A 72,089-nucleotide genomic window follows, 5' to 3' on the forward strand; every position below is an offset into this window, starting at 1 on the left:
AATCGTGTGTTACATTCTTCATTGCAGGCATCTACTCAAATCCAATTTGGTGAAAGAGTTTACATGGATCTTAGGACAGATCTCTATTCCACTCCATACAAAGATCCAATTCTTGAATGTTTTGAGAAGCATTTCGTGGAGGATGTACTTAAGTTCTTATTGGAGCATGTAGGTAAGCCACCAACTCAAAATCCAAAGTCGTTTTTGACTAATATGTTGTTGATGTCAATAATTAGGGCACCCACTCTTGAAATTCAACCATTGCCGGAACATTTCAAGTATCATCATCCATTCAATGATCAACTCCATGCCGTGGGTTCCATTAAGGCATGATTGTGTTCTTCGTCCGGCTGGAAGACGTTAAAGCAAGCGCTTTGTGGGAGGCAACCCATGCAATCAACAAAGGAAGAACTTGGGAATCGCTCCACACTCAGATTTGCGTCCCTAAACCCTTTCTTTTGTTGTTTACTTTATGTTTTGTGTAATGTTTTTAATTGTGTTTAAAACATTGAGGACAATGTTTAGTTTAAGTGTGGGGGGGTAACATTCTGTTTTGAGATATTTGTGCATGAAATTCGTAGAGTTTTACCACCTAACATGTCTAAACTTGTTCTTTGCTGTTTTTAAGTGTTTTTAAGCTATTTTAGAGTGTTTTAGAGTGTGTTGACTTAAAAATCCGAAAGTACCATAAAAATTTGAAAAATTGTTTTGAAAAACCCAAAAAGAGTTGTTTTTGTGTGTTTGTTTGTGTCGTAGGTCACCTTCCAACACAATGATGAGGATTTGGTTTTTAATTGCATGATGGTTAAAGAAAGTTACAAACATGGTTGGACGTTTGATATACTCTTTGGTTTATGCTTGGTTGTAGTTATAGTTTACGAATTCACATGTAATCACAAAAGAAAAAATTAGTTTTTGTAACATGCTTGAAGGAAGGAACTTAAACAAACGCTACATCCCTGTGAGACTTGAGCTTAAACGTTATTTGGAGAGTTAAACTCTGTGCATTATTGTTTTCTAAAGTCGTTGCATGATCTCATTATTCATTGCTTGGTTACTACTTAGAAGGCGTTTTCATCACTTAGTTCCAAATGCTAGAACTTATGCCCATTTCATTCAAAGCATGTCATTGATTTGCATAACACGTATTCAAGTTGAAGTTGTGTAGTGATCACCACCAAAAGCCAAATAGCCATGTGTCCTTAACTCATTTTGTGTTTAAGTTTAACCCCATTGAGCCGTGTTAGCCCATGTTCTTTGTTAACCCACATTATCCTCACCTAGCCTAGATTAGGACCATCCGTACCCTTGTTCTTGAAGCATAGTAAGCATGAATGAATTCCCTTTGATTAATGTGTGCAGAAAATAAGTGTGGGGGAAAGTGTATTCATGTGAGTTTTTTGTGCCATAGGCACGATTAGAAAAAAAAAAAAAAAAGAAAAGAAGAAAGAAAAGAAAAGAAAAAAAAAAAAATGGAAAAGAGTTGAAAAGAAGTGAAAAAGAGTTTCAAAGTATTGGTTGTTGAAGTAAGGGCCCAAAACAATGAATTAGGCCCTAAAAGTTGTTTGAATCTCCCCTATTTGTTTAAAAGTGGATTTCTGCATTCTAAGGGAATTCTAGGTCTTAATTTCATTACTTTACTTACTATTGCTTAAAGAACTTTTGTTTATCCCTACCTTTCCTTGTTAGCCAATACCCCAAGCCCTGTTACAACCCTTGACTTCTATCTTGAGTGTTGTGCATTTCAATTGTGGAGGTTGAATTTGGTATGAGCATATGGTGTCACTGGTTCTCGCATCTAAGTAGTAGCATTCCATTCATGAGATCATATCTAAACATGTTTAATTACTCCAGAAATTGCGTTCTTTGTTATAACATATGTGAGTACTAGTCTTTCATGTTTACATCAATCTTCTCACATATAACTAGTGTAGGGTGTGTAGTCAGAAAATCTGAGTGAAAATAGAGAGCATAACTAGTGAGGAATTGAGGGAATTCTCTAAGGCATGTTACTACATTCAAAATGTGTTTTATTTGATTAAATGCGAACTAGTGAATGGTGACTATGATTAAGTATGTGCTCGAGGGGAAGGAAGACTAAAAGCTATGTGAGTAATGATCTTTGATATGTCATGTTTCATTGGAAATCCCTGAGGCAAACGTTGGAAGGTTTAAATTATGTTTTGTTTGTTTTGTTTCGTATTGTTTACTTTAGTTGTTTTGTTTTGCTCGAGGACTAGCAAAAGTTAAGTGTGGGGGAATTTGATAGGCGCATATTCATGCGACTTAATTAGCTTGTTCTCGTGCATTTATGTTGTGTTTACTTATCTATTTCAGTGTTTAAGGCCACTTTTGTGTATTTTCAGATTATAAGGCCAAAGTGTGCAAGAAGATGCAAATTGGAGTCTTTTGGAGCGAAAGAGGAATGAATGAGTTGAAGACTTGAAGAAACGACGAATTCCTACGCCAACGATGAATTCTTACCAAAACGAAGAATCCTACTCAAACAAGGCTTCCTATTTTAGGAAAGTTGACCCTAAGTTTCCCGTTTTGGTAACCTTTCCTAATCTTAAACGTCCGCATTTTCTAGCCACTTTGAAGGCCTTATAGGCACTTTAGGACACAAAACCAAGGCCCTAGCCGCACCATTTTAATCTTCCCCCTTTAATTTCTGATTTTTCCTAAATTCTAGAAGCCTTTGAATTTATTTTAGTTAATAAAAATAAGCTAGGGATTAATTTCTGGAACAAAAACATTTTTCAAACCCTAGGTTCTACCATCTTAGCCGCATCTCCCATTGCTCCATTATTCATATTAGCCACCATAAAATAATTTCCATTTAGGCCATTCACTCCATCATTAACCTTTTTATTTTCAATTAAGCCGTGACTCCACACCACTTCCCATTATACATATTAAATCCGTGCATTTTCCATTCATCATTAACCCTAATACATATATTCACACCCTTATTCCACCATACTTCCATTCTACAATAAACAGCCGCATATTTGGTCCATAATCTAATAACCTAGCCGCAAATCTCATGTGATTCCAGTTTTTTTTTTAATCAGCCACTTTCTTCCCATTATTCTCCCCCATCATCCGTAGCTACCCTAATTCCATATAACTCTCTCACCAAGCCGTAGCCAACCGAATTTCTTTTTCCAGCCGCACAAAATCACAAACAGCCGCAGCCAACCTTTCCAGTTTTCCCCATCCATCCCGCAGCCACCATTCTCCCCAAAAAACCCTAAGCTATTCAGCCACCATCCCATAATTCCCAGATTGCCGTGCCTTTCACCATTCAAAAACTCACCTAGACTTTCACTGCCGCAGCAAGGAGAAGAAGAAGGAGGGCTTAGATGCGCAGAAATTCAAGTGGATTCGTTGGGCGTTCTAGGTGTAATCCATCCTTTGTTCTTTATGTTTAAATTCAATTTTATTTTTCTTGTTGTGAACATGAGAGGCTAAATCCCCCTAGTTAGCTAGGGGGTGATTCGAAACCATGTTTATGCTTGCAATATGAATTGATTACTTTTGGTTGGAATTTCATAAGTTGTGGATTCAATTCGTTCATCTATTTGATTGATAACTTATTTGTGTATGTTGATTGAGAGTGCACGCTTAGTTTTCATGCATGAATATGATGCTAGATTATGAGGGAGTTTCACCTAATAGTTACAATCTTATAATCACAAGTAGTGAAGGTCGCTTGAAAACGATCGCGTTGAATGAATTCTTAGCATAAGTTTCATGCAATTCATAGTAACGAATGCTTCGTCAATGCTTATGTTTTTCATAGAACTTAATGATTCTTGCTTGTATCTCTATTATGCAATTCATGTAGGGAACTTGTAGGGAATGTTTTGGGTTGTCGTATGCAATCATCCAACTTAATAACTTGTGGAAAAACTGATGGTTAATTAGTGCAATTCACAGTTAACTTGGGGCGTTGAGTATTTATAATTTATCGAAAGACCAACTGAAAATCAAATTGTATGCAAGTGTGACATGTGTGGAGAAGAACCTTCTAGCTAGCATTCATCCATATTTTCATCACATTCATATTTACATTCTGCCTTTAAATTACAATTTGTGCATTTAATTTATTTTCGTCAAAACCTCAATCCCCCTTTACATTAGTGTCTAATTTAGTTAGAAAGTGTCTTAATTTGTGTTTATAAGTGTTTTGTATTCTTTGAGTCTTTTGATTTGTTTGAGTGTTTTTATTGTTAGTTTTGCATTCTTTGAGTCTAGTTTAGTGTTTCAAACTTTATTTTACGTTTTTGAGTCAGTTTCCAAGTGATTTTGCAATCCCTCCTAATCCCCGGTTAAGAACGATCCCTACTTATTTATATACTACAATTGTCACAAGAGGGTTTTAATTTGTGTGCTTACTTAGTTCGCATCAGCTCACCTCGCCTCGCCTCAGCAATGGAAGATAAGATTGGAAGAAAAATTCATGTCGAATTGTTGGCAACACCAAGCACCATGGTCATAGAAGTATGCAACTTGCAACAGGGGGATAGCTGGATCACCCCAATTTATAAATTCCTTGTTCATGGCACTCTCCCAAATGATAAAGTCCAAGCTAAACAGATTCGATACAAGTCTACCCGCTACCTGATCATTAATGACCAACTCTACAAGCGAGGTTTTAACCAACCATACTTACGATGCCTCACACCTGCGGAAGCGAAAATTGTCCTTCGAGAAATACATGAAGGAGTTTGCGGAGATCATGTTGGATCTCGATCCCTAGTACACAAGGCTTTTCACCAAAGATATTATTGGCCAACACTCCACGAAGATGCCATCAGAATATCCTGCTTATGTGATAAGTGCCAATGCTACGCAACTATTCATCACTCCCCTCCCGAGCCTCTTACTCCTATGATCAACCCTTGGCCCTTCGCCCAATGGAGACTTGATTTGATCGGCCTAATGCTTGCAGGAAAGGGCAAGGTCCGTTATGCAATCGTTGCAGTTGACTACTTCACAAAGTGGGCTGAAGTAGAACCCTTGGCAACCATTATTGAGGCAAAAATAGAAGACTTCGTATGGAAGAACATCCTTTGCAGATTTGGCATTCCTAATGCGATAATCACGAACAATGGGCCACAGTTCAACAATAAGAAGTTCAGGATGTTCTGTTCTAAGTTCAACATCAACTTATGTTTTGCATCCCCAGCTCATCCCCAGTCTAACGGACAAGTTGAGGCCATTAACAAAATAATCAAGCGCACTTTGAAAATTAGCTTGGACAAGGCTAAAGGTTGTTGGCTAGAATTTGTACCCCAAGTTCTTTGATCATACCGCACTTCATATCGGACTTCAACAGGAGAAACTCCATTCTCACTTGCCTTTGGTACAGAGGCTGTTGTCCCAGTTGAGCTTGAGAAAGCAACATTCCGAGTCCAGGACTACATGCAAAGTGAAAATGACAAATAACACACCCTCAACTTGGATCTAGTCGAGGAACACAAAAACCAAGCTCACTTGAGGAATGCCGCCTACAAGCAGCGCATCTCTAACTACTATGACTCAAGAGTCAAACCTCGTTCTTTCAAAGTGGGGGACTGGGTATTGAAGAAAAGATTACTCTGCGACAGAGTCCCGAGTGAAGGCACGCTTAGCCCAAATTAGGATGGACCTTTTGAAGTTATTGGCATCAGTCGCCCTGGTTCTTACAAGCTAAGGAGCTCCGATGGCAAGACCCTTGGCTATCCATGGAACGCTAATCACTTGAAGTACTATTAAAAGTAGAGTCAAACTGTACAAGTGTTGAGCTACGGCCATTCGGTATCCTATGTAATGAAGGTCATTTGGCATCAATTCAATAAAGAGGTGATTTAGACAACTTGGTCCTAACTCCCTTACATCCCTATCACTGAAACGCTCAGGTTTGAAGCTTCAACACAAATGCTTACAACATGAAATAAAGTCTAAGTTATGTCAACATGACTTATATCTAAACAAGGGATCCCTTCATGCATAGCAAAACATTCATAAGCATCACTCATGTCAATCAACATAAACATCATACATTCCAACACATCCATACATAAGCCAACTGTGCTTCGAAAGGGTTCAACACACTTTGTGTCATTCGACACTTGCTACAATGTTCCTCGACACCTTGCCCTTATTCTTACCAACCAAGTGATGAAATGTGAAGAAAGAACTCATCTTCATGCCACCAACGAGGTGATGAAATGTACAACCTGTACTCTCATTCATGTCACCAACCAGGTGATAAAATGTACAACCTGTACTCTAATATCATTTGGCAACTTGCCACTCATGCCACCAATCAAGTGAAGAAGGAACTTATCTTTGTGCCACCAACCAGGTGATGAAATGTGATGAAAGGTGATAAAGGAACTCACATTCGTACCATTAACCAAGTGATGAAAGCAACTCACCATTCATTCCACCAACCAGAAAACGAGTGATACAACTTGTACATGTGAACTCCTAGCATTCATAAATAATCAAAAACCCTCAAGCTTTACAACTCAACTAGGGGAGCACTTATGCCTAACAAGAGTTATAGTCACTAACAAAGTCTTATTGCAAGCCAACAACGACTTGAGTGCATGGTATACGAAGATCAAGCTCTTCAACCTTCTTACATCTGCTTCAGACATTTCTCCTCTGTAACACTGCAAACACTACAACTCGTAGAAAGCTACAAGGTGTGGCTTGCATCACAATCTCTCGCTCAACAATATAGAAGAAAATTTGTATATGTTGTCTCTCTTCCACATTTTCAATTTTCTAATTTTCCCAAAAAAAAAAGAAATTGGGAAATTCAACAACTTTATCAATGGAGAGCAACTACAATTCTTAAAAGCTTCACACACTCTTAATCAAGATAATATGAAGCAAAATCAATTTATGGTGCCCAACAAAGCTTCAACACAAAAGCTTCACCTACAAAGTTTCAACATCAAACAAAGCTTCATCAATGGAGAGAAATTACAATTCTCAAAAGCTTCACACAATCTTGATCAAGATAGTGTGAAGCAAAATCAATTTATGGTGCCCAACAAAGCTTCACCTACAAAGTTTCAACATCAAACAAAGCTTCATCAATGGAGAGCAACTACAATTCTCAAAAGCTTCACACACTCTTGATCAAGATAGTGTGAAGCAAAATCAATTTATGGTGCCCAACAAAGCTTCAACACAAAAGCTTCATCTACAAAGTTTCAACATCAAACAAAGCTTCAACATCAAACAAAGTTTCATCAATGCAGAGCAACTACAATTCTCAAAAGCTTCACACACTCTGTATCAAGATAGTGTGAAGCAAAATCAATTTATGGTGCCCAACAAAGCTTCACCTACAAAGTTTCAACATCAAACAAAGCTTCAACATCAAACAGAGTTTCATCAATGGAGAGCAACTACAATTCTCAAAAGCTTCACACACTCTTGATCAAGATAGTGTGAAGCAAAATCAATTTATGGTGCCCAACAAAGCTTCAACACAAAAGCTTCATCTACAAAGTTTCAACATCAAACAAAGCTTCAACAACAAAGCTTCAACATCAAACAAAGTTTCATCAATGGAGAGCAACTACAATTCTCAAAAGCTTCACACACTCATAATCAAGATAGTGTGAAGCAAAATCAATTTATGGTGCCCAACAAAGCTTCAACACAAAAGCTTCACCTACAAAGTTTCAACATCAAACAAAGCTTCAACATCAAACAGAGTTTCATCAATGGAGAGCAACTACAATTCTCAAAAGCTTCACACACTCTTGATCAAGATAGTGTGAAGCAAAATCAATTTATGGTGCCCAACAAATCTTCAACACAAAAGCTTCACCTACAAAGTCTCAACATCAAACAAAGCTTTAACAACAAAGCTTCAATATCAAACAAAGTTTCATCAATGGAGAGCAACTACAATTCTCAAAAGCTTCACACACTCTGTATCAAGATAGTGTGAAGCAAAATCAATTTATGGTGCCCAACAAAGCTTCAACACAAAAGCTTCACCTACAAAGTTTCAACATCAAACAAAGCTTCAACATCAAACAAAGTTTCATCAATGGAGAGTAACTACAATTCTCAAAAGCTTCACACACTCTTGATCAAGATAGTGTGAAGCAAAAGCAATTTATGGTGCCCAACAAAGCTTCAACGCAAAAGCTTTACCTACAAAGCTTCAACACAAGAGCTTCACCTACAATGCTTCAAGGCAAAAGCTTCACCAACAAAGCTTCAACACAAAAGCTTCAGCAACAAAGCTTAAGCACAAAGGCTTCAACACTAAAGCTTCAACTACAAAACTTCAACATCAAAGCTTCACCTATAAAACTTCAACATCAAAGCTTCAACAAAAAAAAAAAAAAAAAACATTTTCGAAAATTCAAAAATTCGAAAATTCATTAAAAAAAAAAAGGGAAAGAAAGAAAGAAAGATTAGCCTAAGTTTTCCTTTCTTTGGGCCTAACAATTTTCATACCAAATATATATGAATGAGGAGTTTTGGGCAACCACTTAGAAAAGAAAGTGGTGAAGTTTTGTTTGAAAAATTGCCTACTAACATGACACCTCCCTCGTCAACTCCCTCGACCGGGGGCTTGGGGGACTCCTACCATATACCACTACACCTTGGTACTCAGAAATTTCGCGACTACTCAGTGCCTTAGATTTTTCAAGTCCCCAACCGAGAAATTTTCCTCACTCAAGAAATTAAGGAAGCACTACTTCAACCTACAGGGTCCACCCACGAAGTTTCAACATGTAAACTTCAACAAAATAAAAAATTCAAAGAACTTAGTGAAGGATACCTTAGTGTATTTAACACAACACGTTGAATGAAGTAAAGCTTATTTATTGATATCTTCGATAAATTACAAATACGTGCATACACATGAATCAAAAAAAACAACAGAAGGGCGCTTTCACAAAGGCTGCTCAGGAGAAGTCTCAATACTTGGCAAAGTCCCATAAATAGGAGGCACCAGAGGGTGATTATTTGGAGCCTCAGTACTGGGCAGAACCCCAGAAAGATGAGGCACCAGAGGTTGATCATTTGGAGCTTCAGTATGTGGTACAACCCCAGAGGACGAAGGCAACAAATGCCTTTTGAACAAACTCAGAAACCTCTGATGATCATTTAAAATCTGACCCTCGGATTCTTGTAACTGGTTAAGCTTTCTCTTCATGGTTGTAGCATAGCTATGTGCGAGCATGTGCAACTGTCTATTCTTGTGCTTAAGCCCTCTGATCTCCTGTTTGAGACTTATCACTTCAGCCGCCAACGATTCAACTTGGCGGGTTCGAGCAAATAGGCGTTGGGCCATATTAGACACAAAACCTGCACATTGAACACTGAAAGCCAGAGAATCCTTAATAACCAACTCATCGAATCATTTGGAAAGTAGTCTGTTGTCTTTGGGAGTAAGAAGATTCTTGGCCACCACCGCAGCGGTCATATCATTCTTCATCACAGAGTCCCCAATAGTAAGGGGACCAGTAGGAGATAAGAATGATGGGTGCCATATGTTATCTTGAGGAGACATGGCTACCTCTTCTACAACATTCAAGTCCAAACGACGGTCGGAGGGGCCAGACATTCTCAAAAAAAATGAAGAAAAAAATTAAGTACAGTAAGTCTCAGAAGTACGAAGATAAGGGAAAAAATCCTACAAGCAATAACTTTCAGAATGAACTCCTTGAACTTAATTGGTCCTCCTATAAAAGAAAGAGCCAGATCTTCAATAGGGCTGCTTGTTCAAAAATCGAAGAGGCACCACTCTCCAAATTTCGAGAAGCGGATTTCTTGGGTTAAAATTTATTAGCAATCTCCACACGCGACATCAGTTCCTCGGATACCAAGGACAACTTTGCCAAAGAACTCTGACAAAGTTAAGACAGGTAAATGTTGAAGTCCCAGTTACCCTACTATTACCCACAAGGATAAAGGAATAGCACCACTGCTTGATTATTGGAAAATCCTTATGTGTGTCAACCTCTGTGCTCCATGGCAAAGCAGACTTGGAAAAATGCCCAACCTTCCTTCACATCTGAGAAAACACTCCCAACAGAAATCGAAGAGGCACCGTTCTCCGAATCTCGAGAACCATATCCCCAACAACATTGCCTGCTCAGAAATCGAAGAGGCACCGCTCCCCAAACTTCGAGAAGTCGGATTTCATTGGATAAAATTTGTCCATAATTCTCACACGCAGCATCAGCTTTCTGGATACCACAGACCACTTTTTCAAAGTGCTCTGACAAAGTTAAAACACGTGAACCTTGCAGCGACCATTACATTACTTTGACCGAGAAGGGTAAAGGAACAGCATTACCACTCGCTGTTGGGACAATTCCTATATATGTTGACCTTCATCCTCCACAGCCAGGCAGACCTGCCAAACAAAAAAAAAATGCTCAACCCTTCCCCACATTTGAAATGACACTCCCAATCTAGCCTCTTGAAATACTTCGTTTTCTTCTTCTTCGATAATACCCATGCCAACCAGCCACATCAGAGCAAAAATATCTCATATCATCAGGGTTGAAAGCAAAAGTATCTCATATCATGCTTTTTCCCTGTCTTTTCCTTTGCCCTTGCTCTTACCTGCAGGACAAGGAGAAAGAATGCAATCAGTCGGAACCTGAAATCAAACTTCCAATCTAGAACTGATTGCCCAGAACCTTTGCCTGGTCGCTTGCCTAGTATTGCTCTCGAGTACTCATCCTCAACTGTTGTCAAGGTCATGAATTCCTTCGGCAAATACCTCAGAACAGTTGGTACGATATTGGCTCTTTACACTGAAGCTACCAAGCATGGATGAGTCACTAAGAAGTAGTGCTCTGAAGGACCATTTAAATGCAAAGGTTGCGCACCATTTCTGCTATACAAAAGATTGAAGCATAAGGTTCAACGGCGAGCCAGAACAGATCATTACAGCACAACGCCCTTTCTTATGGAACCGCACAATCCAGACGGAAGAGTCTAAGTCAAATCCAAGCTCGGCATCATTGCTCTAATTGAAGAGATCAATAAGTCTCAATAGCCTTTTGCTAGCACCGTCGTCGAAGAACAAAGCTTCGCCATACCACATCTACTACTTTATGAAACAACAAAAGTATCCCATATCATCAGGATCGAACATACTCCAGGTCTGACGGACTTGTTTTGACCCTTAAATTCTGGAGTCAGCTCGCTCCTCTGGAGGAAACCAGAAAATCCTCCAGCCCAGTTCAAGAATACACCTGCGGAAGTCAAGTACAATAAAGCACGTGCCGATTCGTCCGTCTTCTCCAAAAATAAAAGTACCTTATATCATCTATTCTCCTTGTTTCTTCTCTTTATCCTTATTGCTGAATGAGAGACAGGGAGAATGATTACAATCAGTCGAAACCCAAGATCAACCTACCGATCTGAGACTGATTGCTTGGAACCTTGATTGCTTACCTTGTCTGTCACCTCCTTCGGCATATCTCTTCGCTTAGAGACTTGGGGGACTCCTACTATATGGTTTGTATCGCACTTGACCAAACCCGAAACTGCAAGTAAGTTTCAAATGAAAATGATACATTACCTTGTGCGTCAACGCCAACCAAATATACCACTCCTGGATGAAGGAAAAGTACTTTTAAGAGAAGATGCCACATCTACTTATAGGATAGAGAAGGCAACTGAAGGCAACACCACACTTCGGTACTTGGAAGTTTCATGATTACTCAATGGCTTGGATCTTGCAAGTCCCCAATCGAGGAGCTTCCCTCACTCCGGAACTTAGGGGAGCACTGTTTGTACCATACTTGACCAATCCCGAAACTACTAAGTACCGGCCAACAGCATACTGTCAAGGGCCCACAAGACTTTTCCTCTAACTAGGAGGCCAATCACAACACGACACGTGTCAGTATCAGAGGCCAATCACAGTGCAACACGTGTTGATATCAGAGGCCAATCACAACAAGACACATGTCAATGTCACAACAAAACTAGAAACTCTTTTCTATAAAAGGGGATCATTCTCCCACAATAATCCCTAATGTCATTTGTACTAAACTATTCACTAGAACTCACTAAAAAAGAGCTTGAACCTATGTATTTGTGTAAACCCTTCACAACTAATAAGAACTCCTCTACTCTATAGACGTAGCCAATCTGGGTGAACCACGTACATCTTGTGTTATTTACTTCCCTGTCACTATTCATTTACATACTTATCCATACTAATGACCAGAGCAACCTAGCGAAGATCACAAACTTGACACTTTCTGTTCTACCAAAGTCCTTGCCGATTTTGTGCATCAACAAAATATATAGTTGATGGAACAGTAGATAGATACAAAGCAAGGTTGGTGGCTAAAGGGTATATCTAAACATATGGCATGGATTACCAGGAGACTTTCTCCCCAGTTGCCAAGATGAATATGGTACGTGTTCTTATTTCTTTAGCTGCAAACATGGATTGGCCATTAAAACAGTTTGATGTGAATAATGCGTTTCTCCATAGGAATTTGGAGGAAGAAGTGTATATGTATTTCCCTCCTGGATATAGCAATGCTGGGAACACCCGAGTATGTCGGTTGGGTAAGTCACTCTATGGACTTAAGCAATCATATTGTGCATGGTTTGGTAGATTTACTCAAGTCATGAGAAAGAATGCATATCGTCAGAGTCATTCTAATCATATTTTATTTGTGAAGCGTAGATAGAATAAAGTAACAACCTTGATTATCTATGTAGATGACATGATTATAACAGGAGACGACGTTGACGAGATGTTCAAGTTGCAAGGAAATCTCGCGGCCAAATTCGAGATAAAGGACGTAGGGGATTTGAAGTATTTTCTGGGAGTTGAAGTTGCTCGCTCTTCTAAAGGTATCTTCTTGTCTTAACATAAGTATGTACTAGATTTATTAAAAGCAACTAGTATGTTAGGGTGTAAGCCTGTAGAGGCTCCTATTGTTGAGAAACATCATTTGTGTTTGGATCCGAAGCAAAAACCGGTTGATAAAGGTAGATATCAAATACTCGTAAAGAGACTGATTTATTTGGCTCATACTCGTCTTGATATTACCTATGCTGTGAGTGTTATGAGTCAGTTCATGCATTCACCGAGTGTGGATCATATGGCTGTTGTTATGTGTATCTTGGCATACTTGAAGTTGGCACTTGGGAAAGGAGTCTTGTATGAAAAAAGGACATTTGAGGATTGGAGGGTTTACTGATGCAGATTGGGCAAGTGATGTAACTGATAAACGGTCTACTTCTGGGTATTTTACCTTCGTTAGAGGGAATTTGGTGACATGGCGACGTAAAAAACAAAAGGTAGTGTCACGATCTTCAGCTGAGGCCGAATATAGAGGTATGGCTCAAGTAATATGTGAAATCATTTCGCTACGAAAACTTTTTGGGGACTTGGCTTTAAGCCGAAGGATACCATAAAGTTGTTTTGTGATAACAAGTCAGCAAGAGACATAGTTGATAATCCAGTATAGCATGATAGAACAAAGCATGTAGAGGTTGATTGTCATATTATCAAAGAGAAACTTGAAAAGAAGATTGTATCAATACCATTTGTAGATTCAGAGGAGCAACTTGCGGATGTTCTTACTCATGCAGTAAGTAGTCGAAAGTTTGGTAACTCACTTGTCAAGTTGGGCATGTGTGATATTTATGCACCTACTTGAGGGGGAGTGTAAACGTGAGTTATTAAAATAAGTATGTAAATATATTGTAAATACTAGGAGTCCTTTATTAGGAAGGAGTTATTGTTGTGTCCTTTATTGGTTAGTGTTTCCTTGTAGAATAAGGATTGTATATGTATATATTTCAAGGAAGTAATACAATGGAAAATTACCCCGTAAAATTCTATTGGAGGTGGTCGGGGGGAATGGGTTTCTAGGTTTTTAAGTTTTTTTTTTTTTTTTGATTAAAATATTTTTTATTTTGCCACGTGATACAAATTTGGCAACCACATCAGGCTCTTAACGGATCAATGATGAAAAATATAACGGATGTATTATATTGAAATAAAATAGTACTTGAGGTATGAAAGTAAAATGTTTTGAAGATGTTGTATGAGGTTGCAATCGACCTCAAACCTGAGGTGGTAAAATATAATTTATCCAAATTTATTTATGTATTTTATATTCATATATGGGGATTCCATATTTAATTTATTATGTATACATGTGAAAATGAATGTCTAACATATACTGTCTATGTCCATTCATGGCAGACACAAGATTGTGCAGAATCCCAAAAGGGCCATGAATACAAAAACAAAAAAACAAAAAAATAAAAACATATTTATCAAAATATTTTATGTTTTCTGAAACAAAAATAAAAACGATGATTTTGCATGAGAGAGAAGAAAGAGGAGAGGAGAGGAGAGAGGAGAGAGGACTGAAAACTTCATGTAATTGTCCCTGATATTATTCATGAAGTTGAATTTCATGTTGTTATATATAGCCAAATCGAAAGTAATTCATCTATAGATTCTACCATTAAATAGCAACATATAAGATTACCATTTTGTAGAGAAAGACGGGCAAACGATATTCAAAAATCAAGATTGGGTTATTTTGTCAAAACTCTCTTTAATTTGTTCATTTTCAAAAATAGTGTGAATTATTTTGGTTCAATTTCAGAAATAATGCTGGTTAGTTTGTAGTTGTTTAAGAAATAGTGTGTGTTATTTTGATATTGTCTTAGAAATAATGTTTATTTTTTCCTACCAATTATAGTATGCGTTATTTTGATTCAGTTTCAAAAATAGTGTGGGTTATTTTGTTGTAGTCCCGGAAATAGTGTGAATTATTTTCGTTTAGCTTCAGAAATAGTGTGAGTTATTTTGTTGTAGTTTTAGAAATTGTGTGGATTATTTTGGTTCAGTTTTTGAAATAGCTGAGTTATTTTACTGTATTTCTAGAAATAGTTTTGATTATTTTGGTTCTATTTCATAAATAGTGTAAGTTATTTTACTGTAGTTTCAGAATTAGTGTTTGCCGTTCCAGAAATAATGTGGAGTATTTTGGTTCTGTTTCAGAAATAGTGTGGATTATTTTGGTTCTGTTTCAGAAATAATGTGAGTTATTTTGTTGTTGTTCCAAACTAGTGTGTATTTTCTTCCTTTCCAAAAATAGTGCGAGTTATTTTAGTTCAGTTTCAAAAATAGTATTTGTTATTTTGTTGTAATTCCAAAAATAGTGTGGATTATAAAGTCTCTAAATTCTTGCAAATTGCAATATCCACCCTCATGTGCAACTCTTTTTTTTTTTTTTTCTCTTTACAACTTATGAAATTTATGCATCTAATACTAATAATAATAAGCTATACAACTTATCTTCCCCAATTATATCAAACTATATGTTTTGCCATTTTTTTTTATTTTAAAATAATTTAATATTTTTTATGGATTTTCAATGGCATTTCTGTTAATGGATTTGTGCTAAAATTTGTATCGATGAAGAGGAAAAGCAGACGGGCGGACATAATTTGATGCTATGTAGATTGTCTGCAATTTCCACTTATGTGGAATTGTCTCTGGGGATTATTTGTTATTAGTTTTGCAAAATATTTTCATATTTTTCTTTTTAATCTGAATTAAATTGAATTAGTAGTTAATAGTTTAATTATTTTGATTACATGTTATTCTGTTGGTGTAGTGATGGTATTGCTCTAATATATGTCTGGACAACGTGTGACATCCCGTCCCGAAATTATCGAAAACGTACGTGTGAAAAGACACTTTTACCCCTAGCTTGTTTTCGTTACATTATTGGTTGTTTTGGGTGGTGTTGGCATATGTTGGGCCACACACTCACACTGTCACTCTCCCAGCTCCCTTGTCCCTTTCCCTGTCTCTCTCCCGTGCCCCCATTCTTTCCCTTTCTCTTCGAACACGTACGGACACACACACAACTCACTCAAACCATCACAGATCGAAGGAACCAAGTACACTTTCGAGCTCGTGAGGCTCGTGGGAGTGCAGCTGTACCATTTTCAGGTAAGATTATCACCGTTTTCACGTCGATTCGACGAGGTCCGTTTTGGATACTATTCATGCAAACGTAAATACTCACGTTTTAAGGAAAATGGAGCTCGTAGGTAGCTTGGTGAGGTCCCAAGGAGTCTCGGAGTGGTTCATTTGGTGAATTTGGACGTCGGAATCGCTATATTCGAAGTTGGCCGGACTTGGAGTTTGGTGACAGGTAAGATCTCGTAGTTTTTGACCCTTAAAAGTTGTTTGGTCGTGTTCCCCTAGTCTTAGGCGTCATTTGGGTACAAAAATCACAAAAATTGGTTGAGAAACGAGAGAGAAATCGAAGTTTGCAGGTTTCGCGATTTTCCGGCACCGGCGATGGCACCGGAGTCTTGCCGGAGAAGGAGACGGAATATTTCGTCAATTTTGACGGAATATTCCTGACACCGTTAACGGAATTTGTCAAAACTGACAGAATATTCCTAACGGCGTCAGTTGACGCCGTCAGCGTGCCAGGCGCGTGCCTGCGCGTGGCCGGCACGTGGGGGCGCGTGCGGCGGTGGAAAATTTTTCTAAAAATTTGGGTGTGATCCTGAGGTTGTGTAGAGCACGTTGGTATATTCAATTGTCCAATTTGAGCAATGTATGAGATGTTATTACGAAAGGAAGGTTATGTACTTTAAAATTAACGTTTTTATAGTATTTTCGCATATAGGTGAGACGTATCCCGAGGACGAGCGTGGTCACTCGAGGCAGGGGGGCTACGACCCTTCCACATACCAGTGAGTGGGCTTTTGGTTTTCCGTATATACCTATATACTTATAATTCCCAGAAATTTAAATAAATGTTTATTAGTTATATGCCATTCCTTTTATATGGTTGGTTATTATGCATGATTAGTCGCATATATGTTTATTTATATATTCTTTTTATGCTCATAAATATATATTGGTGCTGTGGATGCACAGGTAAGTGCCAGGTAAGAATTATTTAATATTTACATTCAATAGTGATTAGAGATGCTTAGAGAGCTCATAACCTGCACCCCCGGTGTTAGTGCTCCCGCCCAGAGTAGGGCACAGTCCTTCATGTGTCGTTCACCTCCCGCACCATACGCTCAGCTTGGATCCAAGTTAGGAGCACAGTCTTGTCGTACAGACCACTTTAGGTGGTTCCGACTCGTAGGTGACCCGCGATTATTCGCACAGCCTTCACGTGATCGTAGCACTAGAGCGTTTATATGTATTACACTCAGGCCTGTCGTACAGACCACTTTAGGTGGTTCTGACTCGTGGGCAGGTTTAGTTATTGATATTGAGACTTGAGCTCTAGATCCAGCCGTACAGGTCACTTTAGATGATTCCGGCTGCCAGTTATATATTATTGATGTGATTCACACTTGAGCACTTACATTTCATTGTGAGATTTGGTATGACATATTCTTGAGCATGATTGGCATATCTATATATACGTACATATGTTTATTTTCTGGGAAGTATACAGGTTTTACGGCGAGGGGTTAGAATCTTGTTTTTGAAATGGTTTTTGAAAAGCTTTGTTTTTGCCCACTCACGCTTTTGTTTTGCGCCCCTCCAGGTTTTAGCTGTTCAGTTGACTTGGTGGTTTCCCAGAGGGCTTTTCCGGCATTTCTGACAGACGATCACCAGCGTATGTTCACCTTCGGGTGCACTGTTGTAACGCTATTTTAATTTGGACTGCTTAGGGTTTTCTACTCTGAATTTGTGTCTCACTTACGCTAGCATTTATTACTTTGACCTTGTATGCTAGTTTTTATTTATTCGTACTTTTATATTACTACTTTATTAGCTTCCGCACTATGCACCTGGCTACGTCACTTCCACGTGACGGCCAGCACGCCCTGATCTCGGTCGGGGTGTGTCACTACAAGATTAAAATAGTGATATCATATGCAACCTTTCTGAGCTCCATTTGTAATTTGTCGTAAAAAAATTATATCCAACAATTTCAAATTAGTCACAATTATTTATTTATTTAAAAAATATATATACATTTGAATAGCATTTTTGACAAATATATTCGGTCATATCATGACTATAATGATATGAGGGAGACATGTGTGAGCAATGTGGGTCAGAAAATCAACTCTTGTCCTTTTTTATTAATCGAGGAATGCAGCAGAGGTAAGAGGAGGGAGCGACGGCATATGTTCATTCGCCGTTAGGGGTAAAATAGTAAACTTATTACTTGAGTCATTTTAATTGAACTAATTTAGTGTTAGGCATTGTAGGCCTGACAATTCCTGACACGATTCTATAATTCCGACACGACACGATACGAAATTAACAGGTATTTAGGTCGACACGATAATGAATTGGGTCGTTATCGGGTAACCCAATAAGAAACTGTTAAGATAACAGGTTGGTTCGGGTATACACTTGGGTAATACGATACATGATAAGCAAATATTAATTTTATAATTCTATAACATGTGTTAGGCCCAAAATGTTATTGGGCCGAGCGTTGGTTCAGCCTAAAGCTTTTCCAAGTGTAATATGTGGGCTGCTTGGTGGTCCCGGACTGTTCAGCAAAGGTGGTCGAGTCTTGTTGCAAGAATGAGTAGTTTGGATGAGTAGATGGGTCGAAGAAGTCCTAACACGATAAGGGGTCCTAGTGCAATAAGGATTCTCGACCAGCAATGAATATGGCCTCAAAAGGGGATGAGATCAAAGTCCTAATAAGAGTAGGATTGGTCGAGATAGAGTTGGAACAGAATAAGAAGTCCTAATTCAGATATGGTTTCAGCTCGATCTTAAAGAGGATTTGTTGCTATAAATACAAGGCATTTTACAACAATTGAGTCTCCTCCAATTTAACACACAATTGCCCTGCGCAAACCTCTCAAACATTTGAGAATTTTTTTTTTTTTTCCGCCAACACACCTTCAGTTTGGATAAACAACATTGTTGCCGTAGAATTAGCCGACCGAGGAGCACCTTCAGTTTGGATAAACAGCACTGCGTCGAGGCCAACTGGTTATCTATCCAAGTCTCGGTAGAGAAAGGTTTCCGAATCCTTATTGGCAGAGGTTATCTTATTAGCCTTCTCGGCGAGGTAAGGTGTTACGAGTTACAACATTCGGCACATTGTACGCCGAGTGATTTTATGATTGGATACTCGCAAGTGAGTTTCAGAGTTTGACATTCTGACGGCCGAACCACATTTACCATAAAGACATACATCACCTTTGAGTATTTGTGTCCATATAGTCTGGTGTCGATTCGACGTGCTTATACTCTTACGAATATAATCACTATGGCCGAATCCAGCGTCGACGATTCGTGAACTTCACAGAATTAGCAGCCTTGTCTTCAGGCTCGAGAATCCCAAGGCTAAGATTTGTTCCTTCCTCGACCGCAATCGCAAGATCAAGAAGTCAGCAACGCACTCAACGCAACATCAACAAATTGTACTCCTCGACCAAGCTCAGTGGATGCGTTGGCACACTCCGCATCAACCGAATGATGTAGTTAGCTTATTAATTACTCGACCTACGGGCCACATAGGTTTTGTAATTTTTAGGATCAGCATTTTGGCACGCCCGTTGGGACATTGTACTAGACCTTCGAAGTTCATGACCATTGAGACACGGTCTATAAAAAAAGAAAACAATCATGGGAAAGTCAACAACCGACTTGCCAGTATAAGGCCCTGGACAAGATTTGTCACAGGTGCAAAATCCCCTCATTACTGTGCCACCCGAGGCTACAAGTGCGACACACCGAGAGAAATAAGTTTGTCTCGGCGGACAAACTCGCCACCCAGAAAATCCCAACAAAACCGTAGGCATTTTCATTGAAGGAATAATGGAAGATTACGACGAAGATGATGGGGAAGGTTCTGATCCCCCAACTAGGTCGTTTCTTCGAAAACAACTTGATAAACAATCTCGGCAGGTCGAGCAGTCGATTGGCCAAAAAATGAATAATTTTCTTGAAGCGATACAAAGCAATAGTGATACATAGACCAGATTGCTTGAACTATTGGTTAGTAAAGCCTTCGAAGATGGCCACGTCGACAACTTCTAGGAAAGAATGTCCCACTACAAGCTGAGATAGGATCCGCTCGGCTCTAACCAATTGACTGGGAAAAAAGAGGAGGATTAAGCAGTAGATTTGATGGACCTAACTAGAGAGTGGAAACAGCATCCGTCAATATGACCGAGGTCCAAAGGATGATCGATTCGGCCTTAAAAAAGGGACCGAAGTTCCCAAAGTTCATCTATTTGTACCTGACTTATGTGGAAAAGTTTGAATATCCTAAAGGCTTCAAGATCCCAGATTTCAGTCTTTTCGCCAGAAAATCGTCCTTATCTTCGTTAGAACATGTAGCTCAGTTCACTGCGCAATGTGGAGACGTTAATAGCGAATTTCATAAACTACGACTATTCAACTTCTCATTAACAGGTTCAACATTTGCTTGGTACATTAACCTCTCACCTAACTCCGTCCAAAGTTAGGGGGAATTGGTCGAAAAATTCCATGAGCAATTTTATCGATCGGGGATGGAAATGTCAGTTTCATCATTAGCTAGAATGGCTCAAGCCTCAGACGAGTCGCTAATGGAATACTTGACAAGATTCAAGTTGGCCAGAAATTGGTGTCGAGTACCTCTTCCTGAAGTTGAATTCGTCAGAATCGCTCTAAACAGCTTGGATGTAGAATACAAAAAGAAATTCCTTGGGGCAAATATCCGGGATATGTACGAACTAGCTCAGCACGTTGAGCAATATGATTATTTGCTCCAAAAGGAAAAGATCTTAAAGGCCCCATCCCGGGGAATGATGTACAAGAATCCCACAGTTAGTTATGCATTGGCCGAAAGCGAGGATCCCCAACACGCCAATGTTGACGCGGCCGAAATATTCATAGATAAACCATACGTCTGCAAGGCATTAGCTCAAATTAATTCAAAGGATGCCAAAACCCGCTCAGCCTCTGAAGAGACGATTAAAACATCAGAACCTTACACTTTTAATATCACCAAAGTCGATGCAATTTTTGAGCAGTTGTTGTTAACAAAGATTATAAAACTTCGGCCAGGACACAACACTCCTAAGGCCGAAGAGTTGAAAGGCAAAACGTATTGCAAGTACCATAATTCGAACAAGCATGCCACTAATAATTGCGTCTTGTTCCGTGATGCGATTCAGACTTGGATTGATAAAGGTAAGTTAAAGTTTCTTGAGAAACAGATGACGGTTGACGTCAATCCCTTCCCCTCTACGACAATTGCATGGTAGACGCTTATCTACCCAAAAACAAAGGGAAAGGGAAGGCCAAGTTCGTCCGAGTACAACATATCCATAAGTAGAATTCTCAACCGAGGCTTAAGATTGATTTATTTTCAAATGAGCCGCCCATAGAGTCTTCGGGATCAGCCATAATCGAACTTATGTCAAGTTCTAGTTCCGAAGACATTGATGAACCAATGGTTTTGTGCGGCCGCTGTAAAACACAAGTTGCCCTAACCAAACCTAAAGGGAGAACACCTCCGGCTCCAACTTCATGTCAACCGACCACAACCGCAACAAAACCTCTAAAGCAACTCAATGTCGGCCAACACCAGCAGGTGTTTGAGAAACTCGGCCCACAAGTACGACCAAAAGATCCAACCCTAGTAAGACGACGTATTGACTTTGATGCGCTATTCTATAATGAGGATTATTACTCGCTTAACTCTAGCAGTTTGAGCTCATCGGTGGGTCAAAAAACCTTCAAGCCATGCGACCAATGTTGGTACAGTTACAATTCTCCGACTGGTACGTATACGGCGTTATCCAAGTCACAAAAATGTCGTCGTCAGCGGATAGACTGCATGGCCCAATGATAGGACGCACAAGCTAATTCGACTACCCGATGGCAGCCAAAAGAGGCAGCAAGAAGCAACAACGACCAATCTACCTCGACCATTATGGTTGAATTACTTCAAGAGAAAAAGGCAGTTGATTGCGACTTTGAAATCACCATTGAAAAGTCCAATAAACGCATCAAGCTCCTTCTTCGGCCTAGAGAGATGAAAGTTCGACGAAATTTACACCCTCCATTTGTATGTGAATCCTTAGAGTACATGCGAGAATTCCATAAGAAATATTCTGCCAATGACTTGTATGGACTGCCCAAGGCATGTCAGGAAACCCCTGACCTAGCACTAACTTATCATGATGCTGAACAGATTATCCAAAAAACCATCGATCCAGCAATAAAAGCTAGGTTCCAGCATATACGTGAGGCTCGAGTCTTCGGCTTTGAGGTCGACCCATACACAGATATAGACACTGCCAAGCTCCCTTTTTCCCTCGAAGACCTTCAGCACTTACGATATCATTTCGAAGTCTTCTCGGTCGTGTCTCTCTTTAGCCTTATGACCGACGAAGAGGAACGTGTGGTGCGTTTAAATGCATACCTGGACATAAGGAACGTTCGAATCGCCTACGAGGAATGCACCCATAATGCACTACAAAAACAAAATCACTCTTCGGCAACAAAAAAGTTCGAGGACGACGACCAGAATGAGATAAGTTCAGTCAACGCGCCACAAGAGTGGGTACATAGTGAGGTAAAAGATGATCCGGTTGAGGATACTCCAAAAACTGATACCACACTCGCTAACATGGAAGACGACAACCAAGACCCGATGGGTCATTCAATCCTCGAGCACATAGAAATCAGCATGGTCCATGTCCTGCCGGTTGAGTTTCAACCAACCCACCATTAGTCAAACTTCTTGAATGGGGATGTAGTTGCCAAAGAAGTGACACAAGTCGATTTCATCGCTACTGAGTAGGAAGGAGAAATCAGTAAAGACGACAAACTTAAAGCAGCCTTGGCCGAATTGTTTCCTCACTCTCTTTCTGTTAATCTCTAACATCTCAAGTTGTTATACGTTACGGCTCATATTAAAGGATACCCCATTTCCAACGTGTTTGTCAATTGTGGAGCCATAGTCAACATTATGCCGACTTCCATCATGAAGGCATTACGCCGTTCCAATGATGAGCTCATACATGACTAACAATGAGTAGCTTCATCGGCGACAAGTCCCAAACCAAAGGAGTGCTCCTATTAGAAGTAAGTGTTGCAGGTCGTAATCACATGACTACATTCTTTATAATTGACTCAAAGACCGAATACAATGCATTGCTTGGCCGCAACTGGATCCATCAAACGAGCTACATTCCTTCATCGCTATACCAGGTCCTCATTTTTTAGGACGACAAATCGGTGGTAGTCCATCCAACCAATAATCAGCCATTCGAGACTAACATGATTCAAGCCCGCTATTATGATGATCACATTGGCTACATTACCTTACAAGGCTTTAATGAGGATGGGCGGCCAACTCGGATCTCAGTCCAGAAAGCCATCAAGGTAGGCACCGAGACTATACATCAGAATTCGGCGAGACTCGGCTTGGCAAACCTAATCACCAACACCGATGACTAACGCCGCCAACCAAGGAAGGTGTATGGCCACAGTTTCATCTACCATGGAACGTCTGCTGGCTCATTGGTATGCTATTTCCAAGCAACACCACTCGGGCATAAACTTAATCGAATTTTTGGCTGAAAGAGATAACGGCCCCGTTTTATCACTAGACAAAGTTCATGCCGCACTGGCTGACCTCGAAGACAATTGGCCCCAAGTCGAGGACCCATTGGAAGATAAATGTTGGCACAGCCGATGAGCCTCGGCCGTTATTTATTAGTGCGTTGTTGCCTCACCCCATGAAAGTCGAATTTAGTAAATTACTCAAAGAGTATAAAGACTGTTTCGTGTGGAATTATCATGAGATGTCGGGCCATGATTGAAACCTCATCAAACACGAATTACGCATCAAGGCTGGTTGTAAGCCTTTCCGACAACCTCTTCGCCAGTTCTTGACCAAAGCACAGCTCGGCATAAAGAACGAATTAGTTTGGCTTTTAAAATAGGGTTTATTCGTACTGAAGAAAAATGGCGCTCTACGCATTTGTATCGATTTCTGTAATTTGAATCTGGCAACTCCTAAGGATGAATACCCAACGTCGATCTTAGATTTATTAATTGATGCTGCAGCTAATCACGAAATATTTTCCTTCATGGACGGCCATACCGGTTACAACCAGATTTTCATAGCTGAAGCCGATGTTCACAAAATAGCTTTTCGTTGCCCGGGGGTAGTCGGCACATACAAATGGGTCATTATGCCATTTGGCCTTAAGAACGATAGTCCTCCAATTCAACACACAATTGCCCTGCGCAAACCTCTCAAACATCTTGAGAATTATTATTTTCTTTTTTCGCCAACACACCTTCAGTTTGGATAAATAGCACTGTGAAGGCAACTAGCGAACATTTTCAGTTTGGATAAACACCATTATTGCCGTAGAACCATCAAGACATACATCACCTTTGAGTATTTGTGTCCATATAGTCTGGTGTCGATTCAACGTGCTTATACTCTCACGAATATAATCACTGTGGCCGAATACGGCGTCGACGATTCGTGAACTTCGCAAAATTAGTAGCCTTGTCTTCAGGCTCAAGAATCCAAAGGTCGAGATTTGTTCCTTCCTCAGTCGCAGTCGCAAGATCAAGAAGTCAGCAACGCGCTCAACGCAACATCAACAAATTGTACTCTTTGGCCAGGCTCGGCCGACGAGTTGACACACCCCACATCACCCTAAAAAAATACTATAATAATTATATATATTAATTTAACAATTTTATACCCCTAAAAACTATAATAATTATATATATATATATATATATATTAAATTAAATATTAAAAATTGGTGACTATTGGATCGGCTTAAATATACATACCGTTCAATTTCTTAAGTGTTATACATAAAAAATAAATAAATTTAAATCTACTTAATTAAAATATATATACCATTGAACTTGATGAGATACAAATTCTAAGAAACAAATTTCAACGATCCAACCGTCAAACTTGTTTGTGTATGCTTTGAGATTAAGTAACGGGACAAAACTTTTCAACGGTTATCAATGAAAAATCACAATTTAATGGTTACTTTTACTCCGATTTTAATGATTTTTTACAGCTACACTCCTTGACTCTATATGAATACAATGAATGAACTCAATCTTCAAGTTAAAATATTTACACTAGTGAATTCCACAAAATCTTATGTTATACTTAATGAAAGTATGAATAAACTCTTAAGTGCTAATGAATCTATTATTTTGATGGGATACGCATTCTACAAAACTAGTTTCAACAATTCAACCGTCAAACATGTTTGTATATACTTCGAGATCGCATACGCCAAAAATTGCAAAAAAAAAATATTTAGTGATCAAGTAACGGGCTAAAACTTTTCGACGGTTATCAACAAAAAATCTCGATTTAACTATTATTTTAACTCCGATTTTGATAATTTTTTACAGCTACACTCCTTGACCCTATACGAATACAATGAATATATTCGATCTTCAATTTAAAATATTTACACTAGTGAATACCACAAAATCTTATGTTATACTTAATGACAGTATGAATAAACTCTTAAGTGTTAGTGAATCTATTGTTTTGATGGGATACGCATTCTACGAAACTAGTTTCAATGATCTAACCATCAAACATGTTTGTATATACTTCAAGATCGTATACGCCAAAAATTGCAAAAAAACAAACATTCAGAAATCAAGTAACGGGACAAAAATTTTTTACGGTTATCAACAAAAAATCAAGATTTTACGGTTATTTGAACTCCGATTTTGATGATGTTTTACAGCTACACTCCTTGACCCTATATGAATACAATGAATGAACTTGATCTTCAATTTAAAATATTTACACTAGTGGATACCACAAAATCCTATGTTCTTAATGAAAGCATGAATAAATTTTTTAAGTGTTAGTGAATCTATTGTTTTGATGGGATACGCATTCTACAAAACTATTTTCAACAATCCAACCGTCAAACTTGTTTGCATATGCTTTGAGATCGCATACGCTAGAAATTGTAAAAAACAAACATTCAAAGATCAAGTAACAGGACAAAAAATTTCAACGGTTATCAACGACAAAATCACGATTTAAAGGTTATTTTAACTTCGATTTTGATGATTTTTTATAGCTACACTCCTTGCCCCTACATGAATACAATGAATGAACTCGATCTTCAATTTAAAATATTTACACTAGTGAATAAACTCTTAAGTGTTAGTGAATCTATTGTTTTGATGGGATACGCATTCTATGAAATTAGTTTCAGCAATCCAACGGTCAAACATGCTTGTATATACTTCAAGATCACATAAGCCAAAAATTGCAAAAAACAAACATTCAGAGATCAAGTAACGGGACAAAACTTTTCGACCGTTATCAATGAAAAATCACGATTTAACGGTTATTTTAACTCCGATTTTGATGATTTTTTACAGCTAGACTCCTTGACCCTATATGAATACAATGAATGAATTTGATCTTCAATTTAAAATATTTACACTAGTGGATACCACAAAATCTTATGTTATACTTAATGAAAATATAAATAAACTTCAAATGTTAGTGAATCTATTGTTTTGATGGGATACGCATTCTACAAAACTAATTTCAACGATCCAACCATAAAACTTGTTTGTATATGCTTTAAGATCGTATACGCCAAAAATCGCAAAAAAAAAAAAAAAAAGATTCAGAGACCAAATAACAGGACAAAACTTTTCTACGGTTATCAACGAAAAATCACGATTTAACGGTTATTTTAACTCTGATTTTTATTATTTTTTTACAACTACACTCCTTGACCCTATATGAATACAATGAATGAATTTGATCTTCAATTTAAATATTTACACTGGTGGATAATCTTATGTTATACTTAATGAAAGTATAAATAAACTCTAAGCGTTAGTGAATCGATCATTTTGATGGGATACGCATTCTATGAAACTAATTTCAACAATCCAACCGTCAAACTTGTTTGTATATGCTTCAAGATTGCATATGCCAAAAATCGCAAGCGAAGTGTAATCAAACCGAACAGCCCACCAACATTTTTTCTTTTTTTCTTCTTTTTTTCCTAAAAATGAGACAATTAGTGGCAAACTACGGTTATCCATTTCTTCCAAGTCTAGAGAGGTTATATGGAATTTCACCCTACCTGTGACTATGGTCAAGCAGACTCACCAGCTTGAAGTAACAAACCTGAGACCTCCCACTTTGTTTTTTATTAGGAAGCCGTAGTTCGTTCCATTGACAATGTTTAAACTTTTGAGAAAGGCTTCACAACCTTGAAAACAAAAACTCTTTCATTTTGCATATCGTTGCACATTTAATATTTTGTAATAGACGACTAGTAGTCTATAGATGTTCGTTTATTAGGCTCTTGTTTTCGAGTGTAGATGTAGTACTTAAACGACAAATGTGTTTTAATGTTTTGAAGTAATATTGGCAATATGTGGTATGTGCAAATTTAAGGAAAAACAAATATTTTTCTTAACAGGTCGGATCATTTTACCCATTAAGATAGCAGGTGTAACATGATACGATCCGTTAAAATAACAGGTCTTACACGAAAAAGCACAAACACGACAAACACGACCCATTTGTCAAGCCTAACTTTGTCTTAACCATTAAATAATGTTATTAAAGAATTTTTAGTTAACTTTGAAAATTTTAAAACCTTTTTCTTTAGTTTTTTTTTTTTTTTTTTTTTTACCCTGCCGTCTCATCCTTCTCTCCTATGTACTTTCTCTTTCTTCTTTTTTTTCTTCCCTGCCGCCTTCCTTATCTCCCACCTTCTTTCTCTTTGCCTCTTCCTTCTCTCCCGCCTTCTTTCTCTTTGCCTCTTCCTTCTCTCCCCTCTTCTTTCTATTTCTTTATCTTTCTCGGTAAATCCGTCTCTTAAATGCAAAGGATTTATCCATCTGTTTGATATATTTCTTGTTGATTATGTCTTCCTCGGTGTATGGGGCTGCTTATGGTGATTGTGGATTCCAAAAGTTGCACTTGATTTGATATTTCTTTCTTCTGTCTTATTTTAATGGGTTATATATTAAAACTGATGTGCTGCTATCGTGCTCATGAACCTTGTTTTCGTTTTCACTTGATGACGGACAACTTGATTTGAATCCGTTATCTTTCTTTTTCACTCGAAACTGGCTGCTAGTCTAAGATTGTTTGATATTATTGAACTACGTACAAAGCTGTTTGGCGCTAATAACACATCAAGCCAACACCGAATATGACATGTTCACTGAAACAAAAGAAGAGAAATTTTGACAAAAAACAGTTCGGATAAAAAGAAGCCAAAGGGAAGCTGCAGCTCTTTCAAAGTGGTTGAGATCGCTTGAACTGTGACCAAGCCATTGGACTGTGTATGAAGCTTAGTTACGCTAGCATGTGATCAAAGGAGGATTCATTTAGTTCTTGCCGCTTTGTTGAAGCTGGACATACTCCTTATAGTTCATTCCAATGTATTTCGGAGCTTGGCCTTCTTTTTCCAGCAACTCCGGCGCCAGTACAATAATTTTATCAACAGATCGCCCATGTGGTATGGCTTAGGAGTGGATAATCATAGCTTGCCACCAGTTGTCCCATTTTTTAAGAAAATAAAAATTATTGTGTGGTGGAATATAAATTTTTTCAACAGGTATCACACAGCATATAAAGGATCAAAGGTGGTTTTGTTTTGTATAATACTCCAATGTCCAATATGCATCGTTCTTGCATGAAGATTGAATAAAGGATGTGAAGAAGAATATATAAATGGAATTTGAAATTTTGAGGAGATCTAGGAAGATCAAGCTTTGGAAATACAGTTTTATCAATATCACCTTCAAATCAATCAGTCGGCTGTGGGTATGCATCTCTATTCGGTTGGTCTAGTGGAAAGTGAGTATAGATTTGGAACTTGGTCTAGTGGAAAGCGAGTAAAGATATGAAACTCTCAATTTGGATTCGAACTCCTATAAATTCATTTCTATTTTTGCATATCATTTGACCTAGGAGCTAAAAGTACGCTATCACGCACTTCATGTAGTACTGAGACTGCATGAAGATAAAAATTACTCTTATATTAATGTGTGGTGGAAAACCTCATAATTTTCCTAAACAAAATGTAACATTTTCTTTTAGAGGTGTGATGTCCACACGCCCTTTTTTACTTCTCACATACCCTTCTAATTGTCGGCTGTCGGATCGGATGAATTGAAGAAAATCAACATACAGAAATTAACAAAGGGTGTGTGAGAAGTAAAAAGGGATGTGTGGATAGCACACCCTTTCTTTTATTAAGATGCATACCTAATCACTCGCAAAACTAAAAAAATAAAAACAAAAAAAAAACCTAATTAGGTGACCAATGCAAGTAACTAATTGATGATGACCTTTTTATCTATGTTCAATTCCATATTAATTCAAGCTAAGTTGGTCAATAACCTTAGAATCAGCAATGCAGTTCAACAAACACAATGCTCAGTTGAAATTATTGTTGAAAGCCTTAACTTATTTGGGAAACTTGGAAATATAGCGATTTTAGAGATCACCTATTGGAATATAACCTACATTTTTCATTTATTATAAACTAACCAAAATTGAAGTCAAGAAGTCTTATTGCCCTTAGTTTAAAACCTTCCCTGCTTCCTGAATCGTGGTGTCTTTTCTAAATCTTCGTCCCCATTGTTTTTTTTTTTTTTTTTCCTTAAACAAAATTTCCTCCACAAAATGCTCCAAACTAGTTTTGAATAAAATATAAACAGTCCAAACACGGCAAATATAGAAAAAGTCGAAAATGTGATCTCATCACTTGTCTGCCTTAGAGACGTTTGCAGCAACTTGTCCTCTTAGACCACCAGTCCACCAAGCAGCAATGAAACCAACCTTCTTCCCAGGAGAAGCGTTACGCCATACTCTTGTAGCCGATCCAATTTGTGGTGATTACCTCCTCCGTGAGGATGCTCGACTGGGTTCATATCCACACCACGAATAAGTTTTCAGAAAACTTTTCTTAGTTTTGACTGTTTTTTCATCTAGTATTGCAGTTACTGCTTGGCGGGATCACTTGGTTCAATTACATTTGGGTAAAGAGAAGTTTGGTGGTGGTGTTTCAATGGAGATGAGGAGTCTAGAGACAGCACATGAGTGTTAAGAGAAGGTTAAGGGTAATTAAATCTTTTTAATTCTAATTTTGGTTAATTTTATAAAATTAGAAAATATAGGTTATATTTCAACAAGTGATTTCAAAAATGGCTATATTTCCAAATATCCCAACTTATTTCCCACGCGTATCTTGACAAGCGGGGTGTTGCGCTCAAGACTTTCAAGGACTTCTAGAATAGCTAGCTAAATAGATTGACAAATCAAATCATTGGGAAACAATTAATACTTATTTAGTTTGATTTCACCATAATAAGATATTACACCAGCATCTCCCCTATCAATCTCACCACCCTATTATGATAAAATCAAACTAAATGGGTCTAAATGTTTATCTGTTAACAATCTAATGAGTTGATTTGTCACCCATTAATCTGATCCCTCTCATATGGTTATGGATCTATTGCATATTTTCTTTGCCGTGGGATGCTTGGAAAGCAAGGGAAGTGTAATCAAACCGAACAGCCCACCAACATTTTTTCGTTTTTTTTCCCTAAAAATAAGACAATTAGTGGCAAACTACGGTTATCCATTTCTTCCGAGCCTAGAGAGGCTATATGAAATTTCACTCTGCCTGTGATCATGGTCAAGCAGACTCACCAGCTTGGAGCAACAAACCTGGGACCTCCCACTTTTTTTTTTATTAGGAAGCCGTAGTTCGTTCCCTTACCACTGACCACTTTCTGTGATTCACCAACATTTGAATTTTGAGACAATCAATGACATAAGGAAATGAAAGCAATCGGGCAAGCACATTGTCACTTTTAATTGTATGCTCTTTTCTTTTAACTGGATTTTATACTATTATTTTAAGTCCTCGACATATAATAATATACAAGGCAAGCACATGGTTAATTTTACAATAATTAATGTAAAACTAATGGAATTGATCATCTAATTAACAAAATTTACGTACGACATATCTAACCTCTAACGGAATTTGATTACGGGGAAGCTATACCAGAATCCGGTGATGGCCAAAAGCACGTATCGATAAGTTTAATCAGAAAACTAAACAGTCCGTTAAACTCTTTTCTCGTGTAATGAAAGATAACTTAGGAAACTGTATAAATTCAACTCTACATTATTAAGATGTTTTGTTGTACGTGTATATATATTTGGAATATCTGTGTAAGTTAATCTAAATCCTCTAGGAGTGGGCTTGGAAAACAGAAAACCGAAAAAAATGACTGAACACTGTACTGAAACTGGGAAAGACCATATCAAAATTAGAAAACCAAACCAAAACTATTGGTTCAATTCCGATTTTGATGGTTCAAAACTGAATTGAACCAAATATATATAAATTCATATTTTATTTATTTATTTATATTGGGTATTATTTTTTATGCTCAATTTCAAATCAATCATTGGCTTAAAAGACCAAATATATTGAAAGCCCCATCCCCTGAAAACCGAAGCCTCTTTTAAATCGAAACTGGCTGCTAGTCTGCGATGTTTGATAATATAAATAGGGGTATGATATCCACACATTTCATTTTACTTCTCATACATTTTTTTTAATTTTCGGTCGTCGGATTGGATGAATTGAAAAAGATCAATGGATATAAATTATCAAGAGGTGTGTGAGAAGTAAAATGAAATGTGTGAATAGCACATCCCTATAAATATTAAGGAAAACTAACGAAAAGTTCAAAAAAAATTTTGTTTTAATGAAAAATGATAAATAAATGTGTAGTAAATAGTACTAAGAAAAAGTAAAAATATGATTTTTCATTAAAAGTGAATATAGTACCAGGAATGTTTCATTAAAACTCCTTAAATATTATTGAACTACAAGGCTGTTTGGTGCTAATAGCACATCAAGCCAACTCCGATATGACATGATCATTGAAACAAAAGAAGAGAAATTTAGACTAAAAACAGTTCGAAGAAAAAGAAATCAAAAGGAAGCTGCAGCTCTTTCAATATGGTTGAGATCGTTTGAAGTGTGACCAAGCCACGGGACTGTGTATAAAGCTCAGTTACGCTAGTATGTGATCAAAGGTGGATTTCATGTAGTTCTTGCCGCTCTGTTGAAGCTGGATGTACTCCTTATAATTCATTCCAATGTATTTCGGAGCTTGGCCTTCTTTTTCCAGTAACTCCGGTGCCGGTGCGATAAGTGTATCAACAGATGGTCCATGTGGTATGGCAATAGATATCCTCGTAGCTTTGTTGTTCACAGTTGCCCGATGCATCACACTCTTGTATTTGCCATTAGTAAGAATTTGCATTTGGTCAGCGAGGTTGACAAAGAAACCGTTGGCAGGGCCGTTGACGGTGAGCCACTTGCCGTTATGTTCAACTTGGAGGCCATTCATCTCATTCTGGATGAGGAGGGTGACAAGGCCATGGTCAGTGTGATGTGGTATACCAATTGCATGTTCTGGCTGAGGGCAAGGCGGATAGTAGTTGGCGGCAAGCATTTGTAGGCCGCGATCCATGTTCATCGCATCATGTATGTAGTTGGGCTCCAGTCCCAAACTCTCGGAGATTGCGCGTGTTATCTCCAATGCTACTTCTCTTGTTCTCTTGCTGAACTCCATGGAAACCTCACTGAAGCAAGCCGGTTTGTAGAGGGAGTAGAACTCGGGATGTACTCTCACCTTGAAGAAGTCCCTCCAGAGAAGGACTTTGTCTAATGCAAGATTGTAGCTTGTTCCGTACTTGAACATCTCCAGCACATCATTTCCGGATTTAAACTCCTCCTTCTCTTCGTCTGGGAGGCTGAAAAATCCATGGCATGCGTCAATCATCCCCTTCATTAGACTCTCTGGGACTCCGTGGATAATTGCCTGCAATGAATACATCGTGACCATGATTAATTAGCTTGGTTTTTTTTTTGAGTAATGCTACATCCATACCACATTTATCTCACCTCTCTAATAGATGCGCATGTGGATCTCATCTCTATTAGAGAGATAATATAAATGTTTTATTGAAAATGTGACGAAAACATCATTTTTGTTGTTTTCTTTATCAAATTTCTGTAAGTAACTCTAAAACACTAGCAACCGTCAATCAAATATTTCTCCTATAAATAACTGAAGTAGTTAGCACTTAGTTAAACTACTTACAATGAAGAAGCCCCATTCTTTGCAAATTTTGACGAGGTCATGGATTATTTTGGACCGTTGATCAGGAGATCCCGAGGTGAGAAGAGACATATCAACTATGGGGATTGCAAATTCAGGATCGTTTGGATCTGCTTCATCATTGGGATTTATGTTGAAGGCATAAGCAGAAGGAACAGAGCCGAGAGCGGGTGATTCCGCAACCGATTTGATGCTCTTTACATTCATGGTTTGAGTAGCAACTGGAGCCATATCTTCAAATTTCAAAGACTCAGAGAATATTATGTATATCAGAAGAGGATGAGTAAAAAGAATTATAAGTCGATCGAGATGAAACTTTTGTGATGATAAACGAAGGAAATGGTTCCATTTAATAGAGGTAGCTAGACGCAAAGAAGCTGGGACGTATGTCATCAACTTTGTCGTGTTCCTAATCCGTATTATAAACGTGTTTGTTGTCCAGCCCACCGTTTCTGAAAGTTATGTATGGCCATATTTTGTGGTGAGAAGTAAGGGACGAGGATTTTCTCCTTATTCTATTTGTGAGCATCTTTATATTTTATCTATTTATATCATGCGATCAGTTTTTGTTTGATATTATTTTTGTTTAATTTTAAATAAAATAATTTAAAATAACTTATTACCGCAAAATGAACGATTATCGGATAAGATTTATTCTTAGAATCATCATAAAAAAGATGCAGATAGGGTCCAAATCCAGAAGTAAGCTTTAGGAATCACTAATTAATTTGGTGTTGGTGGCCAACCTTCTCATACTTATCGAGATAAAAAAAAATTAACATTGAAATGACCAGTCTACAAGAATAAAGTAGTATTTTTGTTTTGTTCTTTTGTTTTTTGTTTTTTTTTTTTTTTTGAGAAATTAGCTATCTAATTATTCTACAATATATTTAAGTACTAAACTAATCAATTTCAACATGAAGTTTCTGAGATGGAATGATGAGTCTATAAGAGTAATGTAACAGGTCTATAAGAGTATCCAATTAGTTTGATAATCAAAGATCAGTTCTTCCTTTTCAACAATGTTTTTTTTTTTTTTTAAAAATAAAAAAAAGTGATGGCAAGTTATGGTTATCTATCACTTTTGAGAGTCAGGAAAACTCACAGAGGAATTTCAGCATTCCTTTAGCCACAAGTTTGGCTTCTACACCAGCAGCAGATTTCGAACCTAAAACCTCCCATTTTTTGTTTTAAAAAAGCCTGGTAATCCGTCATTCATCATTGGGTTTCGAACCCATGATTCCAAAAGTCCTCACAAGTCTTGAGTGCGCCACCAGCACCACCCGTATATTTTGCAAGTTAAAATATCAACCATATTTATGCAAAAATGCTATTCTCATCATCTAATTGTATTATCACTTGTACCATCTCTTTAATAAAAATGTGATTCACATGCGTTCACAGACCCACCTTTACTAGAGATGTGATACAAGTGATGGTAAAACAATATAATAAATGTAGCATTACCCGTATGGTCTTTCTTCCATGACATCATGGCTTTTAACTGAAAATTTAGCCATAAATCAACGTGTAGGTTGTCCAGTCCACCTTTTATGAAAATTATGTATGGCTATAGTTTGCGCTCTCAAGAATTGCGACGACTTTTGGAATCGTGGGATTCCTGCGGGTACACGGCGAGGGCAGGAACTTAAGCAAGAAAGCATAGTCAAAACTTATCAGCCCACCGACATTTGAATGTTTTTTGTTTTATTTTTACTCGAAAACCAACATTGGAATATATGAGACTATTTAAACTAACAAAGCAAATTTGAAAAGCACATGGTTACGTCCTTCATCACTATAAAACAAAGGAGTTTTAACGAAAAATTCATTGTACTGTTTATTTTAACGAAAAACCACATTTTTACACTAAAAAGTCAAACCTAGTACTTTTATTTTGTCCTTATCGTTAAAACTCAAAGTTTTAAAGTCTTTTTTCATTAGTTTTCCTATAAAACAAAGCAAAATTGGCAAGCAAATGGTTACGTCCTTCAACGCTACAAGTATAAGGTAGTGCTATCTACACACTTATTCGTATTTTTTACACTCTTCTCAATTTTCAGCCGTTGAATCGAATGAGTTAAAGAAAATTAATAACAGAAAATTAGTAAGGATGTGTAGAAAGTGAAAAAGAGTATGAATATAGCACTTCCTAAATATAATAACATGTAAAAATTCATCCCACTTACCGAATCCAAGCTACTTTGGTATTTAAAAAAAAAAAGAAAAAAAAAAAAGAAGAAGTAGCGTTATTCACACACTCATTTACCTCTCACAAACCCTTGTTAATTTTTTGTGATTAATCTTCTTCAATTCATTTGATCCAATGGTAGGAAATTGAGAGGGGTGTATGAGAAATAGAAATATGCGCATGGATAGCACTCTCCAAAAAATATCTTTATAGAAATTTGTACCCAAAAAATAATTCTTTTCAAAAATTGTAAGAGAAATGCTAAAGAGACTCCAAAAAGTGGGACTCTCTGTCATTTTCAGTGTTCTAAAAATTGACCTAGGCACTCGACGGCGGTTGACTGCTATGAATTCACCAAAATCATTCAACAATTCGACTAGACTATTAGGCAGCGCCTAGACAGCCTCCTAGGAGGGCTAGGCGGCCTCAGCAACCCCTGGGCAGTTCTGTAACTCAAGAAAAAATATCGTTGCAAAGGTAGTCATCATGTTGCTGCTTCTTTTCCCTTCTCTACGTGCGTAGAATAGGAGTCAGCCTAAAACATTTGACAAGAGAGGAAGAGACAGAGGGAGAGAGGGAGCTCTGTAAAATCTGCAATTGTAGAGAAGAAGAAGTGCGATAGCGCAGATTTTATGTTGGCTAGGGTTAGAGTTAGAGATTTTAAAGTTGGCAGATAGTTCTTTTAAAATTGGGGAATAAATTTTCATTTATTTATTTAATGTGAAAACAAGCTCAATCCTTTTTTAATGAAAAGTAAGGCCCAACAATGATTAAAACATATTAGGCTAAGAAAAAATGTTAAAAAACCAAAAGAAATATTCCTCAACTTGTGCACGTAAGTCATATTTTATTCTTCTTCTTCTTCTTCTTCTTCTTCTTCTTAGGCTAAGAAAAAATGTTACAAAACCAACAGAAATATTCCTCAACTTTTGCACGTAAGTCATATTTTAGAGGGAGCTCTGTAAAATCTGCAATTGTAGAGAAGAAGAAGTGCGATAGCGCAGAGTTTATGTTGGCTAGGGTTAGAGTTAGAGATTTTAAAGTTGGCTGATAGTTCTTTTAAAATTGGGGAATAAATTTTCGTTTATTTATTTAATGTGAAAACAAGCTCAATCCTTTTTTCATGAAAAGTAAGGCCCAACAATGATTGTTTTATCTAACTACTTAGAATGTCACAAAAATTGGGCTGTTGTCCCTACTGACCAGCCACTGAAAAATAATTATTAAACCGACTTACACTTATCTAAAGTCTAGGAAATTTTATATAAAAATACTAGACACACAGAGCTATACTCACACAAATTTTTGGGATTTTTGGAGTTGATTTGATATTTAAATTAAATCGAACAAAAACAAGACAGAGACAGATTTTTAAGTAGTTCACAAATTAAGAAAAACGAGTTAGGGGAATTGCTATCCACCACCAAATAATCATGCAAACATGTTATGTTTCATTCAAATTCCTTTCATTTTCGGATGAAGATGCTCAAGTTGGCTCAGCGTTAGAACCCAACCTATTCCTCTTTCTTATGTAGTATGTTAAGAGAATGGCGTTTTCAACTTAACTTAGTCCCTAACATGCAATCTAGAAGGGTGTGTTCATAGATTTAACAAGTGGAAATCATTAAGAACGAAAAGAGTTTGAGTCATCACAAGGCATCGTAAGTACTGGCATTGTCTTACTTATCCTAGAAATTGGTTCACATGTTAATCGCAATTAACAAGTACTACTCTAGAACATATGTAGGTCCTCATTCGACAAGGGCAGGCATACACATATTCTTAGCATTAGAATCCTAGATATGCTTACTAAGTATGCATCCATAGAAAACACATAAAAAATTCATCAATGAGACAAGTAGTGAACCAATTTTCATCTATTCATAAAAGTAATTCAAACGAAATGTCATAACAAAATTGCAATCATATTTGGGGCTTCAAAACAGCCCCTAACTACTAAAAATTAGTTACACATAATTCTCAAATTAAACCAAAAGAAAGGCATGAGTTTGAGAAGATAAAACCGAGAGAAGAGAAGGCCAAGATTTCCTCTTTCCTTTCCTTCCTTCCCCAACGCAGCAGCCTTACCTTTTTTCCTTGCTTTCCTTCCTTTTTTTCTATCTTTTTTTCCACCTTTTTTTTTTCTCTTTGCTGCTGCAACCTGTAACCCTTTTCTTCTTTTCTACTGCCACAGATTTTTCTCCATAACTCACCCCACTAACAGCCATTTAGTGATGACAATAAGTGAGAGGAAATGCTAAAACAATTGTAACTCTTTGGGCAGCCTTTATGCCCATTACTTTCACTTAATTTTTCATTCCCCTTTGATATTTGAATAGGTGTTAGCTTGGCTGCTTCAGTTTTGGCTATTAGTTTTATGGGATTTATTGCTTTCAATGCTTTCTTGTCAGTTACAAACTGCTCAGCCTCTTGGGAACCTTTCTGTGTTAGAACGGCCATAACGTTTTCTAGAAAAATGATATTACCAATCCGCGAAATGTTCCAGAAAATAGACATCTGTAGCTTTCCATGAATATAAGGCTCATTCTCTAATTCGTTCTGAGCTGTTTGAAACATGCTTCCAAAGTCAGCTAACCTGCACAGGCAGTTTTGACGAATTTATTACTTAAAATTCCACTTCTGTTATTTTTCTTTTCTTTACTTGACAAATCCTACAAAACACAAAAACAAAGTAAATAACTCAAAAATATAAGGAACTAACTAAGAAAAGAAAAGTGAATTTGATATAAAATATATATAAATATAAGCTTATCACACCACCATCCATCTCATACAACCACCATGTCAATCATCCCATCCCACCGGAGCAACCACCTCCATCTCCTTCATCCTCACAACCAAACATCCATCATCGACAACTTCGATAACAAGGCTTAGTGTGACTGGTGAAGGGACTCGAGTTTAGTGAGAAGACCATCACCATATTCGAAGGTTTCTTCGTTGTTCGACGCATTTGGGTCGTTGACTGGTTGTCGAGGTCCATATCTAGGGATCACTTAAGGTGGGGTGGGGGTTGCGAGGGAGATATGTGTGGGGTGAGATAGGGGGGTTGGGTTAGGGGGAAAGGGAAGGGAAAGGGGTCGGGAAAGATGATAAATAAAGGAGAAAATGGAGGGTGGGTGGGAGTCGCAGAGGAGAGAATGATGGGTAGTGTTGCAGATGAGAGAAGGAAGAAAGGGGGTGGGGGTGAAGAGGAGAAAGGGCTCGAGGAAGGTGGGGGTGGGGTGGGATAGGGTGGGTTTTTGGATGGAAGGGCAGGTGAAAAAAGTGGAAGAGAGGGAAGTGTAAACATGAGTTATTAAAATAAGTATGTAAATATATTGTAAATACTAGGAGTCCTTTATTAGGAATGAGTTATTGTTGTGTACTTTATTGGTTAGTGTTTCCTTACAGAACAAGGATTATATATGTATATATTTCAAGGAAGTAATACAATGGAAAATTAACCCGTAAAATTCTATTTGGTATCAGAGCCTAAGTTGTCGTAACCCTATAATATTTTTTTTCTTCCACTACTATTCATGATCGACTTTTTTCTGCAATTCCTTGTAGAATGTCAGGTGGTGTGTGTGTGTGTGTGTGTGATAGGGTTGTGTAGGAGTATTGTTGTGTTGAAGTATCCCCGTGGGTGTGCTATCCTGTTGTGCATGGTCCGACATATTTTTGCGTTCTTACAGCAATAAGTTAGGTTGCACAGTGTGTGACCTTGTTGTGCTGCGTAGACTGTCACATCCATAACCTTGTGAACTGCTACATCAAGAGTTGTGCACCGTAAGATAGAATGGCTTCTTTGGAAGATAGCACGGTTTTGAAATTAGAGGGTGGTTCTCGTACAACAACTAATAATCCAGTATTGATCCTATTGTTATTAAGAATGATGCGTCAGCTGTACCAAACACCGTGAATTTGAATGGATCAAATTATCCTCTTTGGTCCAAATTTTTAGAGATGCACATCATTGGACGTGGTAGAAAGGGCTTTGTGATAAGGAGTACCAAGGAACCTGCTGAGGATAGTGCTGAGTGTGAGACGTGAGAGATAGGGAATGCAACTGTAAAAAGGTGGTTGATCAATTCCACTGGAACCTGTTATCATGAGATTTTTTATTCACATGCGTACTGCTAAAGAAGTTTGGGAAGAGGTGGCTCGGACCTATTATGATGGTTCGGATATTTCTCAAATATATGAATTAAAGGTTAAATCTTTCAGACTCTGTCAAGAGGGCCTGCCAGTTGGTGTGTATTACATTGACCTCAAGTCTGTTTGGCAGAAGTTAGATCAAAGGAGACTAATCAAGATGGAATGTGCTATGGATCTTAAGACCTTTCGAGAAGAGATTCAAATTGACCATGTGTATGCTTTTTTGGCGGGTTTAGATGGCATCTTTAATAAAGTGCGTAGTGATATTCTACGTACTCAACCCTTACCATATGTTGAGGAAGTGTTTTCTGTTGTTCGATGTGAAGCACAAAGACATGCCACCATGATGGATAAGAGTAACAACCAAAGAAGGGTGTCGTCCATGGCCATGGTCTCTTAGCTCGTTGCTTCCCTTCGTCCAAGTAATCCTTCTAATCAATCTTTAAATTCTTGTTCTTTTACCCAAGAAAATAAAGATGATTTGAAGTGTACTTTCTATGGATAAACCCATCACTAGGATATGTGTTTTGCCAAGCATAGGGTGCCTGATTGGTTTCCATAATTGAAGAAGAAGCTATATGCAAAAGAGCGTGGGAGTGGGGGGAAATAATGGAGGCCATGGCTCCTTAGCTACTACTCCACGGAAAGCTAAGGAGGCCAAGACTACCTCCAATGACCTGAGTCAAACTTTGTTGACTCGTTCTACCCATGGTGATTCGTCCTCCATTGCAGGTACTGTAGTGCATGTTCTTTTGGCCTCTAATACTCAGCATCATATAGGTTGGATTATGGACTCTGGTGCAACAGATCATATGACATACGATAAGAATGTGTTTCAATATATGACAACATCACACGGGGAATATGTTGAAACTGTTAATGGTACCCGTGCACCTGTTGTGGGTGTTGGTACCGTGTATCTCACGGCCTCTCTCCCTTTACACCGATGTTTACTTAATCCATCTTTATCACACCATTTACTTTCCATACCACAAATTACTGAACAATTGGATTGTGTTGTTCTTATGTATCCGTCCTTTTGTCTACTTCAGGATATTCAGACCAAGGAAATAATTGGGCGTGGCACTAAGAGAGAGGGGTTGTACTATATGGATAATATTGTTCCTGGCAAAGCTTGTGCAGTTCGAGTGCTTTGTGATAGTAATTTACAAGAAGTATGGTTATTGCATCGTCGTATGTTGCCTAGTTTATTTAGTGGAATAAATGATCTAGACTTACATTGGGAAGTATGTATTCTTGCTAAAAGTCATCGTGCTTCGTTTCGTCTAGTATGAATAAAAGACTTTTTTCGTTTGAACTTGTGCATTCCGATGTTTGAGGACCTTCTCGAGTTGTTACTTCTTCTAGACTTCGGTGGTTTGTTACATTTGTTGATGATTGTACTCGTATGACATGGCTTTATGTGTTGAAAAATTAAAGTGATGTTGGTGCCATATTTCAATCCTTTGCTCAGATGATTCAAACATAATATTCTTCAGTTATTAAAGTTTTACGTTTTGATAATGGAGGAGAATACATTAATTTTAAGTTGTCGGAGTTTCTCCGTGCTTAAGGAATTCTCCATGAGACCATGTGTCCACATACCCTACAACAAAATGGGGTTGCGGAGCATAAAACTCGCCACATTTTGGAGACAGCTCGTGCCTTACTCCTTGGGGCTTTGGTTCCTCAACGTTTTTAGCCTGAAGTTGTTACCTATGCCGTATATGTCATTAATCGTATGCCCTCTTGAGTGGTTGAATTTCAAACACCTCTTCAAGTCCTCACTCAACATGTTCCAATGGTGTCAAGTAATACTCTCACACCTTGAGTGTTTGGTTGTGTGGCTTATGTTCATATTCAGAAAATACATCATGGTAAATTAGATCCATGTGCACTATGGTGTGTCTTTGTTGGCTTCTCGTCTCACCAAAAAGGGTATAAGTGTTACCATCCTGAAACCCAGCATATGTATGTAACCATGGATATGACCTTCTCTGAAACGGAGTATTTCTACACTTTCGTACCTTCAACTTCAGATCACTAGGGGAGAACACTGTTGGTAATCTGAGTTGGTTGGATCTAGGGGGAAATGTGAATGTCGAATAGCGTGTAGAACCTGGAATTGTTAGTATCGTGGTTGATGTTAATGACGTTCGACATATTTTAACTGAACACATAAGATAGTTTCTGCCAGCTAATGTCGACGATAGCCTTGCTATTGAACAGCCTCGTGTTGAGCTCAGTATACCTCTCCTTGCTGAGCCTAGTACACCCTCTTTCTCTAGTTCCAAAGTGCCGCCCAATACATCCTCTCTGAATATGCATGAGGTAAGTATTGTAAATGATTGAGTAACTAATCCAAGTAATAATGTAAGTACTTATAAATTGTCACCCAGACAAAATTGAGGTGTCCCGCCTGATAGGTTTTCTCCTGAAGGGAAGGTGAAGTATCTGATAGCCAACTATGTATCATACAATAAACTTGCACCAGAGGGTCAAATGTTGATAAGTAATATGAAGTCTATCCAGGTACCAACTCGAGTGAAGGAAGCTCTAAAAGATCAAAAGTAGGCAATAGCAATGGATAAGGAAATGTTGGCATTACAGAAATATAATACTTGGGAGGTGATGATGCTACCCATAGGAAAGAAGACAGTGGGATGCCGGTGGGTATTTACAGTTAAATATGTTTGTCCCATACTTAACCAATCCCGAAACTACTAATCACCGACCAACAACATACCGTCAAGGACCCACAAGACTTTTCCTCCAACAAGGAGGCAAATCACAATGCGACACGTGTCGGTATTAGAGGTCAATCACAGCAGTAACACGTGTTGATATCAGAGGCCAATCACAACACGACACGTGTCAATGTCACAACAAAACTAGAAACTCTCTTCTATAAAAGGGGATCATTCTCCCACAATAATCCCTAATGTCATTTGTACTAAACTATTCACTAGAACTCACTAAAAGAGAGCTTGAACCTATGTATTTGTGTAAACCCTTCACAACTAATGAGAACTCATCTACTCCGTGGACGTAGCCAATCTGGGTGAACCACGTACATCTTGTGTTATTTACTTCCTTATCTCTATTCATTTACATACTTATCTACACTAATAACCAGAGCAACCTAGTGAAGGTCACAAACTTGACACTTTCTGTTGTACCAAAGTCCTCGCCGATTTTGTGCATCAACATTTGGCGCCGTCTGTGGGAATCGCACTTATTCCTACTCTCTCAAGCTTTGGCAAGCTGGTTTCCATTATTCGCACACTTTCTTTCTACCAGGCACCCCTCTCCAACATAGGGAGTGAAGGGAGCCACAGCACGCAGAACGACACTCCCCTCGCAGTTAGTGCAAAGCAACGAAAGAATGAACGAAAGAGGTTTGCTCTTTAGGCTAAAATCAATAAGCTAGAGGCTCAGAACAACAAGATAGCGATAAAGAATGAGATCCTCCAGTAGTAGTATGAGAAGCTCTTCAGAATGTTCTATGAAGCTAGGCATACTTAAACACACGAACTCATCGCCTCCAGGGAAGTCAACCACCACCTGGGTGCCCCCTAACATGGGGGATCACCTGCCTTCAACATGGATATCCCTAATAGGGAGCGAGTTACTCATCAAGGTGTTGATCAACATAAGACCTCTCTTGACCCAGCTGCTTCAACCCGAAGCAGGAGAAGTGATGGAAGGCACCTTCTTACAAAAGGAGTAGAAGGATCAAAAGCCGTTTATCACGATTGTCGGGACTTTCTGAGGCAACGTCGAGAGAGCCCCATCCATATAAGCTTGAAGGTCAATGATCCAAGGGTTTCTGAAAGGTTTGGTCCTCTCCCATGCCCCAAGCCAATTGCTAATTTAGGGAATGAGCGACATGTCCTAGAGGAATATGAAGGTACAGGGGACTCGGGGGCGTTTCGACAGGCTCGCCCTGGAAGTCAGTACGGTGAGTCCAAAGAAAAATCCCATACCCTTGACCAAGCTTTCCTACTTCCAAGAGAAGATAGAGACTTACGGAATAAGGATCCAGCAGTACCAGACTCTACTTAGGACCCCCTTGTCCTACAACTCCTTGAGGAAGTAAACAAGTTGAAGGCCGAACGTCAGGCCGAAATACCTGATTGGAACCAACCTAGGCCTAGCCCTCTTACAAGGAGGATCCTCGACACCCCCTCCAAGCAAAGACAAAGCAGAAGCTTGGCTTATAACTCTACACTGGAAGGGAGGACCCGATTGAACACCTTAACCTCTTTGAGTCCACCATGGCATACCGGATGCACACTGACGAAGAATGATGTCTTTTTTTCCCCTCTACCCTCTCTGGCGGAGCTCTGAATTGGTATTGCCGTCTTCAACCTGAGACAGTAGACTCATTAGAGGAACTGAGGAAACTATTTGTTTCTCAACACATCTTCCAGACAGATCGCTTGCATTCTGCAAATGACTTGTACACTATTCGTCAGAACTCGGATGAGTCACTACGAAAGTATGCCGGCCGCTTCAGCCATGATTATTCTCGTTGCTCTGAGGTAGATGACAAGACCACCCTTAAAGCCTTCACGGCAGGCCTATGCGATTGTTTCTTCAAGTAGATGATCAATGCTAACACTTGGAAGACTTACTCTGAGGTAATGGCACAGACTTATAACCATGCCTCCGCCGAGGCAAGGACATATCAAAGGAAACTCCCTACAGCCGTCCCTTATCAGCAAATGGGGAGTGGAAGCCAAATCCAACCGAATAAGAAGACCTCAACCTTCCAAACAGCAACGACGCTTCCCCCTGCCCTACCTAATACCTCGCCAAGTCAACAGGCGTATTATTCTCAAGGCAGGAGGAAAGATTTCCATCCTCACCAATCTCATTTTAATAAAAAGAGTAAGGGACACTATCGCAATAACCAAAGGTATCACCATGATAGTACCCGCCCTCAGGCAGTCAATGCAGTGGGCCAAACACGTGTCAAGAATGGTCTTACCCCGAGGTATGAGACACATGCACGGCCATTTACCCCAGTATAGCTCACTTGATACCAGAGCCAAGGCCGAATGAGCCAGATTTCAAGTCCACGAAGAACACATGCATGTTTTGTGGTTACCACGAGTATAATGGCCATGACGGCGAGAAATGTATCACCCTCTGTGATTATATTGAAGCTTTGGCACGTGAAGGAAAAATTGACAAGTTCCTCCTTCACCCTCCAAGGGATAACCGCAACCAATGCCAAGTGAATGTGATATATTTCATAAGCGGTGGCACACCCATATCTGAATCTTCCAACAGGGCCATGAAAAACAATGAATGAACATTGAAGGCTAGCCACCAAGTGTTTCACATGGAAGACATCAGGGGAGGCAATTATCAAAAGCTTAACTAGGATCCAATATGTTTCTACCCTGAGGAAGAAAGAGGTATCATTTATCCTCACAATGACACACTGATTGTGGAGGCTCACATAGCCAACTTTGATGCACGACGAATCCTGGTAGACACGGGGGCGTCGGTTAATATCATGTTTGCTAAAGCTTTCAAAACACTTAATGTAATCGAACACTTGCTCGATCACTGGGTTTCTCCTCTGATAAGCTTCTCTGGTGATGTCATGCAACCTTTAGGGAGCGTACATTTACCCTTCACCATCGGTACAGGCCCGTACACAGCCACCATCACCACTAACTTCTTGGTGGTTGACTACCCAACGGCATATAATGTCATCTTTAGGCGCACATGCATTAATGATCTCAAGGCCATGGTATCCACACATATGTTGTTAATGAAATTTCCAACCCCATATGGCAATGGTTACATCAGAGGAGATCAACTTAGTGCACGGTCATGTTACAACACTTCAGTCAAGCAACAAAACTTGCATGTACCCAAAGAAACACTTTCTATACATGACCAAGTTATCAAGACCAGCTCGAACAAAGCCAACTTGAATATTCACGGTGGTAACAATCAACCCGACGATCCTCGAGATGACTCTTTCACCCAGCAAGCACAACTTGCTGAAGAGTTGGAGAAGGTTTCTATCTCAAAAGATTATCCAGATCGCATAGTGAAGATTGGCACCACTTTGTCACCACCCATTCGGTTGGCATTGATCTCTTTTTTGCAAGAGAACACTGAAGTCTTCGCCTGGTCATACGAGGACATGCCAGGCATCTCTCCCGATATTATCTGTCATCGCTTGAGTATTGATCCCAAGACCAAGCTGGTGAGACAGAAGCGAAGATCTTATGATGTTGAACGATATGAAGCAATGAAGGCAGAAGTTGAAAAATTCAAAAGCATAAGTTTCATCCGTGAAGTTAATTATCCAATGTGGGTAGCAAATGTGGTCCTTGTTAAGAAAAATCCGACCAAAGAAAGTCTCTTACTTCAAAAGATCTTATGGAGAATGTGTGTCGACTACACCGACTTAAACAAAGGATGCCCGAAGGATAGCTTTCCCCTTCCTCTCATTGATAGACTTGTAGACTCTAGAGCAGGGTGTGAACTCTTGAGCTTTATGAATGCTTACTCAGGGTACAATCAAATCCTCATGAACCCTTCGGACCAAGAACACACAGCCTTCACCACTGATAGAGGACTATATTGCTATAAAGTCATGCCATTCGGCCTAAAGAATGCATGGGCGACTTATCAAAGATTAGTCAATTCAATGTTTGCTGAACAGATTGGGAAAAGCATGGAAGTTTATGTTGATGATATGTTAGTTAAAAGCAAACATGCTGACCAACACATCGCCAACTTGTCTGAAACCTTCTCCATCCTGAAGAAGTATCGAATGAGGTTGAACCCCAACAAATGCGCTTTTGGTGTAGGTTCTGGAAAATTCTTAGGCTTCATGATTAGCCAACGAGCCATTGAAGCTAACCCCGAGAAGATCAAAGCAATCATGGACATGAAAGAACCAGTAACCTCAAAAGACATCCAGAGCCTTACTGGCAAGGTGGCAGCCTTGACCAGGTTTATCTTTAAGGCCACAGACAAATGCGCTCCATTTTTCAAAGCACTTAAGGGGAGTAAGAAGTACATTAAGTGGACTGATGAATGTGTCGAAGCATTTAAGAACCTCAAGGAGTACATAAGTAAAGCCCCTTCTGCTTTCCAAACCTAAAGTTGGCGACACCCTAATTGTCTATCTATCTGTCTCAGCTTCAGCAGTTAGTTCCGTCCTCATTCGTAATGATGGTAGTATCAAACGACCTATCTACTACGCTAGCAAGGCTCTATAAGATGAGGAGACACGATACTCCAACATTGAGAAATTAGCTCTAGCATTAGTCATGTCTGCTCGAAAACTTCGCCCCTACTTACAAGCACACTCCATCATCGTGCTTACTAATCACCCCCTCCGACAAATACTTCAGAGTCCTGACATTTATGGGGGAATGATCAAATGGGCCATAGCACTGGGAGAGTTTGACATCTCATACCACCCAAAACTAGCTAAAAAGGGCCAAGCAGTTGCAGATTTCATTGCAGAATTCACTTATCCCGTTGACATTTCTTTTACACCTGAGGCAGCAGCTTCATCACCCCTGGAAACCCAGAAGACAGAACCAACACTCCCAATATGGACTCTATATGTTGATGGCTCATCCAACTAACAGGATTATGAAGCAGGACTAGTCCTGATTACCCCCGACAAAGGGGCAATGGAGTATGCTCTCCGCTTCAAATTCAAGTCGTCAAATAATGAAGCCGAGTATGAGGCCCTTTGAGCAGGCTTACGTTTGGCCAAACACCTTGGAGTTAAACAAATTAATATCTTCCGTGACTCCCAATTAGTGGTTAACCAGGTGACGAACAACTTTGATGCTAAACATAACTCCATGGCAGTGTATCTTACGCAAACGCAGCTTTTGCTTAAGCACTTCCACTACCAGATCACCCAAGTCCCTCAAGCGGCAAACAATCATGCAGATGCTTTGGCTCACCTCGCCTCGCCTCAGCAATGGAAGATAAGATTGGAAGAAAAATTCATGTCGAATTGTTGGCAACACCAAGCACCATGGTCACAGAAGTATGCAACTTGCAACAGGGGGATAAAATGTACAACCTGTACTCTCATTCATGTCACCAACCAGGTGATAAAATGTACAACCTGTACTCTAATATCATTTGGCAACTTGCCACTCATGCCACCAACCAAGTGAAGAAGGAACTTATCTTTGTGCCACCAACCAGGTGATGAAATGTGATGAAAGGTGATAAAGGAACTCACATTCGTACCATTAACCAAGTGATGAAAGCAACTCACCATTCATTCCACCAACCAGAAGACGAGTGATACAACTTGTACATGTGAACTCCTAGCATTCACAAATAATCAAAAACCCTCAAGCTTTACAACTCAACTAGGGGAGCACTTATGCCTAACAAGAGTTATAGTCACTAACAAAGTCTTATTGCAAGCCAACAACGACTTCAGTGCATGGTATACGAAGATCAAGCTCTTCAACCTTCTTACATCTGCTTCAGACATTTCTCCTCTGTAACACTGCAAACACTACAACTCGTAGAAAGCTACAAGGTGTGGCTTGCATCACAATCTCTCGCTCAACAATATAGAAGAAAATTTGTATATGTTGTCTCTCTTCCACATTTTCAATTTTCTAATTTTCCCAAAAAAAACGAAATTGGGAAATTCAACAACTTTATCAATGGAGAGCAACTACAATTCTTAAAAGCTTCACACACTCTTAATCAAGATAATGTGAAGCAAAATCAATTTATGGTGCCCAACAAAGCTTCAACACAAAAGCTTCACCTACAAAGTTTCAACATCAAACAAAGCTTCATCAATGGAGAGCAATTACAATTCTCAAAAGCTTCACACACTCTTGATCAAGATAGTGTGAAGCAAAATCAATTTATGGTGCCCAACAAAGCTTCAACACAAAAGCTTCACCTACAAAGTTTCAACATCAAACAAAGCTTCATCAATGGAGAGCAACTACAATTCTCAAAAGCTTCACACACTCTTGATCAAGATAGTGTGAAGCAAAATCAATTTATGGTGCCCAACAAAGCTTCAACACAAAAGCTTCATCTACAAAGTTTCAACATCAAACAAAGCTTTAACATCAAACAAAGTTTCATCAATGGAGAGCAACTACAATTCTCAAAAGCTTCACACACTCTGTATCAAGATAGTGTGAAGCAAAATCAATTTATGGTGCCCAACAAAGCTTCAACACAAAAGCTTCACCTACAAAGTTTCAACATCAAACAAAGCTTCAACATCAAACAGAGTTTCATCAATGGAGAGCAACTACAATTCTCAAAAGCTTCACACACTCTTGATCAAGATAGTGTGAAGCAAAATCAATTTATGGTGCCCAACAAATCTTCAACACAAAAGCTTCACCTACAAAGTCTCAACATCAAACAAAGCTTTAACAACAAAGCTTCAATATCAAACAAAGTTTCATCAATGGAAAGCAACTACAATTCTCAAAAGCTTCACACACTCTGTATCAAGATAGTGTGAAGCAAAATCAATTTATGGTGCCCAACAAAGCTTCAACACAAAAGCTTCACCTACAAAGTTTCAACATCAAACAAAGCTTCAACATCAAACAAAGTTTCATCAATGGAGAGTAACTACAATTCTCGAAAGCTTCACACACTCTTGATCAAGATAGTGTGAAGCAAAAGCAATTTATGGTGCCCAACAAAGCTTCAACGCAAAAGCTTTACCTACAAAGCTTCAACACAAGAGCTTCACCTACAATGCTTCAAGGCAAAAGCTTCACCAACAAAGCTTCAACACAAAAGCTTCAGCAACAAAGCTTAAGCACAAAGGCTTCAACACTAAAGCTTCAACTACAAAACTTCAACATCAAAGCTTCACCTATAAAACTTCAACATCAAAGCTTCAACAAAAAAAAAAAAAAAAAACATTTTCGAAAATTCAAAAATTCGAAAATTCATTAAAAAAAAAAAGGGAAAGAAAGAAAGAAAGATGAGCCTAAGTTTTCCTTTCTTTGGGCCTAACAACTTTCATACCAAATATATATGAATGAGGAGTTTTGGGCAACCACTTAGAAAAGAAAGTGGTGAAGTTTTGTTTGAAAAATTGCCTACTAACATGACACCTCCCTCGTCAACTCCCTCAACCGGGGGCTTGGGGGACTCCTACCATATACCACTACACCTTGGTACTCAGAAATTTCGCGACTACTCAGTGCCTTAGATTTTTCAAGTCCCCAACCAAGAAATTTTCCTCACTCAAGAAATTAAGGAAGCACTACTTCAACCTACAGGGTCCACCCACGAAGTTTCAACATGTAAACTTCAACAAAATAAAAAATTCAAAGAACTTAGTGAAGGATACCTTAGTGTATTTAACACAACACGTTGAATGAAGTAAAGCTTATTTATTGATATCTTCGATAAATTACAAATACGTGCATACACATGAATAAAAAAAAACAAACAGAAGGGCGCTTTCACAAAGGCTGCTCAGGAGAAGTCTCAATACTTGGCAAAGTCCCATAAATAGGAGGCACCAGAGGGTGATTATTTGGAGCCTCAGTACTGGGCAGAACCCCAGAAAGATGAGGCACCAGAGGTTGATCATTTGGAGCTTCAGTATGTGGTACAACCCCAGAGGACGAAGGCAACAAATGTCTTTCGAACAAACTCAGAAACCTCTGATGATCATTTAAAATCTGACCCTCGGATTCTTGTAACTGGTTAAGCTTTCTCTTCATGGTTGTAGCATAGCTATGTGCGAGCATGTGCAACTGTCTATTCTTGTGCTTAAGCCCTCTGATCTCCTGTTTGAGACTTATCACTTCAGCCGCCAACGATTCAACTTGGCGGGTTCGAGCAAATAGGCGTTGGGCCATATTAGACACAAAACCTGCACATTGAACACAGAAAGCCAGAGAATCCTTAATAGCCAACTCATCGGATCATTTGGAAAGTAGTCTGTTGTCTTTGGGAGTAAGAAGATTCTTGGCCACCACCACAGCGGTCATATCATTCTTCATCACAGAGTCCCCAATAGTAAGGGGACCAGTAGGAGATAAGAAGGATGGGTGCCATATGTTATCTTGAAGAGACATGGCTACCTCTTCTACAACATTCAAGTCCAAACGACGGTCGGAGGGGCCAGACATTCTCAGAAAAAATAAAGAAAATGATACATTACCTTGTGCGTCAACGCCAACCAAACCCGAAACTACAAGTAAGTTTCAAATGAAAATGATACATTACCTTGTGCGTCAACGCCAACCAAAGATACCACTCCTGGATGAAGGAAAAGTACTTCCAAGAGAAGATGCCACATCTACTTATAGGATAAAGAAGGCAAGTGAAGGCAACACCACACTTCGGTACTTGGAAGTTTCATGATTACTCAATGGCTTGGATCTTGCAAGTCCCCAATCGAGGAGCTTCCCTCACTCGGGAACTTAGGGGAGCACTGTTTGTACCATACTTGACCAATCCCGAAACTACTAAGTACCGGCCAACAGCATACTGTCAAGGACCCACAAGACTTTTCCTCTAACTAGGAGGCCAATCACAACACGACACGTGTCAGTATCAGAGGCCAATCACAGTGCAACACGTGTTGATATCAGAGGCCAATCACAACAAGACACATGTCAATGTCACAACAAAACTAGAAACTCTCTTCTATAAAAGGGGATCATTTTCCCACAATAATCCCTAATGTCATTTGTACTAAACTATTCACTAGAACTCACTAAAAAAGAGCTTGAACCTATGTATTTGTGTAAACCCTTCACAACTAATGAGAACTCCTCTACTCTATAGACGTAGCCAATCTGGGTGAACCACGTACATCTTGTGTTATTTACTTCCCTGTCACTATTCATTTACATACTTATCCATACTAATGACCAGAGCAACCTAGCGAAGGTCACAAACTTGACACTTTCTGTTGTACCAAAGTCATTGCCGATTTTGTGCATCAACAAAATATATAGTTGATGGAACAGTAGATAGATACAAAGCAAGGTTGGTGGCTAAAAGGTATACCCAAACATATGGCATGGATTACCAGGAGACTTTCTCCCCAGTTGCCAAGATGAATATGGTACGTGTTCTTATTTCTTTAGCTGCAAACATGGATTGGCCATTAAAATAGTTTGATGTGAATAATGTGTTTCTCCATAGGAATTTGGAGGAAGAAGTGTATATGTATTTCCCTCCTGGATATAGCAATGCTGGGAACACTCGAGTATGTCGGTTGGGTAAGTCACTCTATGGACTTAAGCAATCATATTGTGCATGGTTTGGTAGATTTACTCAAGTCATGAGAAAGAATGGATATTGTCAGAGTCATTCTAATCATATTTTATTTGTGAAGCGTAGATAGAATAAAGTAACAACCTTGATTATCTATGTAGATGACATGATTATAACAGGAGACGACGTTGACGAGATGTTCAAGTTGCAAGGAAATCTCGCGGCCGAATTCGAGATAAAGGACGTAGGGGATTTGAAGTATTTTCTGGGAGTTGAAGTTGCTCGCTCTTCTAAAGGTATCTTCTTGTCTTAACATAAGTATGTACTAGATTTATTAAAAGCAATTAGTATGTTAGGGTGTAAGCCGGTAGAGGCTCCTATTGTTGAGAAACATCATTTATGTTTGGATCCGAAGCAAAAACCGGTTGATAAAGGTAGATATCAAATACTCGTAAAGAGACTGATTTATTTGGCTCATACTCGTCCTGATATTACCTATGCTGTGAGTGTTATGAGTCAGTTCATGCATTCACCGAGTGTGGATCATATGGCTGTTGTTATGTGTATCTTGGCATACTTGAAGTTGGCACTTGGGAAAGGAGTCTTGTATGAAAAAAGGACATTTGAGGATTGGAGGGTTTACTGATGCAAATTGGGCAAGTGATGTAACTGATAAACGGTCTACTTCTGGGTATTTTACCTTCGTTAGAGGGAATTTGGTGACATGGCGATGTAAAAAACAAAAGGTAGTGTCACGATCTTCAGCTGAGGCCGAATATAGAGGTATGGCTCAAGTAATATGTGAAATCATTTCGCTACGAAAACTTTTTGGGGACTTGGGTTTAAGCCGAAGGATACCATAAAGTTGTTTTGTGATAACAAGTCAGCAAGAGACATAGTTGATAATCCAGTATAGCATGATAGAACAAAGCATGTAGAGGTTGATCGTCATATTATCAAAGAGAAACTTGAAAAGAAGATTGTATCAATACCATTTGTAGATTCAGAGGAGCAACTTGCGGATGTTCTTACTCATGCAGTAAGTAGTCGAAAGTTTGGTAACTCACTTGTCAAGTTGGGCATGTGTGATATTTATGCACCTACTTGAGGGGGAGTGTAAACATGAGTTATTAAAATAAGTATGTAAATATATTGTAAATACTAGGAGTCCTTTATTAGGAAGGAGTTATTGTTGTGTCCTTTATTGGTTAGTGTTTCCTTGTAGAATAAGGATTGTATATGTATATATATTTCAAGGAAGTAATACAATGGAAAATTACCCCGTAAAATTCTATTGGAGGTGGTCGGGGGGAATGGGTTTCTAGGTTTTTAAGTTTTTTTTTTTTTTTTTTGATTAAAATATTTTTTATTTTGCCACGTGATACAAATTTGGCAGCCACATCAGGCTCTTAACGGATCAATGGATGCAAAATATAACGGATGTATTATATTGAAATAAAATAGTACTTGAGGTATGAAAGTAAAATGTTTTGAAGATGTTGTATGAGGTTGCAATCGACCTCAAACCTGAGGTGGTAAAATATAATTTATCCAAATTTATTTATGTATTTTATATTCATATATGGGGATTCCATATTTAATTTATTATGTATACATGTGAAAATGAATGTCAACATATACTGTCTATGTCCATTCATGGCAGACACAAGATTGTGCAGAATCCCAAAAGGGCCATGAATACAAAAACAAAAAAAACAAAAAAATAAAAACATATTTATCAAAATATTTTATGTTTTCTGAAACAAAAATAAAAACGATGATTTTGCATGAGAGAGAAGAAAGAGGAGAGGAGAGGAGAGAGGAGAGAGGACTGAAAACTTCATGTAATTGTCCCTGATATTATTCATGAAGTTGAATTTCATGTTGTTATATATAGCCAAATCGAAAGTAATTCATCTATAGATTCTACTATTAAATAGCAACATATAAGATTACCATTTTGTAGAGAAAGACGGGCAAACGATATTCAAAAATCAAGATTGGGTTATTTTGTCAAAACTCTCTTTAATTTGTTCATTTTCAAAAATAGTGTGAATTATTTTGGTTCAATTTCAGAAATAATGCTGGTTAGTTTGTAGTTGTTTAAGAAATAGTGTGTGTTATTTTGATATTGTCTTAGAAATAATGTTTATTTTTTCCTACCAGTTATAGTATGCGTTATTTTGATTCAGTTTCAAAAATAGTGTGGGTTATTTTGTTGTAGTCCCGGAAATAGTGTGAATTATTTTCGTTTAGCTTCAGAAATAGTGTGAGCTATTTTGTTGTAGTTTTAGAAATTGTGTGGATTATTTTGGTTCAGTTTTTGAAATAGCTGAGTTATTTTGCTGTATTTCTAGAAATAGTTTTGATTATTTTGGTTCTATTTCATAAATAGTGTAAGTTATTTTACTGTAGTTTCAGAATTAGTGTTTGCCTTTCCAGAAATAATGTGGAGTATTTTGGTTCTGTTTCAAAAATAGTGTGGATTATTTTGGTTCTGTTTCAAAAATAATGTGAGTTATTTTGTTGTTGTTCCAAACTAGTGTGTATTTTCTTCCTTTCCAAAAATAGTGCGAGTTATTTTAGTTCAGTTTCAAAAATAGTATTTGTTATTTTGTTGTAATTCCAAAAATAATGTGGATTATAAAGTCTCTAAATTCTTGCAAATTGCAATATCCACCCTCATGTGCAACTCTTTTTTTTTTTTTTTCTTTACAACTTATGAAATTTATGCATCTAATACTAATAATAATAAGCTATACAACTTATCTTCCCCAATTATATCAAACTATATGTTTTGCCATTTTTTTTTATTTTAAAATAATTTAATATTTTTTATGGATTTTCAATGGCATTTATTTTAATGGATTTGTGCTAAAATTTGTATCGATGAAGAGGAAAAGCAGACGGGCGGACATAATTTGATGCTATGTAGATTGTCTGCAATTTCCACTTATGTGGAATTGTCTCTGGGGATTATTTGTTATTAGTTTTGCAAAATATTTTCATATTTTTCTTTTTATTCTGAATTAAATTGAATTAGTAGTTAATAGTTTAATTATTTTGATTACATGTTATTCTGTTGGTGTAGTGATGGTATTGCTCTAATATATGTCTGGACTACGTGTGACATCCCGTCCCGAAATTATCGAAAACGTACATGTGAAAAGACACTTTTACCCCTAGCTTGTTTTCGTTACATTATTGGTTGTTTTGGGTGGTGTTGGCATGTGTTGGGCCACACACTCACACTGTCACTCTCCCAGCTCCCCTGTCCCTTTCCCTGTCTCTCTCCCGTGCTCCCATTCTTTCCCTTTCTCTTCGAACACGTACGGACACACACACAACTCACTCAAACCATCACAAATCGAAGGAACCAAGTACACTTTCGAGCTCGTGAGGCTCGTGGGAGTGCAGCTGTACCATTTTCAGGTAAGATTATCACTGTTTTCACGTCGATTCGATGAGGTCCGTTTTAGATACTATTCATGCAAACGTAAATACTCACGTTTTAAGGAAAATGGAGCTCGTAGGTAGCTTGGTGAGGTCCCAAGGAGTCTCGGAGTGGTTCGTTTGGTGAATTTGGACGTCGGAATCACTATATTCGAAGTTGGCCGGACTTGGGGTTTGGTTACAAGTAAGATCTGATAGGAGCATATTTAGGCGACTTACTTAGCTTGTTTTCGTGCATCTATGTTGTTAATTCATAATTGTTTTAGTAGTTTAAGCCATTTTCGTGTGTTTTTAGGTTCATATGGCTAAGGAAGCAAAAAGATGCATTTTGGAGCATTTTGGAGCAAAATTGGGCTTGGAATGGATAGCATATGATTGGAGCCAAAATGTTGGACGAATTTGAAGGCCTTGTATTCACTTTGGACATAAAACAAAGGGCCTAGCCCATTCTCTCTTAAACCAACCCCAAGGCCATGCATTTCCTTCCAATTCCAAAGCCCACAATCACTTCAAAAGCCATGCAAATCCATATTCAACACCCTAAACTACAACCATGCATCATTACACCACCTTCTCCATCTTTATTCCACATGCATTCATTATAATTCACCCCACTACCACCACTCACACACACATGCACTTATTCTTTCATCATTTCACCACAAATCATCCACATACACTCATCATCACACAACCTAGCTAACCCTACATGCATTCTTTATTCACTCTTCATCATTGCATTCATTCTCCAAACACTCCCTTGTTGCCGTGGCCTACCCTTCCTTTTCCAAGCTTTTCATCATTCCATCTCATGCATCACCATTTATTCCACCTTCCTACTTCATCATTTCACCACATTCTCCCTCTTTAACTCACATGCATTCATCATAATTCACAACACAAAACAGCCAACACATGCACCAAAACCTTCAATGCCGTGGGTTCCCTTTGAAATTCCATCATCTTCACATGTCTTTCTAGCTTTCCCTTTCATTTCCACCACTCATACTTCATCATTTCAGCCACCTACATGCATTAATTATTAAATTCTTCATCATTGCATCCAGAAAATGAGCAAGAAAGCTTCCCAAACACATGCATACACACATTGACATTCCAACACCTTCACATGCAATTCCAGCTTGCATATGCTTTCTTAGCTGTTTGTTCATCATTAATTAGCCACTTGCATGCTTAAACAAACAGCCATTTACACCTTCATTCTCCTATAAAAGCCCTTGCATTCTCATCATTCAAGGAATTCCTCATTTCATACACAAACACACCATTTCCCAAACCTTTGCCGTGCATATCCTTCCATTTCTGTGCAGTTTTTCTCCTCCATTGCAGCCACTATCCAACCACTTCCCATCCCTCCAAAACACTTCACACCATCACACAACCTATCCTTAGACCTTGTGCTACAACAATGAGGAAGAGAAGAGTGCCTAAACGTTCATACAATTCAAGTTTGAGTTGTTGGAATGTTTAGGCGTTTCTTTGATTTCAATGTTTAATTTCAATTCTCTTTGTTTTGTAAGTATGAGGAACTAAACCCCCCTTAGCTAGGGGGTGATTCGAAATATATGTTTATGCTTGCAATATGATTTGATTACTTTTAATTACGTTTCATAAGTTGTGAATTCAATTTGTTTAACTATTTGATTGATAACCTATTTATGTATGTTTATTGAGAGTCGACGCTTAATTTTCATGCATGAATTTGACGCTAGAATATAAGTGAGTTTCACGTAATAGTTATGAACTTATATTCACAAGTAGTGGAGGTTGCTTATAAACAATCGCGTTAAACAAATTCTTGGCATAAGTTTCATGCAATCATAGTAACGAATGCCTCGTCAACACTTATAGTTTTCAAAGAACTTAATGATTCTTGCTTGTATCTCTATTATGCAATTCATGTAGGGAACTTGTGAGGAATGCTTTGGGTTGTCGTATGCAATCATCCAATTCATTAACTTAAGGAAAACTTGACGGTTAATTTAAGCGGACCTAATTAACCCGGGGCGTTGAGAATTCATGGTTTATTGAAAAGCAATTAGAAATCGTTTTGTATGCAAGTATAACATGTACAGAGATGAACCCCTTAGCTATCTTCCCATCCATTCATTTCCGTCAAATCCATATTTACAATTTGTTTTGTTTCCAAGTATCCATTTTAGTTTAAATTCGTCCAAATCCAATTTCCCCCCTATTTCGTTGAAGTCTTAGTCTTAATCTTTCTTATTTTTAGTTTTGCTTTCTTCGAGCATTAAATAGTGTTTTATATTGTGTTTTTACGTTTTTAAGTCAAATCCAAGTGATTAACAATCCCTCCTAATCCCCGGTCCAGAACGATCCCCACTTATACACTTCACTACAATTGACAAAAAGAGGGTTTAATTTGTGTGCGCATAATTCTCGCATCAAGATCTCGTAGTTTTTGACCCTTAAAAGTTGTTTGGTCGTGTTCCCCGAGTCTTATGCGTCATTTGGGTACAAAAATCACAAAAATTGGTTGAGAAACGAGAGAGAAATCGAAGTTTGCAGGTTTCGCGATTTTCCGGCGCTGGCGACGGCACCGGAGTCTCGCCGAAGAAGGAGACGGAATATTCTGTCAATTCTGACGGAATATTCCTGACGCCGTTAACGGAATTTGTCAAAACTGACGGAATATTCCTAACGGCGTCAGTTGACGCCATCAGCGTGCCAGGCACGTGCCTGCGCGTGGCCGGCGCGTGGGGGCGCGTGCGGCGGTGGAAAATTTTTCTAAAAATTTGGGTGTGATCCTGAGGTTGTGTAGAGCACGTTGGTATATTCAATTGTCCAATTTGAGCAATGTATGAGACGTTATTACGAAAGGAAGGTTATGTACTTTAAAATTAACGTTTTTATAGTATTTTCACATATAGGTGAGACGTATCCCGAGGACGAGCGTGGTCACTCGAGGCAGGGGGGCTACGACCCTTCCACATACCAGTGAGTGGGCTTTTGGTTTTCCGTATATACCTATATACTTATAATTCCCAGAAATTTAAATAAATGTTTATTAGTTGTATGCCATTCCTTTTATATGGTTGGTTATTATGCATGATTAGTCGCATATATGTTTATTTATATATTCTTTTTATGCTCATAAATATATATTGGTGTTGTGGATGCACAGGTAAGTGCCAGGTAAACGTTATTTAATATTTACATTCAATAGTGATTAGAGATGCTTAGAGAGCTCATAACCTGCTCCCCCGGTGTTAGTGTTCCCGCCCAGAGTAGGGCACAGTCCTTCACGTGTCGTTCACCTCCCGCACCATACGCTCAGCTTGGATCCAAGTTAGGTGCACAGTCTTGTCGTACAGACCACTTTAGGTGGTTCCGACTCGTAGGTGACCCGCGATTATTCGCACAGCCTTCACGTGATCGTAGCACTAGAGCGTTTATATGTATTACACCCAGGCCTGTCGTACAGACCACTTTAGGTGGTTCCGACTCGTGGGCAGGTTTAGTTATTGATATTGAGACTTGAGCTCTAGATCCAGCCGTACAGGTCACTTTAGGTGACTCCGGCTGCCAATTATATATTATTGATGTGATTCACACCTGAGCACTTACATTTCATTGTGAGATTTGGTATGGCATATTCTTGAGCATGATTGGCATATCTATATATACGTACATATGTTTATTTTCTGGGAAGTATACAGGTTTTACGGCGAGGGGTTAGAATCTTGTTTTTGAAATGGTTTTTGAAAAGCTTTGTTTTTGCCCACTCATGCTTTTGTTTTGCGCCCCTCTAGGTTTTAGCTGTTCAGTTGACTTGGTGGTTTCCCAGAGGGCTTTTCCAGCATTTCTGACAGACGATCACCAGCGTATGTTCACCTTCGGGTGCACTGTTGTAACGATATTTTAATTTGGACTGCTTAGGGTTTTCTGCTCTGAATTTGTGTCTCACTTACGCTAGCATTTATTACTTTGACCTTGTATGCTAGTTTTTATTTATTTGTATTTTTATATTACTACTTTATTAGCTTCTGCACTGTGCACCTGGCTATGTCACTTCCACGTGACGGCCAGCACGCCCTGATCTCGGTCGGGGTGTGTCACTACGAGATTAAAATAGTGATATCATATGCAACCTTTCTGAGCTCCATTTGTAATTTGTCGTAAAAAAATTATATCCAACAATTTCAAATTAGTCACAGTTATTTATTTATTTAAAAAAAATATATACATTTGAATAGCATTTTTGACAAATATATTCGGTCATATCATGACTATAATGATATGAGGGAGACATGTGTGAGCAATGTGGGTCAGAAAATCAACTCTTGTCCTTTTTTATTAATCGAGGAATACAGCAGAGGTAAGAGGAGGGAGCGACGACATATGTTCATTCGCCGTTAGGGGTAAAATAGTAAACTTATTACTTGAGTCATTTTAATTGAACTAATTTAGTGTTAGGCATTGTAGGCCTGACAATTCCTGACACGATTCTATAATTCCGACACGACACGATACGAAATTAACAGGTATTTAGGTCGACACGATAATGAATTGGGTCGTTATCGGGTAACCCAATAAGAAACTGTTAAGATAACAGGTTGGTTCGGGTATACACGTGGGTAATACGATACACGATAAGCAAATATTAATTTTATAATTCTATAACATGTGTTGGGCCCAAAATGTTATTGGGCCGAGCATTGGTTCAGCCTAAAGCTTTTCCAAGTGTAATATGTGGGCTGCTTGGTGGTCCCGGACTGTTCAGCAAAGGTGGTCGAGTCTTGTTGCAAGAATGAGTAGTTTGGATGAGTAGATGGGTCGAAGAAGTCCTAACTCGATAAGGGGTCCTAGTGCAATAAGGATTCTCGACCAGCAATGAATATGGCCTCAAAAAGGGATAAGATCAAAGTCCTAATAAGAGTAGGATTGGTCGAGATAGAGTTGGAACAGAATAAGAAGTCCTAATTCAGATATGGTTTCAGCTCGATCTTAAAGAGGATTTGTTGCTATAAATACAAGGCATTTTACAACAATTGAGTCTCCTCCAATTTAACACACAATTGCCTTACGCAAACCTCTCAAACATTTGAGAATTTTTATTTTTTTTTTCCGCCAACACACCTTCAGTTTGGATAAACAACATTGTTGCCGTAGAATTAGCCGACCGAGGAGCACCTTCAGTTTGGATAAACAGCACTGCGTCGAGGCCAACTGGTTATCTATCCAAGTCTCGGTAGAGAAAGGTTTCCGAATCCTTATTGGCAGAGGTTATCTTATTAGCCTTCTCGGCGAGGTAAGGTGTTACAAGTTACAACATTCGGCACATTGTACGCCGAGTGATTTTATGATTGGATACTCGCAAGTGAGTTTCAGAGTTTGGCATTCTGACGGCCGAACCACATTTACCATAAAGACATACATCACCTTTAAGTATTTGTGTCCATATAGTCTGGTGTCGATTCGACGTGCTTATACTCTTACGAATATAATCACTATGGCCGATTCCAGCGTTGACGATTCGTGAACTTCACAGAATTAGCAGCCTTGTCTTCAGGCTCGAGAATCCAAAGGCCAAGATTTGTTCCTTCCTCGACCGCAATCGCAAGATCAAGAAGTCAGCAACGCACTCAACGCAACATCAACAAATTGTACTCCTCGACCAAGCTCAGTCGATGCGTTAGCACACTCCGCATCAACCGAATGATGTAGTTAGCTTATTGGTTACTCGACCTGCGGGCCACATAGGTTTTGTAATTTTTAGGATCAACATTTTGGCACGCCCGTTGGGACATTGTACTAGACCTTCGAAGTTCATGACCATTGAGACACGGTCTATAAAAAAAGAAAACAATCATGGGAAAGTCAACAACCGACTTGCCAGTATAAGGCCCTGGACAAGATTTGTCACAGGTGCAAAATCCCCTCATTACTGTGCCACCCGAGGCTACAAGTGCGACACACCGAGAGAAATAAGTTTGTCTCGGCGGACAAACTCGCCACCCAGAAAATCCCAACAAAACTGTAGGCATTTTCATTGAAGGAATAATGGAAGATTACGACGAAGATGGTGGGGAAGGTTCTGATCCCCCAACTAGGTCGTTTCTTCAAAAACAACTTGATAAACAATCTCGGCAGATCGAGCAGTCGATTGGCCAAAAAATGAATAATTTTCTTGAAGCGATACAAAGCAATAGTGATACATAGACCAGATTGCTTGAACTATTGGTTAGTAAAGCCTTCGAAGATGGCCACGTCGACAACTTCTAGGAAAGAATGTCCCACTACAAGCTGAGATAGGATCCGCTCGGCTCTAACCAATTGACTGGGAAAAAAGAAGAGGATTAAGCAGTAGATTTGATGGACCTAACTAGAGAGTGGAAACAGCATCTGTCAATATGACCGAGGTCCAAATGATGATCGATTCGGCCTTAAAAAAGGGACCGAAGTTCCCAAAGTTCATCTATCTGTACCCGGCTTATGTGGAAAAGTTTGAATATCCTAAAGGCTTCAAGATCCCAGATTTCAGACTTTTCGCCAGAGAATCGTCCTTATCTTCGTTAGAACATGTAGCTCGGTTCATTGCGCAATGTGGAGACGTTAATAGCGAATTTCATAAACTGCGACTATTCAACTTCTCATTAACAGGTTCAGCATTTGCTTGGTACATTAACCTCTCACCTCACTCCGTCCAAAGTTAGGGGGAATTGGTCGAAAAATTCCATGAGCAATTTTATCGATCGGGGATGGAAATGTCAGTTTCATCATTAGCTAGAATGGCTCAAGCCTCAGACGAGTCGCTAATGGAATACTTGACAAGATTCAAGTTGGCCAGAAATTGGTGTCGAGTACCCCTTCCTGAAGTTGAATTCGTCAGAATCGCTTTAAACAGCCTGGATGTAGAATACAAAAAGAAATTCCTTGGGGCAAATATCCGGGATATGTACGAACTGGCTCAGCACGTTGAGCAATATGATTATTTGCTCCAAAAAGAAAAGATCTCAAAGGCCGCATCCCGGGGAATGATGTACAAGAATCCCACAGTTAGTTATGCATTGGCCGAAAGCGAGGATCCCTAACACGTCAATGTGGACGCGGCCGAAATATTCATAGACAAACCATACGTCTACAAGGCATTAGCTCAAATTAATTCAAAGGATGCCAAAACCCGCTCAGCCTCTAAAGAGACGATTAAAACATCAGAACCTTACACTTTTAATATCACCAAAGCCGATGCAATTTTCGAGCAGTTGTTGTTAACAAAGATTATAAAACTTCGGCCAAGACACAACACTTCTAAGGCCGAAGAGTTGAAAGGCAAAACGTATTGCAAGTACCATAATTCGAACAAGCATGCCACTAATAATTGCGTTTTGTTCCGTGATGCGATTCAGACTTGGATTGATAAAGGTAAGTTAAAGTTTCTTGAGAAACAGATGACGGTTGACATCAATCCCTTCCCCTCTACAACAATTGGCATGGTAGACGCTTATCTACCCAAAAACAAAGGGAAAGGGAAGGCCGAGTTCGTCCGAGTACAACATATCCATAAGCAGAATTCTCAACCGAGGCTTAAGATTGATTTATTTTCAAATGAGCCGCCCATAGAGTCTTCGGGATCAGCCATAATCGAACCTATGTCAAGTTCTAGTTCCGAAGACATTGATAAACCAATGGTTTTGTGCGGCCGCTGTAAAACACAAGTTGCCCTAACCGAACCTAAAGGGAGAACACCTTCGGCTCCAACTTCATGTCAACCGACCACAGCCGCAGCAAAACCTCTAAAGCAACTCAATGTCGGCCAACGCCAGCAGGTGTTTGAGAAACTCGGCCCACAAGTACGACCAAAAGATCCAACCCCAGTAAGACGACGTATTGACTTTGATGCGCTGTTCTATAATGAGGATTATTACTCGCGTAACTCTTGCAGTTTAAGCTCATCGGTGGGTCAAAAAACCTTCAAGCCATGCGACCAATGTTGGTACAGTTACAATTCTCCGACTGGTACGTATACGGTGTTATCCAAGTCACAAAAATGTCGTCGTCAGCGGATAGACTGCATGGCCCAATGACAGGACGCACAAGCTAATTCGACTACCTGATGGCAGCCAAAAGAGGCAGCAGGAAGCAACAACGACCAATCTACCTCTACCATTATGGTTGAATTACTTCAAGAGAAAAAGGCAGTTGATTGCGACTTTGAAATCACCATTGAAAAGTCCAAAAAACGCATCAAGCTCCTTCTTCGGCCTAGAGAGATGAAAGTTCGACGAAATTTACACCCTCAATTTGTATGTGAATCCTTAGAGTACATGCGAGAATTCCATAAGAAATATTCCGCCAATGACTTGTATGGACTGCCCAAGGCATGTCAGGAAACCCTTGACCTAGCACTAACTTATCATGATGCTGAACAGATTATCCAAAAAACCATCGATCCAGCAATAAAAGCTAGGTTCCAGCATATACGTGAGGCTCGAGTGTTCGGCTTTGAGGTCGACCCATACACAGATATAGACACTGCCAAGCTCCCTTTTTCCCTCGAAAACCTTCAGCACTTACGATATCATTTCGAAGTCTTCTCGATCGTGTCTCTCTTTAGCCTTATGACCGACGAAGAGGAACGTGTGGTGCGTTTAAATGCATACCTAGACATAAGGAACGTTCGAATCGCCTACGAGGAATGCACCCGTAATGCACTACAAAAACAAAATCACTCTTCGGCAACAAACAAGTTCGAGGACGATGACCAGAATGAGATAAGTTCAGTCAACGCGCCACAAGAGTGTACATAGCGAGGTAAAAGATGATCCGGTTAAGGATACTCCAAAGACTGATACCACACTCGCTAACCTGGAAGACAACAACCAAGACCCGATGGGTCATTCAATCCTCGAGCACATAGAAATCAGCATGGTCCATGTCCTGCCGGTTGAGTTTCAACCAACCCACCATTAGTCAAACTTCTTGGATGGGGATGTAGTTGCCAAAGAAGTGACACAAGTCGATTTCATCACTACCGAGTAGGAAGGAGAAATCAGTAAAGACGACAAACTTAAAGCAGCCTTGGCCGAATTGTTTCCTCACTCTCTTTCTGTTAATCTCCAACATCTCAAGCTGTTATACGTTACGGCTCATATTAAAGGATACCCCATTTCCAACGTGTTTGTCAATTGTGGAGCCATAGTCAACATTATGTCGACTTCCATCATGAAGGCATTACGCGGTTCCAATGATGAGCTCATACATGACTAACAATGAGTAGCTTCATCGGCGACAAGTCCCAAACCAAAGGAGTGCTCCCGTTAGAAGTAAGTGTTGCAGGTCGTAATCACATGACTACATTCTTTATAATTGACTCAAATACCGAATACAATGCATTGCTTGGCTGCAACTGGATCCATCAAACGAGCTACATTCCTTCATCGCTATACCAGATCCTCATTTTTTGGGACGACAAATCGGTGGTAGTCCATCCAACCAATAATCAGCCATTCGAGACTAACATGATTCAAGCCCGCTATTATGATGATCACATCGGCTACATTACCTTACATGGCTTTAATGAGGATGGACGGCCAACTCAGATCTCAGTCCAGAAAGCCATCGAGGTAGGCACCGAGACTATACATCAGAATTCGGCGAGACTCGGCTTGGCAAACCGAATCACCAACACCGATGACTAACGCTGCCAACCAAGGAAGGTGTATGGCCACAATTTCATCCACCATGGAACGTCTGCTGGCTCATTGGTATGCTATTTCCAAGCAACACCACTCGGGCATAAACTTAATCGAATTTTTGGCTGAAGGAGATAACGGCCCCATTTTATCACTAGACAAAGTTCATGTCGCACTGGCTGACCTCGAAGACAATTGGCCCCAAGTCAAGGACCCATTGGAAGATAAATGTTGGCACAGCCAATGAGCCTCGGCCGTTATTTATTAGTGCGTTGTTGCCTCACCCCATGAAAGTCGAATTTAGTAAATTACTCAAAGAGTATAAAGACTGTTTCGTGTGGAATTATCATGAGATGTCAGGCCATGATTGGAACCTCATCAAACACGAATTACGCATCAAGGCTGGTTGTAAGCCTTTCCGACAACCTCTTCGCCAGTTCTTGACCAAAGTACAGCTCGGCATAAAGAACGAATTAGTTTGGCTTTTAAAATAAGGTTTATTCGTACTGCTCGATACGTCGAGTGGTTGGCCAATATCATCCCGGTGCTGAAGAAAAATGGCGCTCTACGCATTTGTATCGATTTCCGTAATTTGAATCTGGCAACTCCTAAGGATGAATACCCAACGCCGATCTTAGATTTATTAATTGATGCTGCAGCCAATCACGAAATATTTTCCTTCATGGACGGCCATACCAGTTACAACCAGATTTTCATAGCTGAAGCCGATGTTCACAAAATAGCTTTTCGTTGCCCAGGGGTAGTCGGCACATACAAATGGGTCATTATGCCATTTGGCCTTAAGAACGATAGTGCCATATACCAACAAGCTATGAATACCATATTTCATGATTTGATCGGTACGGTCATCGAAGTATGCATAGACGATGTGGTAGTGAAATCAAAGAGCCGCCGAACGCATCTAGATGATCTTCGGCAAATGTTCATTTGTATGCGCCAACATAATCTCCAAATGAACCCGGCCAAGTGCGCCTTCAGTGTATCGACCGGTAACTTTTTGGTTTTTCTTGTACACCATCGGGGCATTGAGGTAGACGAAAATAAAGCTTACGTGATCATCAGCGCCCCACCTTCGACGACCAAGAAGCAACTCTAGTCGTTACTCGGGAAGATAAATTTTCTCTGCCGATTTATAGCTAATTCGGCAAGGAAACTGAAAGCATTTTCTACGCTCTTGAAACTTAAGGACTCAGACAGGTTTGAGTGGCGAGAAGAACATCAGGCGGCTTTCACACAAATCAAGGTCTCCCTTACAACGCCACCAATACTCGTACAGCCTCGACGTGGTAGGCCTCTCAAACTGTATATTTCGACGGTTGATGAGTCCATCGGTTGCCTCCTTGCGCAAGATAACGATGTTGGGCGTGAAGAAGCTATCTTTTATCTCAGCCAGAATCTGAATTCACTTAAGATCAATTATTCACTCATCGAGAAACTCTACTTGGCGTTGTTCTTCGCCACGTCAAAACTTCGACATTACATGCTTTCATCAGTTACATAGGTCATTACCCAGACATATGTTATTTGTTACATGCTTACTCGGCCTATTGTCAAAGGCCGATTTGGGAAATAGACAATGGCCTTATCCGAGTTTACTTTGTAATACTTACCTCAAAAAGCCGTCATAGGACAAGCTCTGGCCGATTTTTTGGCCTAACAGCCCTCTTCTTATGGTTTTAGGGACAGCGAAGTCGACATCGGTTTAGTCGAAACACGAGACAACTACTAGACGATGCATTTTGATGGTTCTAGCACCTCCACCTCAACCGGTGTTGGCATCGTCATTCAATCTCCGTACCACTACCATTGGTATGTTTATCTCAAGTTAGACTTCAGATGTACAAATGATCAGGTCGAATATGAAGCTTTCGTCATCGGCCTTCACGTTCTCCACGACTTACGAGCAGCCCGTGTTCTCATCCTTGGTGATTCCAAACTAGTGATTAACCAACTAAACGACATTTGTCGTTGCATGAGTTGTACTTTGGCGCCTTATCACATGGTTGCTACCTATTTGGCCGAGTCATTTGAAAGGATTACATTTGAGCACATTTCACATTTTCGAAACATTGACGCAGACAAACTCGCCCAAACAGCCTCCAAAGCACAACTCATGGGGGCAAGTTAGGCTGGGCAACACCCACAAAACTGCGATCTTACCCAGCCTTGGTTAATCAGCAAGTTCTTCAACGCAATTAAGTAATACGCACAAGAGTAATGTCTTTACCAATATTACTAGAGCGAGGAGACCCGTAGAAGTATGTGCTGTCAAGACGCCACCAGACGATTGGAGAAAGGCGATTGTACGATATCTCGATAACCCCAGAGACAAACACGACCGAGGACGAGGGTCCACGCCACGAATTATGTGTCATACCATAATGAATTATATCAAAAGGGTGAAGATGGGTTATTGTTATTATGCCTCGGCCCACAGGAGGCTGCCCAAGCAATGGCCGAAGTACACGAAGGGATTTGTGAAGCTCACCAATCCGGATGTAAAATGCATTGGTTGCTTCGACAACACGGCTACTTCTAATCGAGTATATTGAAGGATTGCGTTGAATACGCACGAGGATGCATACAGTGTCAAATCCACGGACTTATACAGAGAGTCTCAACCAAATTAGTTCATTCAGTCACCAAACCATGGTCGTTCAGAAGATGGGCAATGGACGTAATCGGCAAAATCACGCCGTCTTCAGGAGCAATAAAATATGCATGGATACTAGTGGTAATCGACTATTTTACTAAGTGGGTAGAAGCAAAATCATACGCTGAGTTGACGACGAAAGAAGTTTGCAATTTCGTAGAGAAAAATATTATGGCCAGATTCGGCATACCAGAAACAATCACAACTGACAACGGCACAATCTTTACAACCGATACGTTTAAGGAGTACACAACAAGCCTAAATATTCGACTCGAGCAATCTACGCGCGTATTATCCACAGGCGAATGGCCAGGCTGAAGCAAGTAATAAGGTTTGGATCGACATTCTTGAAAAAATGGTAAAAGAGAAACCTGGTATATGGCATTTAAAGCTAAATGAAGCATTATGGGCCTATCAAACCTCACCCCGATCAGTCACCGGAACAACCCCGTATGCTTTAACCTACGGACACGACATTATGCTACCAATTGAACTAAGTATAAATTCATTACGGGTGATTGAACAAAGTAGTTTGTGTAGTGTCGAATACAATCAAGCCATGACACAAGAGTTGGAAGACTTAGAAGAAGTTCAGCTTGACGCTTATAACTTGTTAATAGCCCAGAAAAAGATTGCCGAGCGAGCTTATAATAGGCATGTTAGACAAAAAACATTCGGCAAAGGAGAGTTAGTATGGCAAACCGTGCCATTGGTTGGAATTAAAGACCCTAAATTCGGAAAATGGTCGCCAAAATTGGGTAGGGCCGTTCGTTGTACATAAAGTCCTCGGCAAGGGGGCATACCATCACCAAGATCGAACCGGTTTAATTCACAAACTACTAATCAATGGTAAATTTTTAAAGAAATATTATCTGATCACGTGGGAAATGCGAGAATAAAGTTTATTTCATTAATAAGACCGCAAAACAAGTATACAAATAAAGATGCTCAATTCGTTTACAGCTAAATATCCTTCAGGTGAAGGAGGAAGGAAAGTTTCAAGGACAGCCTTCAGCTCCAACCACTTCACTTCACCCATAGTAACCTCGGCTTACCGATTCCTTTTGTTCATCTTCAGCTGCTCAACCTGCCATACACTATTTGCATATTCGGTTAGGCAGGATTCGCTGTCTGACTCGAAATCTCTGGCAAGCTCAGAAGCAACTGCCGACCTTTGGTTTTGAAGTTCAGCAATTTGACGATCGAGGTCGGCCAGCGCCTCTTTCTTCGTCTTTAACATCTCGACCTGTGGACGCAGAGCTTCTTGAGCGACCATCGCAGTTTTCAAGTCACCTTCGGCCCGAAGAGCTTTCTCAAAAATACCGAAATATTCTTGAGTTCGTTCTAGAGTAGAAAATGCTTGAGTGATGGCTTCATTACTCAATTGACCATCAGCTGCAAGATCGTTCAGAGCATTTGAATCGGCCTTTGACACAGAGGGTTTGGTAGTGGTCATTGAAGAGCCAACCATTCTCGATGTGGTCACGATAAGAGCATCAAACTCAACCTCCCATGAAGGCTGCACATGAAAAGATTTTAGGCACATGGACATTTTAAAACAAGAAGAACTGACCGAGAAAATTTGTTTTAGACCTGTCAGGAAGAGACTTCTGCCATGTCCCCTGGTTCATTGCTTGAATCGAGAGAGCTTAATGGCCGAGCCCAGTGCTTTAAACTGCTTCTTAATTCATATAGCCGATGAAGGTTATCTACGTTCGACGACCACTGAGGTGGCCAGGAAATGTAGGTAACACTTTTCGGTGCATAAAATTTTCGGTGAAATGAGAAAGTAGGCACCTGACAATTAATATTTTCCTGGTTTAGAATTCTAAAGATAGGAGATTGACCAAAGAAAAAGAACACGATGTTACTTACAAAGGCTGAAGTGAATTCTTAGGGGGAATACCGAGATCCTGATCCTGTGGGTGAACGGGCGTTTCCACCGTCGCTTCAGGCTCAACATGAGGCATTTTCCCACGATCGGTCGCAAGTGAATCAACCTGGTCAATCGCCTCAACCATGGGAGAAGGATTGGTGGAAAGAAGTTTGGTTGGTCGAGGGCGACTCGTCAGCGGAATCTCGTCGCCCTCGTCGCTCTCGTCATCCTAAGAAAAAAAAACGATTAATACTTTTGAGATTAATAAGAGAAGGAAGTTACCAAAGATGTAATCATACCTCTTCCAAGATGATCGTTGATTGTTTTCTTAGAAAAGTTGTCCCGACGGATGAAGCCATTTCTTCCAGGACGGGCGCAACTGTTGGCCCCGGAACTGCAGGTTCCTCAACTAACGGAGCAATCCTTGGATCAGCCACTGCCCCAAGGACGGTTTGGCCCGCGTAGCAGGGTGGTGTATGCTGTTTTTTCGTCGGGGCTTGGATGACCTGGGCGGGGGGAGGGTTGCTAGGTGCAATCGTTCCAGTAGTATGGCTGAAGATCACGTGAATCTCTCGTTCCCCCTTCTTTGCTAATTTCTTGACGCATTTTGAGGGTCAGGGAGCTTTCGGACGAGGCCATTTGCTTTGCGGAGGCTACGCGGTGGGTTTGCTTTTCTTGGAGAAGGCAAATTTTTTCTTGGCCGCAGCCGCGGCAATCACATCCGCTTTCTTCAACTCGACCATCTAAGAAAACAAGATTAAATTAGTGAAGTGTAATGACAGTAAAAAGAGAAATAGAGGGAAGGGTAGCCATATACCTCGGGTTGGTTCTTTGGAATTGGGGCAGAGGTTTTTCTGGGTTGATCGTCGAAAATTTTATTGACGACGTCTTCGGCTGAAACCCCAAAAAAACCTTGGGTGTATTCTTCCCAGCAGTCGCCGAAAGTGTCAGTGCCAAGATATTCAGGAAGAGTTGGTCAGAAGCGAAATGTTTTGCACCGATCCTGAAACTCTTTCTCGGAGTCTCTATGCTCCCTCTCTGACAAGCTAGAAAAGCATTCTCGGCTGAGGAGGGAACGGGAAGTGAGTAGAGGTACCGGACAACCTTGGAGATATCCGAGTTGTCAGTTAGTGAAGTGGGGGTGGTAGACTTCCCAACTTGCTCGGCGAGAGTCATAACTGAGGGGAAGGTCGCGTGTTAACACGATCAACCCCTAATTCTGACGAAGAACAGCATCTTCACTTTCACTCCATGCTGATGTTGGAAGCCTGATGGAGCAAGGGTGCTCTTGATGACGGAACACTAAAAATTCATCGTCAAAGAGGACATCTAGGCTAAAGAGATATTTGAAGACCTCTTCGGCCTGGTGAGGAAGCGTCGGCCGGGATGCTAACTGAAGACCAAGCGAGATAGTGAGTTGGAAGTTGGAGATTTCTGGCTAAAGTGTGGTGAAATAGACCTGTAGCCAGAGTTGGAAGACCCAGATGGGACCATTCCGGTTTGGGTCAATTTCGCCAATGGTCGCCTCGGCTAAGCAACGAAGAAGATTGGCGAGAACGGTCGAGCTAAGCACCAGGGTATGACCACTAGCCAGGGCTTCGACCACTGGCATATTCTTGACCAGGCATTTGTTTAACCGGGTACAACAAATAAATTTGATGTACCAGTAGAATAGGAAGGCTTCCTGTTCTCCCTTTCGAAGACTTGCCTCTCCTCGGCCAGTGAAGTGGAGGATGAGGTGTTGTAGTTGAAGAAATTCTGGTGTAGCTTCTGAACCTCTTCCTTCGAAGGCTCTTGGCCATCTCGACGGCTCGTTCATCAAAAAGCACCTTGAGGTCGAGATTCGACAGGAATCCAAAGAAGGCGGTATCTATCGGGATGTCAGAAGGAAAAGTCCCAAGAATAGCTGAGACGTCAAGGATGGTAGGGTCGAGAAGGCCAAAGGGAAGGACCATAGTGTTGGTGCCCGAGCACCAGAGACTCAACGCTGCCATAAGAAGTTCCTTATCTATGACTAGCTCCATGGTCGAGAGTCTAATGCCATCATAGATGCCGAAAGCCTTCTACTCTTGACCGAAGAAATTTTCCATTTGGACGACCCAGGCTGCCTAGTTGGCAATTGTTGTAGGCTAGGCTCCTTGGGGCTTCGTTAAGTCCCACTTTGACCAGTCGAACCCTTGCAGTAAGGGTGTCAGGCAATGAGCCTTGAAGAGTGTGGTGATGGACGATGGTACTACATCCTTGAAGAGTGGCCCCAGGATTTGATGAGTGGTGCTCAGATCACTCTCGAAGCGCAGAGTTTTGATGACGCTCGATCGATGAAGCTTTTGCATTTGCTGCATTCATCGTTGAGCTTGAAAATAAAGGTGTTGGAAGCCATTTGGAAGAGCTTGGGAGGGTTCTAAGATGAATGCTTGGAAGGATTTCTGGGATGAAAGTTCGTCTTTTGGGATTTCGAAAGCAAAATGGCGAGGAGATTTTCAAAGGTTTCTGGAAGCGTGAAATGCAGGTGGAAGAGACTCAGATATTTATAGGCATTTCGAGAAGAAGGCCAAACGTTTGATAATCTGAGGCATTTG

The 72,089-nt window shown here is 39.5% G+C and overlaps 1 protein-coding gene across 1 annotated transcript; it reads right to left on the reverse strand.

Moving 5' to 3' along the window:
- Positions 1-31,850: 31,850 nt before the first annotated feature.
- On the reverse strand, positions 31,851-33,475 carry LOC103954209 (2-oxoglutarate-dependent dioxygenase 19-like). The gene is made up of 2 exons (XM_048569182.1): positions 33,212-33,475; positions 31,851-32,929 (listed from the first exon to the last, which is right to left on the reverse strand). Exons 1-2 carry the CDS (start codon positions 33,458-33,460, stop codon positions 32,117-32,119), a joined length of 1,062 nt encoding a protein of 353 aa, XP_048425139.1. The 5' UTR covers positions 33,461-33,475; the 3' UTR covers positions 31,851-32,116.
- Between the last annotated feature and the right edge of the window lie 38,614 nt (positions 33,476-72,089).

The sequence above is a fragment of a genome, unplaced genomic scaffold (genome assembly GCF_019419815.1).
Source record: "Pyrus x bretschneideri cultivar Hongxiangsu unplaced genomic scaffold, Pyrus_bretschneideri_v1 Contig5, whole genome shotgun sequence".
NCBI classification, from domain to species: Eukaryota; Viridiplantae; Streptophyta; class Magnoliopsida; order Rosales; family Rosaceae; genus Pyrus; species Pyrus x bretschneideri.

Bases quoted from the DNA above. Each gene is read 5' to 3' on its own strand.
- LOC103954209 (XM_048569182.1), bottom strand. From the start codon at position 33,460: ATGGCTCCAGTTGCTACTCAAACCATGAATGTAAAGAGCATCAAATCG. The intron at 32,930-33,211 runs GTAAGTAGTTTA...TATTCATTGCAG, and splicing joins AAGAATGGGGCTTCTTCATT to GCAATTATCCACGGAGTCCC.